Genomic DNA, 68173 nt, shown 5'->3' with positions numbered 1-68173 from the left:
TGAAAGGCCGTGGTTCTCCTACAGGGATTTGGTCAGGAGACCCTGTCCTTCACATAACACTTTTCCTCCATGACCACGTGTGGTCACTGGAATTCTAAAGATTTAAAATAACAGATTTCTGTTGTTTGAAGCTACAGTAAGTAGAAAACTGGTATCGTTCTCCAGTATTAAAAGTGGCAATTTGGAACTCTATGCTGTAGGCTCCTAAGAGATTTTCTCTATCTGAAATCCCTCTAATCTCAGGCAGAACAACCATATCTGCTTTGATATTTTAATATCTCGGAAAGTCTAAGGAGAGGCAGTATTTCCTGTATTTCCTTAGCCTTCCATAACATTCTATCAAGGTTTCTGCCAATTTCCCCCGTTTTAATGCCATTTTAAATTGATCATTTAAAGTCTTCCACACAGGTAGGTCCTGCTGTTTTCTTGTTTTGATTTCCTTTCTTTTGTTAAACCCTCATCTTTGTATTATCTTGAAGTCTCACAGGAGGAAGCTGGGATAAAAGATCCCAAACTGCCTCTTTTTACATCCTTTGAGGTCCTGCGAGCAAAATCCCAGTGGTGTCCATGGTGGTGGGGCTCCTTTTATCATAACCTGGGTGAGGGCCATCCCATCGCATCCCACAGGAGCTCATTTCATGGTCATCTAAGCCAGTCCAGTCCAGTCAGCATCAGCCGTATTTCTGCAGCTTCAGGAGATACCGACATTTAAATGACAAGGGAGAAGCAGACCAATCACGCTTCCCTAGTATGAATGTCCATCTTAATCCATTCCAGTCAGCATGGATTTTTCCTTGAACTATCTCCACAAAACTGGCAGCCAACAGAGTATCCAGGCTGAGTGCAAACATCTCCCTTAATTCAATGGTGTTCAAAGCCAGAGATCCTGCTACTTGATCTAAAATTCTCAGGAGCCGTTTTAACAGGAGTCATCAGGAAATGATTGTGACAATCTACAAAATGGCTATTTCGCCGCTGAATGATCCCTTACTGATTCCAGCCCTTTATCATCAAGCTGTCCCACTTGAATTATCTTCTTAGTTACAATGGGACTCAGAGGCTAGGCTGACCCATCGAAAGTTATGAGTGCCCCTGTTCCTTTGGTTGCAGCTCCATTTGCCAGCCAGAGAGGATGAAGTTCAAAAGGACATTCTGAACTTTCACTTTTGCTAACGCTGAAAGCAGCAATTAAGAAACTGATTCAGCCAACCTGCCATGAATTTGCACTTGTTTTCTAATTTGGCTAGTTCCTGGTGTTCAGGTTCTATCATTTCTAGATTGCAATAGAAAGTCTTATTGGTAACTGATTTCAAAGCCTATGTTACTTCAAATCAAGTGTCGCTTAACAATTGCGTCTGCATCAACAGTTCATTCTCATCCCCTTTATCAGAATCATCCTTTTTCTTTCTCAATAATGCCTAAGCTGTATTTTTAGCAAAACATGAGTCAGAAGTCTTCTTAGCAATCTCATCTCTAACGCCAACCTACTAAAACAGGGTTCAACTGCTAAAGAAAGAAGACTGTTGGGACCCCAAATAACAATACAGATCTCCAGCTTACTGGGGAAAAAGGAAACCATATAACAACAGTGATGAAGCAGGATTTGGATGGCTGTCAAAAGATGGCTCACAGCAAGTGGCGTAGGGCAGACCTGGTACGAGCTCCTACCTGTACCTTCTATGCAGGTCACAGGTCATGCCTGCACCCACTGTCTCTTTTGGATCAGGAACCACGTACATGTGCATAGAACACCTTAGAGCTAGGTAGTCCAAGAATCTCGCTGGGTTTTTTAATATTTTGCTAATCACATATGCATATTACTGCTACAAAATCAGTAAAAACCACCCCAAAGCGTCCCCGATCCATGGTTGCTACAAAAGTAATGTTATTAACCAGCATGTTTCGGGTGTTGGGACCAGAGCTTAGTGAAATGCAGAAGCTTTAGCAAAACAGCTCAGGCTAATTCCAGAACTTCTGGAAATTAACCTGCTCAGCACACCATGAGGAATTGTCCTTCCATTCCTGGTTTACTGTTATGATCGATAGGGAGCTGACATGGATCAAATTCTTTTATCACATTTATCTAAGTGATTACATATTTTTCATCTCTTATCTTTTACTGTGGAAAATTTACATCAATTTTCTTCCTCCTAATGTTAAACCATGCTTGCTTTTCTGGAAAAAAACCCAATTTTATCTTTTTTTGGTGCATTGCTACGGTATATCTGATTTGGTACTATTTTATTTGGAATTGTTCCTACTTTTGTTCATGAATGAACTGACCTGTATAATTCCGTGTCACATGTGCCTCCTCTGGTTTTGTTACCAGGTTTACACTAGCCTTATTGAACAAATTGGAGAGTGTTTCCTAGTTTTATATTCTCTGAAGACTGTAACGTTTTTTTTCAATAAAAGTTAGATAGCACAATTGCTTTATGAAACAATGTCAAACTTCTGATTCAACTTCTTTAATGGCTATCCAATTATCTTTCTAGTCCTTGAATCAATCTTGGTAAGCTATATTTTTATAACTTGTTGGTTTTAATTTTTCATGTATGTTGTGATAATGTTATTTATTTTTTTAACCTCTGTTGTCTATACCTGTGTCCTTCTTTTGGTCCTAGTATTATTAATGTGACTAATATACTGAATAGATAATGATGTCAACATAATCAAAATATAACCAATTGTCCTACCATCATTCATTAAATATTTTTCAGAGTGGAATTTTTTCCTCCCAATCCAATATGAAATTCTAACAAGCCCAAATTGAGTGATAGATAGTTCTAACTAACTTCAAGTTGTAAACACAGTCTAATTAATAATTGGCACATCTGGTCCTGCATTAATCAAAACTCTGAACTAGATTTACCATTGAAAAATTTTCTCCTTCCCCTCCTAGGGACTGTTTTAGGCTGGAATCCTACAGTGGGGTAGGGGGTGTTGATTTACCTTCTCTCTTTTTTGCCTTCCCAGCTAGCCAACCTGGACTGGCCTCTTCAAATGTTGGTACGTAATAGAAAGGGAGAATGGGGGAGGTGCGGGAGCTGTCTTAGCTAAATCTGGTCCAACAATAAACTGGCTTCCACACCTCTGGTGCTGAAAGGTGATTCAGCCTGCTTCTCAGAAGGTGTCCTGGTGATTTCTGGATGCTTCAGATATTTCCTCACTTCTTCATTATCTCTCACATGCTCTCACTCTATTTCTGAATTCACTATAACAAAAAATTTGTCCATTTTATTAGTTGGTTCAAAAAACACACTTTGAGATTTCTTTGAATCTATTTTATCTTCATTTACTCTCTCTTGCTCTCAATGAGTTAATGTATGTAAAGCATTTAGAACACGGCCTGACTATACATAGGCCACATACATGATAACGCTAATAAACCACTAGGGTCCATTTTGTTCAATGTTATGTTTTCAATGCATAGAACCGTTTCTGGCACAATAAAATAAAATGAATGTCCCTGTTAACCTTTCATGCCTTCCTTTCTTCTTTGTTATTTCTCTTCTTAAGGATAAAATTTAGCTCACCAATAGTCTTTTTTATTCTAAATAAAAAAGCATTTATGTCTATAAATTTCTCTGAATGAACAGATTTTGCTGCAGGCTACAATTTTAATGGGCATATTTTCTTTCTTGTTTAGTTCTATGTATATTTTAGTTTCAATTATTATTTTTATACAAAGATGTTATTTATAAGTGTTTTTAAATTTCCTGATTTGGGTCATATTTTTATCTTTTGTTATAGATTTATTGTGTTGTGGTCAGAGAATATATTGATAATACTACATTTTTTCAATCTGTTGAGATTTACTTTATGATATCCTATGTATATGATTTTCTTTTACCTTTTCCATGAGTGCTAGTGAAGATATACATTCCCTGCTTGTTGAATTCTGTAAGTGTCCACTTTGTTGAATGCTTGTTGAGTTCTATAAGTGTCCACTTTGTTATCAAACATTTTGTCTCTGGACCTCTGTACATTCTCAAAAATATATTGAGGACTTCAGTGACCTTTCTCTTTTCTTTTTTTTTTCTTTTTTTTTTTGATATGGGTTATACCTAACAATAGTGAGCATGTTACAAATTGAAACTGAGACATTTAAAAATGTGTATTGTCATTTAAAATTAACAATAAAACTATTACATCCCATTAAGAAATAACTGTAAAAACTTGAGTCTTTTTTTCTAGATTTTTTTTTTTTAACCTCATGTATTTTATACATAGCAATCTAAAAATGACTGGTATTTTCTGGATTTATTTTCCCTCAGCACCACTAAATGAGGCCTGCAGGCCAGAAGTAACAGCATCGCCTGGGCACTTCTGAGAAATGCAAATCCAGACCTACTGGCTCAGATTCTGCAAGGAGTGGTCAGAAACTGTTCTACCAGGTTCTCCAGGTAACTGATGCTTAGTCAATTTGAGAAGCACTGCTTAACACTGTATAATGATCACCCTTCCTTAAAGAAAAAAGAAAACAAAACAAAACAAAAACATACATAGCTTTAGTCCTACTTTTAAAGTTTTGTTAGAATCTATACACAGAAAAATACACAAAGTGTAAGGGGAGAGCTCAGTGCATTTTCACAAATGCGTAACTAACAGCTCAAAAAATAAAACATTACCTGTATCCTTGACTTTATACTACTAATTAATTTGCCTGTTTTTGAACATAGAACATACAGTGAGTGACTTTCTTTGGTTTCGCATTTCTTTTGCTCAACATTTTGTTCCTGATATGCATCCATGTAGTTCCCTATATGGAAGTTCATTCATTCTCACTGCTATATAGTATTCTGCTATATATTATGCAGTATACAGTATTCTGTAGGAATGCAGCACAACTTATCCATTTTACTATTAGACATTGAGTTTAGTTTTTCACAATTACAAACACACATGCTCATACATATCTTTTGGTGAGAATGTGTATGTATTATATATAAGGCATATATATATATGTTTAATATGTAGCTCATTGAAAGGTGTTTTTTTAAAAAATACTTGTCACATTTAATACAGAACATTATAAATCTCAAGGAAATTCATCACTGCTGTAGACAAATGAGCAGGAAAAACACAAATGTTTCATCAGTTAAATATATTCTATATTGTAATATGAACTTACTAAATACACATTTTAGCATACACAAATTTAGCCTGTTTTCTGTACAAAATCTTTGAAAAGCTTGTTTTGTTTGATCTTTTTCAGACTGTCTAGGTCAGTAGCATGCAATGGAAATATAATGCAAGCCATATAGTATTTAAGTTTTCTAGTAGTCCCATTGAAAAAGAAAAAAAAAACAGTTGAAATTAATGTTAATATATTTTATGAACTCATAGCTAAAATACTATATTTTCTACATAATCAATATAAAATATTGAGTAATTTTACATTATTTTTTATACTGTCTTCCAAATCCAATATATATTTTACATTTATAGTACATATCATTTCACACTCTAAAATGTCTTATTATTCAGTATTTAGAATTCATAAAATTTACAGTTGAAAAAGTAGATTCACATAACCAGGTTTTTCCAGCCATACTTAAAAGTTTTCCAATAACTGAATCAAGTATCAGTTTTAAACTTATTTAAATTAAGCACTAAAGGTAGATATTGAGTTACTCCATCACACTTGCCACATTTCAAGAGTGCAACAGCCATGAGTGGCTTAGTGGTTACACTATTGGAAAGCAGAGATCCAGATCAAGAGTGGTTTCTGTTTTCCTCCACAGGCTACTTTAAGCTGCGATGCAAATGCTAAATATATATATTATTTTAAATGTGGAAGACAGAGAATTTTGAAATTAGATGAGAATGAATATTTTTTTAGTCTACTTCTTTTGGGGGGATATCTTTGTACTTTCCTTTCAATTTTGCTGTGAACTTAAAACTGCTGTTTAAAAAGTAAAGCCTTTTTAAAACAAAGTGCAACAGAAGTTTTTGCTAATAAATTCAATGTAACTTATGATGAAGATTATGTTACACAAGGTACATGGGATGAAAACTGCATGGCTGATTCAGCAGGGAACTGTCACTCGTGTGCATAGTTTGGGGAAGGTGGGACTAATGGGAGAGAAGTTGGAGAAAATAAATTATGAAAGTACTTGCACATAGTACAAATCTATGATTTTATTCTGTATTCAAGGGAGCAGTGTTAATGTTTGAAGTCATCATCTATTTAGATACAAAAATACAAATACCTGTCTAGCAATCAATGCACAGGATGACTTGGAGGAAGGTGAAAGTAGAGGCTAGGAGCCCAAATTAGGAGGTTAGCTCAATTATCAAAGCAAGAAAAAACTAGAACCTGACCTTGGGATAATGGAGATGGAGAAACGGGGAAAGATGCAAGAGATATTTAAGTGACAAAAGTAGCAAGATGTGGTGACCAGTTGGATACGGGAAATATTCATTTGGGAAGTACCCAGCATAACTCCCAGGAAAGTGACTGGTCGAAAACATTTGCACCATTAGCCAAAATAGGATGACTGAAAAAGACAGGTTAGAGGGATGGAGATCATTCTAGAGCAGAAAGAAATCCTGAGAGGCAGTGTAGTCTGAGACTTTGTTTCAAATAGCAACTCCATCATGTTTAGTTATTAAGCAAATTATCTTCTCTGAGCTCCTGGATACTCATTTATAATATTTCCTACTTTGAGAATTTTTAAGAGGACTAAATATTAATATTTATGAATGTTAAATTCAGAGTAAACTAGATACTCGATTTGAAAAATATATTTGAATCTGAAGGTCTGCACTGGATACTATGCTGTATATGCATAAAAGAGATGAACCCTAGGGCTTACCTTCTATCAGGTAATTTAATCTTATAGTCATTGGAAATATCAGTGTTTATGAGACTTTTGCCTGTTGGAATTTTGAACCTAAGGTGAATGAGGCTGACATCACAATCTATTTCTGTTCTCCTAACACACATTCAATAACTGACTTAAGTGAAATCTTCTGGCATTTTATGTTCTATAAAAATGTGATATAAATAAAATGTAGTGACTGCTGCAGGAACTATCGTATAAAACTACGCCGCTTTTATAAATCATCTTTGTTATGTAGGAAAAGATAGCAATACAAACATCTTATAGTCTTTTATTTATCTCAAAAAGAGAGGAACAAATCATCAAAAAGTATATCCTACGATCAAATTCATTTTTGTCAGGTTTTAAAGACAATTTTTAAAAAGGGACTCCTTTAGTTGGCAAAAATGTATTAATAGAGCTTTCTACTATGAGATAGGTCTCCCATTTGCAAACTAATTCAAAGAAGATTCCCCAGTCATTTTTGAAAGACATGGAGGGTCACACAGCACAGCCTTTGTATTCTTTCTAACCAGGACTAGCATCCACCTCTTCAGGAATTTGCTTGCACATTGGACGTGAACAAGGGAAACATCTGGCAGAATTCAACCTCCAACTGTGTTGTCGGAGTGGACTTCATTTTTCAAGTTTAGCGCGTATTTAACTTCCTGGAAACGCCCCCAAGCCACAGACGCCGCTCCGCTCTCACGTGACAGCGACCTCACGCTAGATTTCCCACGCTCCCAGAGGCCGCCGAGAGCGCAAACGCTTTTTTTGGGGAGGCGACTGAGCATGCGCTGCAGTTCTGCGCAGGCGCCGTAGTTCCGCGCATGCTCCGAGGCTGAGGCCGGCGGGGCCCGAGGAGCGTCCTGGAGCCTGGCGTGCCCCGCCCCCGGCCTCAGCGCCGAGCTTCCTCTGCGCCCCGGCTTCCCTTTCCGTGAGTGCAGCGGCGGCCGTTGGTGTCTTTCTGCTCCGCAGCGGCCGCTTGCAGCTTGCCTGCGGCGACCATGGCACCTCGGAAACGCGGGGCCGCCCTGCGGCTCTGCGCCACAGGTAAAGCCCGCGCGGGCCGGTGAGGGTGGGCGCGGGAGCCTTCCCCGGGTGGGGTCGGGCCTGGTTTCGTGTCTCTGGCCGAACGTGGGGGGAGGCTGCGGTGTGGCGGAGATGCATCCACGCGGTCAGGGCTCCTCTTGACTGAGCCGATGGCTTGGGGTCCTTCCCCCGACCCCACGCATCTTTGCCAGAGACCATTGCCAGGGGCGGAAAAGCTGCGGCTGGCTTCTGCTTGGTTCTAATTCTCAGCGGTGCAGGAAGTTTCAGTAGCACTGACTTCACTGAGAGCCGGGAAGGATGCCACCTTTTCGGTTCCACTTGTAGCCAAACCATGCTTTGGCGTCAGGTTCCCAGTCTTGCCACGTCTGAAGGATTTTTACCCACCCAGGGGCTGACAGGGGGACGGCCAAGGACAGAACGTGGTCAGGTCGTCGGCATTGTGCAGTGTGAAAAGTGACCTGTGTGGGGGGGGCCTCCCTCGGCCCCCCGTGCCAGACCAGGGACTCGGGTGCTCACTGTGGTGTGTTGACTTCCTCAGCCACCGTTTAGCTCTGGCATAATCCGTGCCAGACACTGTTGGGCAATGAGCATTACAGGTGTAGTTCAATTTTGTTTCTATACATTTTGGGGGGAAAAAAACTAATAGTGTTTTGAATGGCATTTGGAGTTTATACTGAAGAGATAATTGCTGCTAGAGGAAAGGGAGAAATACAGAAGAACGAGTTCTATCTATACTCCAAAAAAAATGGAATGGTAAAAAGGAAAAATTCCATGAGAGTAAAAGTGTATTTTAAAACAACCTCTGTGTCTTAGATTTACTAGCTTCACTTGCTTATCATAGTGTGGCTGCATGAAGAGTATTTGTTAAACACATGATCTGTTTGTTTTTGTATCACTTTGCCCTGGGATGGCTCAGCGATGAATTTTTTGGTAGGTTGTAAAAACAAAAAAAAAAAACAAAAACAAAAATAAAAGCGTTTTATAGGTGACTAAGCATATAGTATCAGTCAAATGATAACTCAGCATTTATCATGTACATTTTGTCTTTTTCAGTTTTTTTCCTTGATATGGCTTTCTGTAAAGGATTTGTGGAAGATTTAGATGAATCGTGAGTATATATATTTGTAAATTGTATCTTCTTCCAACTCTGAGTATTTGCATGATTCTAAGCTTTTAACACAGATCGTAATGACCAGTGCTTATACAGCACTAATTTTGTTCTAGGAGTCATCCTAAGATGTCCTATATATTTACAGAACGGGGTTGTGCTCAAAAGAATTTTACTAAGTTATGAGACCAAAAAAACTAGTAAGCTTTTCTATATTCTATTGTTTTACCTTGTGTTTGTTGTTTTTGTGTGTGTGTGTGTGTGTGTTTTTTTTTTTGCATTAATCACCACTGAGTGGGGGCTGGACTTCGGGAACTATGCTAGAAACTTCTTTCATAGTACCCCAGCATTAATCCCAAGGTGTGCTTATGGCATGCGAGGGGTCCTGCCCCAGCCCCAAACGCTACATGTGACCTTTTAGGCGGGTACAAGGCTTTTCCTGGCAGGCCTCACAGGGGAAGCTAGCCTCCCACACCCGGCTCGGTACACAGGGAGCTGTAGCCATAGACTCCGGCCTCCGGGGCCAGCCTTGCTCATACACGTTGCCTTTGGGGTTTTGGGGGACTCACCTGAGGCATTTCCCAGGCTCCTCTGCTGAGACTGCCTTACTGAGAGGCTTGGCTGAAGCACTTGGCTCCACTTGGACTCCAGGCCTTTGCACTCCTGTCCTTTTGTCCTGGGCAGACACAGTGTCTCTGCCCACGGGTCCACAGAGAGGCCGAGGCAGACGCCTTCGGCCCAGCGCTCCTCGCGGTGAGATGAGCTCCTCCGTGCTGACCCGCCGGACTCTTGCTCGGTGCCGTTCCCCTTGGGAAAATGGACGCTGAGGAGCGGGCGCCTTTGTTGCGTCTTGGCGTGGCTTGGCGCATCAGTGAAAAAAGCCGGCGTCGTCACTTTCAGTTTGGCTTGCGGTCCTAATCAGTGACCACGTCTCCAGCACAGAAGTGGGGTAGCAGCTGGGTGGTTGGTGGAAAACAGCACGGCTGCGGAGAGCAGAAAGCCCAGGGGCCCACGGGCCTTTCACCCGCCATGCTGTGGGGCTGACGGAGTACTGGCAGGTTGTTTCCAGCAGTGTTCCGGCTCTGAGGCGAGCCGTGTTCCCAAGGGAGGTCATCTCCTTCAGCTGCGTCACTGTGGCCGCCTCCGTGAGGATGCCCTGCGAGCAGCGAGTTAGGAGGACGGAGGAGAGCTGAGCAGCTGCAGACGCCAAAGACCCTGCCCTCCGTCAGCTGGCGGCTCTGGAGACGGACAGATTTGGCCCCCAGCATGTGTCTCCTAGCATGTGTCTCCCAGCATGTGTCTCCCAGCATGTGTCCCCCACCATGTGTCCCCCACCATGTGTCCCCCAGCATGTGTCCCCCAGCATGTGTCTCCCAGCATGTGTCTCCCAAAGCAGGCCCGGCCGGCACTCCCACAGGCTGTACAGAGAGGCCCCGCAAGCCATCCCGGGGATCCCTTGGGTCTGCAGTGAGGGATTAAGAACAGTGGATAATGAGATTGGTAGCCAGACTCCAATTTCTAGGTGTGTCCTTGCTCTGCTTGTTACCAGACCCACTTAAGTGTCCTCTGGAAATCGGTTCAGTTGGTCTGTGACACAGCCCAAGTCTTAAGGGACAAATTTCCAGTCATGGCAAAAGCAGCCACCACAAGATAGCAAAGATGGAGCAGCACAAAGAGTGACAGAAGAGTTGGAACCGGCACCCTCTTCTGGGTGACCCAGGTGAAAGCCTTTCAGAAAAGATCTCCAGGTCTGGTTCCGCAGGAACAGAGTCTCAGAGGAGGAGGTCGGGAGGCTCCTCACTGCGGATCTCACGGCCAGATTCCAGGCCACGAGGGGAGTGGTGGCTGGTCCCACAAGGGTCAGCATGATGACAGCACCTGTGACTATTACAGGTACTGTCCCACCATCCTTCCCAGTGAGTCTGAAGAGTCTGAAGAGTTCTGCAACAATTGCCCAGACCTTGTTAGGGTGAGGCCCCTCTGTCCCCTGGTGAGGCTAGAGAGCCTCCGCCAAGGTCAGAGTTCACTGGGGTGGTGGAGAGAATTGCGCTTCTTGGGCCTTGTGGCTATCAGATGAGTGTGATTCCTACAACCCGTGTTACCGGCATGAGGCGGATACACACAGTGCTCTCAGGTCGTGAGTCTGTGGTGACCACTCCCAGCTCCCTTGCCCCTGCCTGGTCCTGGGTGAGTACTTTCAGGCCCCCACTGCTAAATGTATTATTGGGGTACATGCATGATCTGTGTGCACTCCCACTTTATCTCTGTCCCCAAGCCCCAGTGGGAATGCTGCACTTAGGGCCATCTTAGTGGAGCATATGGAAGACTGAACGTACCCAACTGCCAGCCCTTACTGACATTGTCTCCCAAAAATAATATTGGCTGCTTGGCAAGTAAAGAAATAACTCCTGATCGCTGAGCTGAAGGAAGCCAGAGAGCTCTGGAGACTCCCCATTCAGCAGCCCCATCGGGCTCGTGCATGAACGTTAGGTGCTGGGAGACCCGCTGATCAGTGTCTCAGTACCACGGTGCTGCCCTTGACTCTGGTAGCACCTGACGTCAGGAAGAGGCTTGTAGAGGGAGCTTGGTCCTTAGCTGTTAACATCACAAGTGCCTTTTTCAGCATCGCTCTCCACTAGGCTGATCAGAATCAGTTGCCTTCATGTGTAATGGACTCCAGCACGCTTTTATTGTCCGTCTGCAAGGCGACCCTAAAATTCCCCACCTGTCTGCTGTCGATGGGTATCTCATGATCTGGAAAAAGTCCTGCTCCTGGAAGGAGCACTGGCCTTCCACTGTGTTGACGACAGCCTCCTAGAGGGCCTAGATGAGGGCAATGCAAAACAAAGACTGGACGCCATGGCAACACCTCACAAGTGGCAACATGGCTGGGTTGTTACCACAAACAAGGTACAAGGACCTTGTACTCAACTGAAATTCCTGGGCATGATCTGGGAAGCAGTATAGCATCTCATCCCGAAGAGATCATGACCAAACTTTTGGCCCTTTCTGACCCCAGAACAGAAAAGAGGCCCAGGGATTGATGGGCTTGTTCAGCTGTCACTGATGCTGTCACATTGGAGAGCTTGATGGTACCCATCTACCAGGTTATCAGAAAGGCCACTGCCTTTGAGTGGGACCTCAATGAACAGGATACTCCAGAGGCCCGCCAGCAGGCCTCTCATTTCTGGACCCCGTGGACTCACATCTGCCATGTGAGTTACACGTTGCAGCAACCTCTCAGTTCACTGATGGGAGCCTGTGGCAAAAGGACAGTACTACAGGCCAGCATGAGCTCGTGAGCTCCCCAAATGGGCTGAAACATACACACCCTTTGAGAGGTACTTACTGGCCACTCATTGGGCCTTGCTGGACAAGTGCAGTAGTAAATTCATGAGCAGAAATTCCAGTCGTGTTGCTGAGTAGGGTCAGCTCTGGAATCTGTAGTGAAGTGGAAATGGCACATACGGTACCTAGCTGGAGTCTTACAACTCCATGAGAAGATCTCATGGGTGCCCCTCCACCTCCAAGGAATAACACCCCAGGAGCCTCCTCTGGCCCGATGGGGACCCAGAAATAGAGACTTCCTGGATCCCTGGTGGGTCCTCCTGGTGAACTTGTACTGGAATGGAATTAGGTGTGGTCCCCATGCAACCTGACCGAGACCTGTCCTCCTCCAAAATGGTAGAGGACCTTCGCCCAGCGGGCAGCTTCATGCATCCTGGGAGGCTGTGCTCCCACCTCCCTCCAGCCCCAGCACATAAGCACTGCTAGATTGTCACTGACTCATGGCGCCGTGGCTAATGGCTTGGCCATTTGGTTGTGTGGCGTATAAATAGGGCCCCCTATGCAGATGGGACATTTGGATAGAGATTGTTTCTGCCCCTAATAGTTTTGTTACCTACGTGATGCTCACCAGAAAGGCCCCTATTCTGACAGAGAAACATAACCAAAGAGCGCACCATGCTTGTCAGCTGAACGTGGACGCTGAATTGTTCTTCAGAGCAGGCAGATGTGCATTTAACTACCTCCCAGATCCATGAGAAGGTGGCCCACGGACATTCAGACACCATCCCAGAGGGATGCATGGCTGGCATGCATGGGCTGACACTGTTGTGAGAAGACACCAAACTAGCAGGAAGAGCTGTCCCGCTCGTCAGACCCTGGATAAGGCTGAACATACTCCCCAGGGACAGATTACTTCAAGTGAATGGGCCAGAGCTTTCACAGCAGTCCAACACCGTGGGCCCCTCTTCCCGTCCACAGTGTCTTCTGGATCCTGATTCAGTCGACACTTTCTCCGGGTTTGGCCTGGCCACCCCCATGCATTCCACTGACTCGGGCCACACTGCCCAGGCCCTATAGGGTCACTTCGCTTCCTGTCAGGTCCCCTGAGAGCACTGCATCTGCTAAAACCTTGGATTTGCAGCTCAAGCAACACATCAGTGGGCCTACTCATGGGGCACACAGTGCATTCTCCTTCCCCATATCACCCCTAACCTGCTGGGGTGGTCGAGCATTTCAATGAACAAGTAAAGGGCAGGTTTAGTCAGCAGATGGGAGGGGACACGATTACCCCAGCCTGGATTGCACACCTCAGGACAGCAGTCTGGGGTCTCAGAGCAGCAGTTCCCCAGTGGGGTGCTTTTCATTAGTGCTGCATGTTTGACCCAAGGTGTCTGCCTGCTTCTTTCAATTCTGTGTCCTTTTACTATTATTGACACTTGCGTCTCCGTGGGGAACCCCATAAGGGACTTCCTTACCTGTCACCTCCTTCCCAGAGACTCCAATTAATGGGAGAAGAGGATGACTGCCGAACATCAGGGAGTGGGAAACAGCAACGTCCTCCGTTTATCTCTGGGTGCAGAGCTTGGGTTTCGCCTACAAGGTCCTCAAGAATAATGACCAGCAGTTAGAGAACCCTGGGACACCAGTTTGCTTAAGGTAACCAGGCCGCTGTCCTGGGTCACTCCATAGAGTGGATATCAGCATATAAAACAGAACTTTTTCCTAAACCACAAAAGGATTCGGATTCACCTGCCTGGGGGATTAAGTGGTGTTCTGGTCCGTGGTACAGAACCGGCTTTCGCAGATGGATGATGAGAGCTCCTTTGGACCGAAGAGCTCAGATATGGGGGATGTGCTCTCTCAAACTATAGGTTTAAGAACCTCATTAAAATACCACCATAGAGAACGTTTGTCACACAAGACACTAGGAGATGAAGAAATACACTTCTTTCCTCGATTAGCATATTTATGTTTGGATAATATGTGAATAAAGACAACCCGTGGAAGCGATAAGAATTGAATATAACAAAGATGATGTGGAGAGATTGTTTCTAGCTGTGAGGAATTTAGGAAGGCATTCTGGAGTAAGGGATGCTTTTCGCTGGATAGGATTTAACATGACAGAATGTAGAAAGTCAGGTTAACATTGTGAACTTAGCTGTCATGGATACCAGAGTGTGATTGGAAATCACAGAAGCTTACATTTGAGTGAAAAGATAAGTTGGAACCACATAAGTATAGTGATTGGTGCTTTTTTTGTTTGTGGTGGGAAGAGGCCTACAAGGTGTCAAATAAGAGTCACATGATTAGAACTGTGCTGTAGGAAACTGCTGGGTATGGTGTAGGGGTCCCCAAAAGTACCCCCAGGTTCAGAGGTTGACTAGGAGCACTCACAGGACTCAGCCTAAGGTCGGGGTCACAGCGATGATTTATTACAGTGACAGAACACAGCACAGTCAACAAAGGGAAGGAAGGCCGTAGGGTGAATTACAGGCTGTGCTTCATTACTCCCTCAGGAGTCGTGACCACGTGCGAACCACAGAAGCTCAGAGACTCAGTGCCCAGGGGTTTTTATTGGGGCTTGGTCACATAGCACCCCTCTGCCTACCAGTCCCAAAAGTTCAGGCCCCCAGAAGGAAAGCAGCTGTTCTCACAAAACCACGTTGTTTGCACAGTGTAAGACCAACGAGCCACCACTCTCAGGAACTGAAATTCAAGTTCCCAGATGCCAACAAGGGCAACCAAAGACAAGCAGAGCTTGGTGAGGAAAGCAGCCCCCGGCGACCTGTGTGAGCTGTGATACACACACGTATAAATGGAGGAGGGGGCCCAGGCGCCGCGGCATCCATCCGTCTGTGTTTCCTCCAGTGCAGTCCCGCTTTGTCGCTTTATCACTTCTCTTCTGCAGTTAATGACGTGTTCAATAGATAAGATACATAGAGGTCATTGGGTAACATTTTTACATGAAAATTGGTTGAATGAGTTTGTTCCATGCTCCTATGTTTACGACGAGATTATCTGAACAGTACTGTGCTATTCAATTGTAAAGTGGAGACATACAAAGATTTGTTTCCTTGTTTTTGTTTTTTAGGTTTAAAGATAATCGAAAAGATGACATTTGGCTTGTAGATGTGAGTATGTAAATTTTTTGTACTAATTAAGCACCCCTACCATTTTAAGTGTTATTTTCTGTTCTCCACCCATGTGCATACAGTTAGTACTTACGTATATTACTCAACGTGTTTTCTTGGGTAGTACTGTTTGGGTTTTTATATTAAAAATGAACCTCAGAGCCTTATGGTTCCTGGAAAGAAATCCGTTTTTGTTGAAATTCTAATGAGGTCGACTAGTAGATTATATCTGAGGGAAATTATGGTATGATTTTATTACAGAATTCACCCTTGTTTTTTCATACTGTCCAAGAGATTGTGTATAGTGATATTACTTGGCAGTCAAAATCATATTTCATCTTAATGGTGAACAAAGTCAAATTTTCAGCTTCCTTTCCTCACTTTCAAGTTTGGGATGTATTTAAACCTTACAATATTTTGGATTCGTTTTAACGTGCCTCAGTAAAAAAAAAAAAAAAAAAAAAAAAATGGCAGCAAAAGGGATGAAATAACAATGCCACGTGGACGATTATTGAAGCTAGGCAATGGGGCAGGAGGGCCCACTGTTTAATTCTTTCTTTGTGTATATGTTTGAATATTTCCATAGTGTAATGTTAAAAAAAATAGGTAAATCTTATTTCACGAAAATACAACAAGCAGCTTGTTACACCATTTAATTGGAGGTACCTAATTACCACCCCAGCCATCTGGTGATTCTGAAGAAGGAAGAATTGTGGTTTTAGTTTAATCAGCCTGACTTGTCCCTCTGTCAGACCAGTCATCTTAATGATCTTCCATGTCTTAACCAATGGAGACGCTTAAAGCAGCAAAGTTACCTAGTTTGTTGAAATTTTTATAATAGAAATAGATTGATGTTTATCATTAACACTTAAGGGGTGTGTATGTGTGTTTAGTGTTCTCATTTTATATATAATATGAACACACTAGGAAGCAAAGATGTTTTTATTGTAAGTCATATATCTATTTTTAACTAGATGGCAGTAGTCATTTAAAATGAACTTAGAGTAGTGTCAATACTAAGAGTTAACCTATCTAGGTTTACATGTGTGTGTTTTATTATGTAACCACTTTGAAAATTATATTTGGATTTTTTTTTTGTCTAAAACAGGTTATTATCAAATCATTTAGTCAGAGATTCTCTAAAAATTAAAATTAATATCCACAGTAGCACAATGGTTTAGTGGTTGTCTTTTATTTTATTTTTTTTAACAAGTTTTATGCACCATGGTGTGGTCATTGTAAAAAACTGGAACCGATTTGGAATGAAGTTGGTCTTGAGATGAAAAGCATCGGTTCTCCAGTTAAAGTTGGAAAGATGGACGCTACTTCCTATTCTAGTAAGCATTTACTCAGTTGATTATTTCACTGTTCTCATAATGAAAATGTTTTAATTATGCGAAACAGCATTCAAGGTAGGAGGAAGAAATATGTTCGTTGCTCACGTAATATTAAAGTTGTCTTAATTTAAGACTGCATGTTTTATGAGTCAAATGAATTTAACCACTGAATGTGTAATGTCCAGTGTATGCTAATCTGATGTCAAACAGAGATGGACAAGCCCTTGTTCCTGCTTGGAGCCCACTTTTGATAATCAGTGACCTGAGACAACTACACAAATTTCAGTATTAAGCCATTGATGTTGTGTGTGAATTAAGAATGAGCGTCCGTCATCTGTCTGAGTAGTCGGAGGTGGCATGGTAGAGGAGGAAGTGGGAATTTGAAGGATGCGTTGAGTTTAGGATAAATAGAAGTGAAGGTCAGGAAAGTATACGCACTAGAGAGGATATGAAAGCAAAATCATAGAGCTGGAAATTAGCTTAATAAATACGTACCAGAGAACAGAATGTCTTAAAGCACAGGCTGGCAAACTGCAGCCATGCAGGAAATTGGCCCACTTCCCGTTTCTGTAAACAGCTGTTTTGGAAGACAGCCATGCTCATCTGTCCGCTATTGTCTGTGGCCTTTTTTATGTTCCGGTGGCAGAGTCGAGTAGTGTAACATATGCTGTATGCCCCACAAAGCCTCAAGTATTTATTTTATGACCCTTTACAGAAAAAGTTTATGAACACCTGTGTTAAAGGATTTGGGAAAAGACAAAATTAAGTTTAGAGTAGTATGAGGTACCACAGAAATTTGGAAAGAGTGTGGCTTCAGAAAGCCAGCCTGGATTCAGATCCTGGCTCTGTCCGCTACTTTTGCTGTATAGCACCTGGAAAGCATCTTAACATCTCTAAGCTTTAGTCTACGTGCTGATAAATATTTATTGTAATGCCTCTTTTATTGGTTGTTTTGAGATTTGAATGACAGTGTATGTAAAGTCCCTTGTAGTGTTCAATAAACGTAGATTCCGTTTTTCTTTAACGAAGTAAGTGGAAGTATGCCATGTGTGTTTCATTTTAGGACATCAGTGTTGTGCTCTGGGTACAACTTTGGAACAAGACAGACCTATGTTTTAATCCCAACTCTGCCATGTCCTATTTTTGTGGCTTTGAAGAAGTGCTTAACCGATCGTAATTTCAGTTTCCTTGTCTGAAAATAGAAGGGTGATAATCCTCTAAGTTGTGGGGATTGCATTATTTCCAAAACCCCTGGCACAACACAATGGTTTATACATGGAAGGGGAAAAGAGATGGTGCCATATTTTAAGGGCTTCTGAGGTCGGACAAAGTGTTTTAGTTGTTTGTTTATTTGTTTTACTTTTATTAGCATTTATTTGATGCTGAGTTTACTCCCGGGCCACAAGTTTCTGTTTCTTCAGTTCCTTCTGGGAGAAGAGATGTTTTTCTTCTGTACAGCCTCCTCTTCTGGTTTAGGCACATCCTGCTGTTTGTCGGTGAGGACCCTCTCAGTGTGGCAGGGGGAGCTCAGGCATGGGTTAACCCGCCCGTGAGCTCTGTAAGTTCTGCAAAGCATGCTGGGAGCTGTGTTCACCTGGCTGTGCTCAGTGACCAGAGAGTCTACACCTAGACCTGTAGGTTCAGCATCACTCTGGATTTTTAAGCGTGTGCAGTAAAAATTCTGCCCTCTTTTTGGGCCACTGACCCTGCATCCAACCCCATTGTTCGGCTGGGCACACCTCCCAACTCCACCACGGTAACGACGGAATGACACACCTGTAACGTGACATCCTTTAGACACTTGATGGCTTTTCGGATATGCATACCCTTGATGGCCAGGGCAGTTTCACGAGTGTTCTTAAAATAAACACGTAGATTTGAACCTCTCGATTTACATGATTTTGTGGGGTTCTCTGGGTTAAGCAAATAGTGAACCAATTGCAGAGGTCACCTCAGGCTGCTTACGGGAAGAGCTGTTTTAGTTTTTATCAGTTATCGATTGAGAAGTAATATACTTTTTTGACAAGGCACATGATTTGCAAAAATGTTTTTGGCAGCAATATGTAGGATGGAAAGAAGAACAGTTAGAGACAAGAGGATCATTAAGTTGACCTTTATGTACATCTGGGTGGGGGATGCTGGAAGCCCAGATGAGCGTGGTTGGCAGTGGAGCCAAGAGGAAAGAGTAAAGCAAACAGACTTCTCAAGGGTGACATCACGGATATGATAGATTAGTTCTGTGATATAAATACGAGCAATTGAAAATAATAGTGCAAGATTCTTAATGTAGTTATTGACTGCACTACCACTGGTTTATATGGAAAAGAATAATTAATTTTGTGTGCGTTTTCACGTTAGCAGCTGTTTTGAATTGGTGGTATTTTGCTTTATTGATGTTTGGGAATAGCGAAGAACTAGAGTGTAACTAAGATAGTAGAGCTGGAATTACTGAGTCACAGAAGTGAATTGTTGAAACTTGGAGAGGAGAAGCGATCAATGGCAGGAAGTTATTGTAGAGAAAGAGAATAATATGCTTGAGTTGATGTTTCTTGAAATAAGATTTTAACAATGTTTAAGAAATTCTTTTCAACTGTTGCTCATGAAAGTAAATTATTGTGTCTAGGCATATATGCTGACAAGTGTGTACGTATATATTCATTCATATCGTCATTCATTCATAGTCACTCAGTATTTACTTGCTAACTACAGTGTGTCAAGCCCTGTACTAGTCTCTACAGATTACAGAAGAACCAAAACAAATCCTTTTTGTCCTGGAAATGCTTACAGTCTAATAGAGGGAGGACGATGAACAAACCAAGTACGACAAAGTCTTCGACATGGAGCAGTCTTGCGATCACTTGACTCACTCCCTGGAGGAATACTGTACAAGGGAATGTGGGAGAATAAAAAGCAGTAAGAAAAGGAGGAGCTGTAAATCAGTAAAAATCTTACTGTGATGCTCCAGTGAGAATTAACAGTTTACATTACATTAAGTCAAAATTTTTATAGTGCCTAATTTGTTTGCTTCTCCTTCACTGTTTATTAAGTGCGCCTATGATTAGGGAGAAAAAGAGCAAGAGTTTTCCTGACTAGCTTGGAGAAGAAAGTATTTTAAATGCTGTGATTGAAAAGCGATATTGTTAATAGGTGTTAAGACTTCATATAGCTTTTTACATACTTTATGATGGGACCTTTTTTTCATTTCATTTTCATAAACCATTAAGAGGTTTAAATTTTGCCTGTGATGTTATGATAGTGATTGTGTGTCTTGTTTACTTAGCATTGTGTTGAATTAATAGGAGAAGAAAACCTCTATAGAGGTTGCAGTATATGAAATGCATGAGTGTAACACATGTCAAGCAAACCATCTGGCATTAGGTAATGGGAAAGTGGAACTGCTGTCTGCGAGACCACCCCCTGCCAAGCAGGTGCTACACACTTCCCACCCTTCACTCCGTGGATGGAGACCAGGAATGCTCCTCTCCCCCTCTGCCAGTCTGCTTGTAAATCCTGTGACTACTTGAGCCGTACATAGTTGATTGAAAACCCAGTTAGTCAGTCATCAGGTATCCAGTGAGTGCCTCCCATGTGCTGGGATGTGCCAGGCACCTCACGGCATTGGGGAGACATTAGTTTCTCCTCTCGTGGAATGGGTGTTCCAGTGGGGACAGTGCCCACTGACCATAAGTACATTGTCTGGTGTTATTGGGTGTTTGGTGTCAGTAACGGATGCATTTCCCACTTTGTTATATAATCAAGGAGGTCTTTTATGCTGAGGAGAAAGCGGTATTTGTTACCTTAGTCTTGACCGCAAGTTGATAAGTATACAGAAACTGCTGCCTAAGACGACCGATAGATTTTTGGCATATAATTCTTCAGGGTTCCTGAGATACTTCAAGACAGCTCCAGTACAGGTATTTAAGTAGAACTTGGAATCAAACAAGTAAAGAGACTGAATTTCTTTTTCAAGCTGTCTGCCAACATTGTTCCATGTCTCACTTTAGAATACTGAAGGCTTGGCTGTTCCATAGACATCGCTTCCGTCCCCATAGGTCACTTTTCAGGCAGTCACAGAATCAGTGTTTCTCAGACTTTAGTCTGCATACCTGCTGCTTTAGAATTACTTGGGTGCTCATATAAATTCAGATTATGTCAAAGGCCCACACCAAACCTACCAAATGAAAATTTCTGCGATTGGGTCATATGGGAAGAATCTTATATTTTCACATGGACTTCAGGTGATTCTGCTGTGTGCTTAAGTTAGAGAATGACAAAGTAATGTATTATTTTGATGAATAATTATGTATAGGACTTTGGTTTGGGATGGGATAGGATTATTCAGTGATGAAGTGTAGAACGTCTCTTAGAGAGGATTTAAGGGTAGCTTATTTCGCAGTCCTGTAATTGCAGGGATAGGAAGCAAAGGCCATCGCACTCAGTCCAACAAATCTCTGTGCACAGAATCCTTAACTAGAGAAATAGGAACTATTGTAGTTATCCTGCCCTGTGGGTTTGGAATTGTACCAGAAATTTCTTGATGCATGAGTTTAATAATACTATAACCAAATAACATTAAAGAAGTGTATAATGTCCAATTTAAATTCAGCTATATATTTTAGCTTCTCTTTTTGTACATCCCCTTCAAAAGTGAGTGCTAAAATGGTCTCATTCAGAAGTTAAAATATGATGTTAGCTGTAATGATGTATTGATTTGTGTTATGAAACCACTGCAATTCTGTTTATTCCTCAACCTAAGTGTGACATGGTTTTATGTAAAGATCATATTTTATCTCTCTCTCTTTGATGTATTAACTTGCAACGGCATTTGCCCAATAACATTCTTATTCCGATTCCTTGTTCACAGATTATATTTGCATGTTAGTTTTGGTCAGTGACTATACTTGAGGGTTGCTCAAACTTGGCACTGCTGACATTTGGGGCCAGATAATTCTTCCTTTGGGAGGAGAAGGGATTCCTGTGCACTGTGGGACGTTTAACAGCACCCCTGGCCTCTGCCCACTAGATGCCAGTAGCAGGCTTCTCCTGGGGACACAACCAAAACTGACCCCAGACATTGCCCAGTGGCTCCTGGAGGGCAAAATCTTCCTCAGTTGAGTACCACTGCTATAGCTTTTCTCTTTTCATGTCAGACACATAGTGACGCTAAATGCTAAGAAAAATCGTATTCTTGTGCTGAAAAGGACTTCGGATTGAGTTCGCCGCCTTTCTCCTTCCACCCTCCCAGTGTATAGAGGAAATGGCAGAAGGTAGTTAGTGGTGAAATGACTTGGAGTAATTTCAGAAACCACAGTTAGAGGCAGAAGCAGAACTAGGCCCGGAGTCCAAGGTCACGGTGGTTCACCTGCAAGCCTGTCTCTACCGTCATGTTGTCATCTCAGGGAGAAAACAAAAGAGATGGGGCTTCGTGTTGAACCTCAGCTGACGAACATTTAAGATTACAAAACTTCAGGGGAGGTGATTTATTTTACAAAGTGAATTTCCGTTTGTAAAGAAATGGTTCCCAGCGTTCTATGCAAGCCCTTGTCTAATATGAAAAACATTAAACTCCGACTTGAGTTTCCGTCTCAGCCTTGCTACCTAATGAATGCTTGCCCCCTTGTTACCAGATCTTCCTGAGTATTCCATCATTACCTGAAACATGACGTTAGCACCTTTTCCCGCTCACTAAATGGTCCTCAGGTGTAGTTGAAGGCGTATTAAAGACAGTGTGAGCTATCCTACATGTGCTGGTTCTTGTTAAGATGACCTGCACGTTGCTGCGTCGGCAGGTCATTACTCAGCACTGAGGTCAAGATCAGGAATAGGCAGGAAGTGCACCTCGCCCTTGAGCAGATTCTCTGCTAGCTTCTTTTTCACAGGTTTTCTTACTTTACAACCCCAGCCATCGCCCTGCAGGATGAGAGGCGTCCTCCGAAGGGGAAGCACGATCAGAAGTGAAGAACCTTAAGCAGACTGCACAGGTGATAAATGGAGAAGTTAGGGTCCTAACCCGGATCCACAACTCACGCTTTGCTTCTCTGCTTGTTTTTTAAATTATACAGCCATTTTCCTCTAGGGAATCCTAAGTTTGAAGTTTTAGGAGTCACTGTCGATTGAAATTCTGTCAGAAATGAAGGCTGATGCTGAAGGAGCCAAGGGACTCCAGAGTGGGTGGTGGTCTCCAGCTCATCATATAGGTGCTTGCGCAAACAGGAAATTACGTGACAGGGTCAAAGTGTGCTTATTAAGTGATGTGGCTAAGTGCCTCTCTGAAGCCTCTTATGAGAAATGCAACATCAAGCTGTAAAATACCACCACTGTATTGTCTCATCGATTGCCTATTTCATTTGTTTAATTTCATTTGTGTATCAGGAAATGTTATGCTGATTTATATAAGGATTTATATAAGGAACTAGTGGATATACCTTCCTCTCCATCAATTGTTAGTGTTTATGTTTTAGCAGTTTCCAGGGAGTTTCAGGGGAAGGTAATGAGGACTTGTATTTATTTACCTGCCTCCTTAATTTGGGATGGAAAGCATTAATAACATGCTTTATTCACATAGTCTCCCCCGAATAATCTCTTTGAAGGCAATCTCAATAACGGCAGTCTTCAGTTAGAATATCCTTGACAGAATTCAGTTCTAAATTAGATATGGGCACAAATTAGGCAGTTGGTCTCTGAAGAGTCAGGACTTACATCTTTAGAACCTGAGTTCTCATTTTTGTAACCTCTCATAAAAGCCAGCATTGATCACTTTGCAGTCCCCTCTCTCCATATGTTTAAGGAGAAGCTCTGGAGTTGACAAAGGAAGGCAGAGAGATTTGGGGATATTATTTTGCCACAAATTCACTTATTTCTTGTGTACTGGTGGGGAGTGATTTGAATCCAAAGATTAATGACTATTAAAGCAATTGATAAACCAGAACCCATATATACAGAAGTAGTTTTCTTATACCATACTGTGATAAGAAAATATCCTCGAAATGAAGAAAATTAACATAGGGAGAGCTCATGTGAGTAAATACAGTATACTTTACATATGCAAGTATAATTGTGTAAATATATTGTATATTGTTTATTAACTCAGAACATTTTATTTTTTCTTTCCTGTTCTAATTGCCTTGAATTTCTAAAGTGATACAGTATTAATTTGCTATTGTGATTTCTGTAATTCATAAAGTCCTGATTCTCTATCATTTGCTTGTTTTTGTTACTGTTTCTTTCCCTCAAATAAAATGTGCCATTGTTGCAACTGTTGTCTCATTTTAACTAAGGATTTCAGAATAAACTTTGTGACAATTGGAATTATTCTAGGTTATCAGAAAAGCAGAAACTTCTAAAACAAGTAAAGTTGCTTTTAGATCATATATTGACTATAGGAATTAAATAAATTTGCAGATATGGTTTATGTTTTTAAAATTAAAATACAATGCAGTTCTTTTAAGACTCAAAACATTAAAGGGAGAGATGGGCCTTTTAAAGAAATATTTGTCCGGGAAATGAAGTCAAATGAGAAGTGAGACTTTATATATGTGTATATATTTTTTAACAAGAAAATCTTATAAAATAAGTACTTTAGAGATAAAATTTTAACTACTATTTCAGCACTTACTATTTTGTCATAGGATTTCGTGCGGGCCATAAGTTAAGACTATTAAGTAATACTATATTTTGTATGAGAATGTCATATTTTTTTTTCTTTTGTGGGTGTGAGTTTATATTCTTTTTAGACTTAAAAACAAAATATATGAGTTTGTATAAATATACCTATATATTTTCTAAGTAAAAGGCTCATTTATTACCAAGTTTCTCGTTTTTAAAAAAAATTTAGAATTATTTATTCTTTTTCTTATCAAGGCATTGCTTCAGAGTTTGGAGTTCGAGGTTATCCAACAATTAAGCTGTAAGTTGAGTGTTGTATGTTTATATGTATATTTTTATTAGTTCACTCTACTTACATTTTATTACATTAATTTCTAGTAGCTTCCTTGGAGGATTGAAGATTTGAGTTCAGCAGTTCTTTCTAGGTGCAGTATGTGATCAAAAGACAGGGACTGCATCTTTTTTTATGCTTTTCTTTGTATTTAGGTAAATGTGTTGTTCACGGCTAATTCACTGAACGTGTCTGAGTACTAACTGTGCAGGACAAGGGATACAATCACAAGTGATAAAACGCTTTTTACCCGTGAGCTCAAGAGTGTGTTCTGCTTTGCCATGTGAATCCTGTCTCCTAACAAGTTGTGCTTTTCCGTAATTACAATAGACATTGCATTTGAGATGAAAGCAACAAAGAGAATCAGATTTGTGAATGTTAATTCTAATGTGGAGATGTTGATCAAGTCTAATATAGAGTGTCTAAGTGGGAAGAAATGGTGGGGTAATTCTACAGGGCTTATTTTATAGTGACTTTACTGAATTTTCTCAGGAGTTTCATCCATGTCCTTATTTTGGTAATGTGGGGAGTTAACTTATTTTGAAACTTCTTTTTATGTGAAGTGAGTTTTTCAGAATTTTAAAATCTCAAATTTCAAAATTTGAGTAATTTTGATTTTTCATTTCTTGGGTTTTGTGTTGACCTCCCCTCCCACCTTCCCCCACTTTTTAAGAATGTTTGCTAAACCTTTTACTTTCTTGTGTTATAAGTACATTATCCTGTCCATTCTTTCTGTTTAATTGTAGATGTTCTATTGTGCTTTTACAATTTTTTTTTTTTTTTTTTAAATCTCAGTTGGACACAATTCATTGGCAGACTTTTGGAAAATTATCTAATTTTCCAGAAGGAGTGGTTTTATGCTTTGTTTTACTCTGTAATCTTGGAGCATCTATCAAGTTACTACTTGTTGTGTTGCTTAAAATTTGTTTTACCTCTACCAAAATAATTTTAATTCCCTGTCCTTTTCTTACTTTTTAAAAGATAAGATAGTGAGAATTATAATGCTTTACCAAGCCTTTGACCATGCATGTGTAGATTATTCATTAGTTAGAAGACATAGATACAGTTATTGAATACAGAGTAAAATAGTATCATGTGATTTTAATAAAATACAGCCTTTTTCTTTATATTTTGGGTTTCTGGTCTCCTGAAGCCAGTTGTCTATTTTACGTGGTTATGCTACTTCTAAAACACCTCTGCATTAACTGTTTCATATATTGTAACTTTATGTAATAAGAGAGAGTGATTAGCATTGACAATTAAACACAGTTGAAATAATCCAAGCTTTTTTCTTTTTTCTTTTCTTTTTAAGATTAAAGGGGGACTTGGCCTATAATTATAGAGGACCACGAACTAAAGATGATATTATTGAGTTTGCTCACAGGGTATCTGGGTAAGTTATTACTAGAAAAGGCCTCTATTATATGATATTAATATTTGAAAATTAAATGTATTTTAGTAAACCATTATTGAACACACATATTTTTAGGGACTTAACCTAAATAAAATGTGTCTGTTTATTTGTGAGAAAAGATAGGGTTATGTAGCGTATGTAAAGAGATCCTTTAAAAAAACAAAAGGGTCTGTCATTTTTATTATATGCTCGTTAACCTCGTATTTAAATTTTTTCAGTGTATACAAGAATTTTTCCCCCAATTTTTAATACATTTTCAAAATTTGATTACTTCTAACAACTTTGTGAATCTTAATTTTTATTTTTTTATAGTTCTGCTTTTGTACTCCCTGGTTTACAGCAATTTATTTTTTATTGTTACCTAATTTCAGAGTTTTAAGAGAAACCCCACAATATTATTCTTCTTCTTTTTTTTTTTTTTAAATTTATTGGGGTGACAATTGTTAGTAAAATTACACAGATTTCAGGTGTGCAATTCTGTATCACATCATCTATAAATTACATTGTGTGTTCACCACCCAGAGTCAGTTCTCCTTCCATCACCATATATTTGATCCCCCTTACCCTCATCTCCCACCCCCCAACCCCCTCACCCTCCCCCCCCCACAATATTATTATTCTGAATAGACTTGGGCTTCTAATCCCTAGCCTGTGATACTAGATGCAGCTAAAATACTCTCCCTGATCTGCCTCATGCTGCTTCATGCCAACCAGGTATTATTGCATAGTTTGCTTATAATGTGACGTAATTAGAACCCAGAGATCTATTTGAGTTATAGATCTCTGAAGTTTTACTGATAAGGAACTGAAATTCTTCCATAAGCATTTCCTGTTTGTTTGAATGCAGTAATTTTCTTTTTTTAAGCTGCCTATTGCTCGGGTATAAAGTTGGTGTTTATAATTATTAGTGATTATGTGCAACTTTTTGAAGACAACATTCATTCAAGATAGGTTAACCTGTATTGACTTTGAAAGTATAAGCACTTTCTTATGAGTGTGACAGGATATATTCTATTGATAGTTTTCAGTAGCTTTAAGGTAAATTGAAATAGTGGGGTGGATTTCTTGGGTGCCATGATACCATCCGACTTAAATTATTTTTCAGAAAAGGCACAGAATTAGGAATGATCTTTATATATTACAGTTTGCGAAGCTTATAACTTTTACTGTATTTTCTCATTGGTTGCATATTTCATTTTCTCTGCTTTGTGAATGAATACATTTAGAGATAATATTACATTTTGGGATTGCTGGTAGCATGTACTTTATTCCTCCACGATTTAGATTAGTCTTTATGTTTTGGCAATTTGTAGTGAGGTTTAGTTTAAGCTTAGAAGGGCTTCTCCTGATGTAATTAGAGTTGACTCTTTTGCAAATGAAATTTCAAGAGTCAGTTCTGGAGTTGCATCACTTAACAGTTAATTACTAAAGTAAAAATAGGACCTAGAGTAGAGTGATGCAATGCATCTGAAGAATTACGCATTTTGAAAATATGTTTGCCTTTGCAAAATAAGTTTTGTTCCTTTTGCAAATTTGGTGGAGTAAAAATCTTGTAAGTATAGGCCATGTTTAGAAGAACACTGCCTCTTGGTTTTTTTAACAATGTTTTGTAAATGATATGTTTTGTAATAACCTTCGGTGTTAATTTATTTCTGAGTCTATTTGGCTTTGAAATATGCATATATAATAAAATCTTTGCACTGTTTTCTTTTTATCAGTTTCTTAGGTACTGTTATGACTACCATTTTCCATTTTATTTTTCCTGAAAGGAATAACATACTTCCGAAACATTTTAGATTTTAATCTCTGTAGGGTATTTTAAAACTATGTAACATTTAAGTGGCAGAGTAAGACATAAATATTTGTAACATAGTATAAATTCCTGGGATATTATTTCATAGTATGTTTGTGTGAATGATTTTTTAAAAAGAAGAAAGACTAATTCTCATGTGGATTGTTTTGTTTTGTTTTTGCTGAGGACTCTAAATAAATTTTTTTGCCTATCAAAATATTGGCTATGATCATACTCTAAAAGGATATTTTTGAAACTTATTTTTTAAACTGACATTAAATGATAGGTGCTATATTTTTATTATGTGGATATAATAGTGATCATGGGCTACAGTTTTATTAGATTTAGGTGAATTGGGTGATACACTTAAAATGCAGTTAATATAACATTTAAACTTTATAGCTTTAGACATAATAGGCTATCATGTAAATAGGAGTAAATTGTGCACTGTCCTTAGTTCAGATGCAAGTTTGTTTTTTGTTTGTGTTGCTTTCTTTTTGGGGGTTTGCTTTGGTTTTAATTGGGGTAAAATACACATAACACAAAATTCACCACTTTACATGAACGATTCCATAGTGTTACGTATATTCACATCGTTATGTTTGTGTCGCTTTCAAACAGAGCTCTAATTCGGCCACTTCCAAGTCAGCAAATGTTTGAACATGTGCAGAAAAGACATCGTGTGTTTTTCGTTTATGTAGGTGGAGAGTCACCTTTGAAGGTATGAAGTGGTTTTATAGTTTTAATCTGAAAACACAGACGTATTGTAATTTAATGTTCTGTATAGTCAGAACTTCACCAGAGACTCAAAATACTTAACACTTATTGGAAATACTTCAGTTCAATCTAAGTATTTTTATAACAACAGTACTTTATATTTTATCCTCTATGGTGTTTGCCTTTATGAAACCGAAGTGAGTAAAAAGTGGGTAGATGTCACCTGCCTTAGTATTTCTTCTATTATTGACTTGGTTGTTTAAATTTTATATTGCTTTTCAGCATTTTGAGTCTTTGAGACTGCACAGTGTTTTTGAGTGTAAAATTTTTAAAGGCAAAAGATGGTTGTATTAAATTATTTTATATATGTGTGTATACATACACATATCTCTTCCTATAGTCATCAAATCAAATCACTAAATATAAATCCAGCTTATGTTATATTTAAAGAACTTTATTTAGAGGATGAAAGCACTTAGTTACAATGGTTTTTTACCTTAGAAACAATTTATTTCATTTGCTTATATCCCATCTATTCACATTAAAGGACTTAAGGAGGAAAATTGTGACGATACTACTTACTCTGAATGTTTAAAGAGGAATGAATTTTGATCTTAATATTTAAGTTGCCTTTTTTGTTTGTATTTTCACAGGAGAAATACATAGATGCAGCTTCAGAACTAATTGTATATACATACTTTTTTTCTGCCTCAGAAGACGTGGTTCCTGAGGTAATATTTACAATTGGATTTCCATCACTTAATTTCATAACACCGCTTTTTACCCTCTAATCCTGTGCCGTGCGCTGTGTATTAAGTCCCCAGCGACGGTGAAGCAGGCACAGGATCTGATAGATGGAGCTTACGTTCTCATGGGTGGAGGGGGCAACTAAATGCTGGTGTTGGAGGTGAGGTCTTCTGTTGGGTCTTCACACTGAGATAGTGGTCCTCCGTAACCAAATTATAAAGGGGATCGTAATTGCTATCAGAAAAATAAAGGAGCCCTGTGACAGGAGGGGACATTGGGAGGTGGAATGGCTGCCCTAGATTCGTGATCAGGAAATGTGTGCCTGAGAAGAAAATGTTTGAACTGGGACTTATGTGACGTGAAGGAGCCACACAGAGGCTAGAGTCCACGAGAAACGGAACCAATGCTGCAGGTGCCCAAGATGAGGGCACGCCTGGCACATCGAGGGGCAGAGCAGTAGCCCCGGGTGGCTGCAGTGGGGGAGAAGGGAAACGGGAGGCAGCAGAGGCCCCGCAGGTCTGGCTGTTCCGGGTAGTCGTGAACAGGTGCACGACGAATTGAATAGGGATGAAAGGAGATCCACAGAAGTCCGTTCAACTTGTGAAATAATATAGGAAATTTGGGCTTGGAGATTAGTAAGAGAATGGGGAAAAGAGAAAGAATTGTTGTGTTTTGGAAATCGAATTATTTGAGCCTGCGTATCGGGAGGAAAAGGAAGGAATCAGGGATGACGCTTAGGTGGTTTAGAACAACTGGTAGATGGTGTTTTTATGATCTTGGGGATATTGCAGAAGGAGCAGGTTGCGGGATGGGGACGTGATCAAGAGTTTTGCATTGTTCGTTTTAATTTGATTTGGTGTATCAGACAGCCAGGTACACGTGAGATGCACAGTCGGATTTAGGGGTCTGGCATTAAGGCTGTATAAGTAAACTTCTGAATCATGGGAGGCAAAGTATTAAGGAAATAAGAGGGCCCAGGACCTAAAGACAACAAAGGAAAAGGAGAAACAAGAGCCATTAAGTGGGGAAAAACGATGAGTGACAAGCCAAAATAAAAAGCAGTTTAAAATCGGAGTGGCCAGTGAGCGAGGCTTGTGCAGAGTGACTGTGAAAAGGAAGCAAAGCAGCCATGGTATCTGTCCACTTGGATGACAGCGGTTTTAAGAAAAACGGTTTTAGGCAAGGGAATAGGGGCTTCATCGTGGCCTTTGAGAGAATGCAGGTAAGGAATTGAACACCACAAGTACAGGCTTCTCTTCAGAAAAGTGTTTCGGAGATGGGGACCTGAGAATTTGGCAGTAGCTGAAACATGAAATGAATCAGGGTCCTTTTTCTTTTTAATCAGTATAAGTTATAAAAAAATCAAAATAATTTTTTCCACAAAGGTATATACCATATTACACATTGGTTTTTTTGTTTAACATTTTTTAATATTTAAAAAGATTACCATGTTTCCCCAAAAATAAGACCTAGCTGGACCATTAGCTCTAATGCGTCTTATGGAGCAAAAATTAATATAAGACCCGGTCTTATATCATAGTAAAATAAGACTAGGTCTTATATTAATTTTTGCTCCAAAAGACGCATTAGAGCTAATGGTCCAGCTAGGTGTTATTTTCAGGGAAACACAGTACATTACCTAGAGTATGTATTTAATGCTTCCTATAATATGTACATAGATGTTTATCTTATAAATAAATATATATATATTCTAAAATGGTTTTCAACTCCTTGGGGAACACCAGACAATTTCTGGCCACTTTTAACTCATTTGGATTTACGTAGTTCGGTCTCAGAAGTTATTTTGCAGTGTTTTATGTATACGCTTTTACTTGAAGGGGGTAGGGGGAAAATAGGCTGGAAAATTAGCCATACTTGCCATCAGATTCTAAAACAGATGCCTCAAAAGTTGAAGAAGCAGTATTTTGGGATGTCTTAGGATATCTTAATGTGATGTAGAGGCCTAGAATGGACTAGAACTTTCAATACACTTTTGTCTCGTAAGTGCAGTGGACCACGTTTTAGTATTAGAAATGAGAATTCCTACTGGACGCTCATCCGTGAAGCTCTCCAGGCAGTTTCACCTGGCATGCCTCAGAGGGCTTGCAGTCTCGGCCCTGACTCCATCTCAGTCCTCATGTGAGGACGGGATGTCTGAGATCCAAACCCCTGGGACCTGTAACATCTGGGTGGGCACAGACAGTGTCGCTACAAGGGCACACTTCTGGGCTATCAGGTTGTTGTTGTTTTCAATTTTTATTAATAGCCTTCTTACCTAATTTATTTAACATTCTTTAATTATTCCTGCAAATATCAATATTTGTTATCTCTTTTTTAATTCTGAGTATGTGGTTGCAAAAGTCTTCTGTGGGGTAATAGTTATTTCAGAATAATGAGAGGATTTTTACTCCCTTAAAGAATTCTCAAATAAGGACAAAAGCCATGATTTTATATTATCCCCAGATTTTGAATTTTAATGTGTGGTCATGCAAAGCTTCCTTAGCTTTCCAACTAGTATTTATAAAAAGCTTAATAAATGGAAAAAAGGAATATGAAGATGAAGTAAGACAGTTTCTGACTTCAGGATACTTAACGATGAATGGAGAAGTTTGTCATGTAGACAAATAACTGTAATATAAGAGAGTGAGTTTAAAGGACCACAAGGAGAGAGGAGGAGGGATTCAAAATACGTGGAAACGGATGGCAGCAAAGGTGATGCCTTTAGTACGGTGATGGTGTGGCCCACTCAGGGATGTCCTTGAGGAGAGCGAGGCTGAATATAAGAAATACTTGCAAAGCGCCTTTGGGGTCGAGTTCCTAAGAGAAGGTGGATAGAGGCATGCTCGATGACAGAGCCTTACCTAAGCTTGACCACTGCCTTTAAAATAGTTCTTTTCATGGCGCTGTACCATTTTTTACCAGAAATGTACCACACCTTTCTACATTACCTGACATATGCCTCCTCCCCTTTATAATCTTTCCAGGACAGCTGTTTTTATTCTTACTGTTAATTTATTAGTTAGCTACTGAACTGTTTATTTATTTGTTGTTACTTTCAGTATTGATACACTCATGTGATAACTCTCTGTGGCTTACCCAAATTATCTCTTTTGCTCTAATACTGGTTTTTTAACTATAATTTTACTATTTTGATAAAATTACAATACAGGTGTAGGAAGCAGCTACCTTCTGACTGAATCCCTTATTATCAAATAGCATTGTAAGTTTACATTTATGAAGCAGTTCACAGTTCAGGCCTCCTCTCACGTCTGTCAGCAGATCTAGCTCCTGACTCCCTGGTGAGGTGGGGGCTCAGTGTCCTTGCTATTCAGAGGAGGAAGCTGACGCCCCAGGTACAGTGATGGACTCGTGACGTAGCCCTGGAGTGGGGGGAAGGACTCGAACCCACCTGTGCTGACTGGTTACCTCCGTGCTGCTCTTCTGCCACCTCAGACTGCCTCTCATCCTTTACTTCCCATGATGTCTTTAGGTCTTAGCACTCGAAGGCTATTCCTTGGTTTTCTCCATAGGAAACAGGGCGCTGTGCCAGGGGATGAAAAAGTGAGCTCAAACCCCGTCCTTGGATGAACTTGGGATTGACTGTGCTCTTTTTAACTGTAACAGTTTTGTCATTCTTGTTTGTTTTTTTCTTGCATCCTTTATTATTTTTGAAATCATAGCTACCAATGGAAATTTTTTTAAATAAAGTTATTTACACGTCTGATTTTCGCAGTATGTGACACTGAAAGAAATGCCCGCTGTGCTTGTTTTCAAAGATGAAACTTACTTTGTTTATGATGGTAAGTTCCAAAGTTTCAGATCCCATAAAACATTTTAAAATTAAAATGCTGTGTCTATTATAGGACTTAAATGTGAATGAAAGATTTAGTAAATGCAGCTGCTGCCTATAGTTTTCATTAGTTGAATGACTGATGCATTTTTCTTACCCTTCAACTTTACTTTTTCCACTTAGCGTTCTTTGTTCTGGGTTGTGTTTTTTTGTTTTGTTTTGTTTTTTGTCAGGTCATCTCCCTTTTTGAGAAGTGAATCCTATGCAGTTTCTATACATTACTTTAAAATATTCAAAATTAATTTTTAAAAAAGATAAAACATTTCAGACTCACAAAAAGGTGAAGAAATAAAACATCCTCAATAGTGGTGGCACCCTCGTGTATTCTGCCCTTAGCTCCTTCTCTCCTTGCTGGACAGAAGTAACCACACACCTGCTATTCAGCATTTCTTCATCAAAGCAAATACTTGGCCTATTTGTAAAATATATTTCTTACATGTAACATACATCATAGTAAAGAGGATGCTCAAGTAATAAGTCCCTACCTACATACCCACTCACCCAGCTTACACCATTACTGAAATCTTGACCCCTTTTGCTTCCAGAAGTTTTTTTCTTTGTTGAATTATTTTAAAGCAAATCCTGGTGGCATTTCATCACTGTGTGCTTCATTGTGCACCTCTTAAAAATGTGGACTGGTTTTTTATAGCCAACCACATGCTGTTATAACACGTAACAAAATTAACAGTAATTCCTTGGCATTGTCAAATACCTACTCCCACAATTCCCACATGGTGCTCTGAGGTCCCTCAGGGCCATCGGCAAACACACAGTGAAGAACGGCTCTGCAGTAATGCTTTTGTACATCGGAGGGTTCAGAACAGATTCCTATAAATTAAATTTATGAATTAAAGATTATGATCCTGTGTCCAGCATTTTATGCACACTGCTAGAATAGAACATTAGAAACATTGTAATCACATATTTACACCATAATTTACCAACTTTGTTTTTAAGAGTACGAAGACGGTGATCTGTCATCTTGGATCAACAGGGAGAGGTTTCAGAATTATCTGACTATGGATGGCTTCCTCCTGTATGAACTTGGAGACACCGGTAACAAACATATACAACTCTCCATAACGCTACGAAATTTTTCCTTAATTGATTACTTAAATCTGATTCTGGAGGAAATGAATTTTAAGCTCTGTTCTATAATTTCATTTCTTTAGACCTGAATGCCAGTTCTGTTTTATGAGAATATGGATTAATTTTACTAAAGAACATAGCTTTATGTAATCAAAGATTAGCCAGAGAGGGCTTGCTAATAGAAGTGAGAGTGACAAGAAAATAGAGCCTGGAGAACAAGGAAATGAGGGAATAAAACAACCAGGAAGCTATAGTCAGGAAGCTGATTTTGTGTAATAAGAGTTGAATAGAACTCCCACAACCTTCCAGCCTGCTTTTACTCGTGAGGAAAATATGGGTATCAAATTGGCATTGTTACTTAAAGCTACAGGGTTGAAATTGACAGGCAAAGCAATATAAATACAAATCTAAAAAAGAAAACTATAAGAAGATAACCTGTGGTCCCAAATACGTGAAACTACAAAACTTATAGGAAGCTAACCATGTAGGTTTTAGGAGGATGTGTTTCATAAATTTATAGTGGATTACAAATAAGAAATCATGGTTATTGTTACCACATTTGTTTCTATTCACATTTTTGTGATAAGTAGGATGGAAGTGTAGTTTTAGATTAAAAGAATGGGAAAACTTGACTCAAGGCTCAGTTTTTTTTGTTTGAGAAGTAATGGTCATTAGTTTTCACTTCCTGATTTTCTGCACTCCAATCTGATTAAGAATACAAATTAGAAATGTTCGAATGGTTCTCCTGTTATTTTGTAACTCTTAGGGTAATATTTGTTCTAGTTCTTGAGCCTGCATGTTTAGCGTTCTGTGGCTGGTGGTGTTTCTGTCTTTGCTTATCCTTACAGAGGGAGGCAGGTATTAGCTCAGGATTGGAGGCTGACTCGTGGGTGTACCTTCTGATCCTTTCAGGCCTGTGAAGGGCAAGGGGGGAGATGTGGGAGTAGTCATTTTGCTTTCAGTTATTGTGATCGTAGGAGAAGCATGGCTGCAAGGTAATTAAAATTGGCTCTGTTCGTATAGGTTCTTCTCCCAGGTTGATTTGGAAAAAAGTTGGCTGTGGCAGTCAGTGTTCCTTTGCATGTGCGCCGTAATCGTCCTTGTTAGGTATCGCGCTGCTCCTCATTTCACGTGGCCATGTATACAAGCACCGCAACTGACTCCTGGCTCTCGGCGGCTTCAGACACTCAGTGTCTCCCCAGAAATTCTGGTCCCTGCCCCTTGCGACTCCTGCCCAAATCTGCAGTCTCGTTTCACTCTGGTCTTCCCCACCCTCTCCCTTCTCCAGTTACACTGACTCTTCAGTTCTTAAAGAGGCTTTGCATCTTGCACCAAAGCACCTTCATGCATCTTGTTCTTTGCCTGGAATTGTGTAGTTAATCTATGCTCATGTATCAGAGTCAGACCAAATATTACTTCCTTAGGAAGGTCTTTCATGGACCCCCTCAAGCTACATTAGTTTCCTCTGTAATACTCTTACAAAAACACCATGTTCCTTTCCTTCAGAACTCTTCCAGTCGTTCACCTTGCATCTGTTTGCGTGATTGTCTTCCCTCTGGGCTGTGCTGTCCGGTCCAGAGCTATGTCTGTGAGTGCTTGTCACCATGTCCTTCGTGACTGGCCCGGGGTTGGGCATGGTGCTTGGTGCGCAGGAGTCATGAAATTGATGTGTGAGAAACAGCCTGCGCTGGCCTGTGAGAAGATGCTCTGTGTATGGTAGGCAGTTTGGAAAAAAACTTGAGAAGCTCTTGAGAAGTAAAGAAGCACAGCAAAAACCAAGCACTGAGTAGTAAATGAGATAACATTTCAAGAGGGGAAATAATTATTGTGAATTAGTGTTTTCAGCTGAGGGTTAAAAAGAGTCACGATGATATGGAATTTAAAGGCATGTGAGCAGTATGGAATTAGGGAAGAAGCATTCAGATGTGGGTGTAGCTCACTGATTTAATCCTACATTCAAATACCTACTCTGAGCCAGAAACCATCCCAATATTTTCGTGCATATAATCTCATTCAACTCTAACGTTAACTTTGAAGTAGATACTAGTTTCCAGGGTTAAGTTGAAGTTTACTCAAGTTAAATCACACAGCTAACAAATGCCAATGCTTCACCCCGCTTCTCTCTGGCCGAGAACGTAATGGGCACCGCTGGATCGCAGGGTCTGGTTGTCTGACTCCAGTGCTCGCACACTGCCTTCCTAGAGCATATTAGAGACAAATACGGTTTATGTTCTGTACAGGGATAAATAAATCTGAATCCATTGTTTCTGGGTTACTACTGGCAAGTTAGTGACCCCCGGTCCCGGAGGGAGCGGTGGTGTGAAAGTCCTTCTCATTTCATACCGTTCTTTCAGAGCTGTAGTACTTAAGAGTGAACTTCTTTTATCAACTTATTTCCTACGGTTTTAAGCTTTTGACAAATACTTATTTTAATCATTTTGTGGGTTATGTTGAAAAATACAACTTGTGTATATGAATTGTTAAACGTTTACTATTAGTTACATTTTGAGGACGAGGTGGTGGGGAACTTACCATTTGGGGCCGACCAAGTCACCGATTCACTGAGTATGATGTGTAGGGTAATTGGAATTAAATTCTAGAAACATTATTTACTAATTCCCAATTCACAGCTTCAGTAATAGCTGAAGAGTTTGCATATGAGGGTTATTGAACTTAGATATGTCATTCTTCATTTCAGGAAAGCTTGTGGCTATTGCAGTTATTGATGAGAAAAATACATCAATCGAACATACCAGGTATAGTACCTTGAAATTGTTTTAAGCTTCAAGTATCACCTAGTTCAGACTTTACATGGCTTCAGATAAATTTAGCATAGTATTTTTTCCTGTGATGTTAGATAAGGCAGCAGACATTATAATTGAATTATTATAGATTTTTCAAGTGAAGAAATGAAATAGTCCTATATTTGTTCTTCTACAGATTAAAGTCAGTTATTCAGGAAGTGGCTCGAGATTATAGAGACCAGTTCCACAGGTAGGTGCTTGCATTCGGGATGACTCCTTTATCTTGAGCTACGTTTTATAATATAGTAAACCAAAAGTAGCATTTCATAATTTCCGAGATGAATACAGAAATATGAATGGTCTGGACTTGAAATTTGTTGCTACAAGTGTAAAAAAAAAAAAAAAAAAAAAAAAACTTTATAATTTGTAATATGCCTGCTTCTTGATAGGATTTGGGATATGTTTGTGGTAAGAAAATACGTACATATACTTTGAGAGGTTAAACGAGCAATCACGAGTCAGACAAATGGTGATTGTAACAGGAATTAAAAGATTAACAAATTTGAAAATATGAAAAGAAGTGACATTTTTGTTGTGTGCTAAATCATTCTGTTTGTTGCTGCCATAACAGACAGTTAATATAAATTTGTTATATTATTTAATTATTCCCTTTTTGTTCTGAGTCTTCTAATGATAGATCAGTATATTTCTCCTATTGCATAGGAGGGGCGTCTTCTGAGTAGTCCTGTTTTAGAGTAAGTGGGCAATTTTTCTTAAACGTATTTTAGTTAGGAAAGCTTATGTTGCCCTGCATTTTAAACGAAGTAGAAATGTCTTAAAATTTGTTTAATTTTACTTGTGTATATTTGTATCTCAAAAGCCTGTAGAATTCAACACCTTTCTACATTAATTATACGTGATTTATATGTTTACAAGCTTACCAAGTTAATTTCTTCTTTTTTGTATTTAATATTGCCCTCTTTTTTTTTTTTTTTTTTGTTTTGGTTTGTTTTGTTGTTGTTGGTTAGGGATTTTCAGTTTGGACATATGGATGGAAATGACTATATAAATACCTTGCTGATGGAGTAAGTAAAATGCTAAATGATGAAATAATTTTGCTATCAATTCTATTAATTTTTAAATTTCTGTTTCTGAGAAACAGAAGGACTAATAGCTGAAAAGGGCAAACATTTGATGTATGTTGATACAGATGTTCTCCCATTAAATATTTTACTTCACTTTTTACATGTATATTTGAAAAAAATGAAATTTTCATATTGTTCTTTACTAAAAAAATGTGACTCCCAATCCAATGTTAATAATTTATAGTATTTTGAAAAGAAGACATCATTCAAAAACTTGAAAATTTTGTAGTTTCTGTTTAGTATACACCTTACTTTAAGATCACTTTAATGAACAAATGTAACTGAAGTAGAAAGTTTTTAGTATTCAAGTATTACTTGTTATTCTAGAATAAATTTATTTTAGCAGACTAAAATAACTTTATAGGGAAAATATACAATTTTACAATAATTTCATTGGTTCTGTTTATAACGTAAAGATCTGATTTGTCACTTCTGGAAGTTTAAGATACTAGAAAACATTTGATATACCAATATTGAATTAATAAATTTCAAATAAGGACTCACTCTAGTGAGTATTTACTGTACGGGTTGGACAATTAAGTTTGTGAACTTACCACCATGTAAGTGCATGGTGGAAAATCGCAAACTTAACTGTCCGACCGTGTATGTTATACACTATCTGTGACACTGTTGATGCAAAAACTGAGGAAATTAGAGTCCCTGTCTTCAGAAGCTTACAGTCCGCTGGTTAAGACGTGATCATCACAAAACTGTGAAAAGATCTGTGTAGTAGAGGATTCTGGAAAGACTTTCTAGAGAGACTTTCACCCCCCACCCAATGAACACCAAGGTGGAAGGGCTCAGAAATGCTTGCTTGACGAGGCAGTGGTTAAGAGAAGTTCGAAAGGATGAGAAGTTAGCTGAATGGAGAATGGAGAGAGGTTATTTCAGGCAGCGCATAAGTGCAAACACAAGAAGTGGGAGCAAAGCAGGGTTAGGAGAGTGCTGGAGCTTTCACGTAGCCCCTGGTGCAAAGATGGGGTAAGTTCACGAGAGACGGATGCGCTTGTCTAGCGGCATCCATCCAGGGCCGCTACGTCAGCACCACCGCGCTGTGTCCGGTCCTTGTTAGCTTTGCTCAGTAACGTAGGGGTAGCAGATGCCGTCATTGGTTGTTGCAGTGTGTGCGGTAGAGCCTTCCATTTTCCAAGTCAGAACAGTGGGACAATGAAACCAAACTTAAAAACTCACAGTGACATTCAGCATTTTCAGTTAAAAGCCTGAAGTTATAAAATGGCGTTACCTTTCTTCATTTATATTCCATTTTTTAATCCCTATTCTGATTTGATGTACCAGAGATATAAAGTACCAGATATAAAATATATAACAAAGAAATCAAGACAAAGGAAAACGTAATCAAGGATCTGTACAATTATTAAAAGTACTTGAAAAATTTGGCCCTGACTTTTTAATACTCAAAACCAAGTGGAAACCATGATTTAAACAGAGTTTGCAAGAGACCAAAGCAATTTGGGTCCAATAAACAACTGCTTGACCCAGGATGTTATTCAGAATATCTAGAGATGGATAGACCTTCCCACACGAGTAATATTTCCAACGTGAATTGTGAGATAGAAGTTTTGAGTCAGAGAACAACAGTAATCTCCACCACCAATCCCTTATCATTTGGGTGGGTTTATTGTGGTAGTGGCGTTCATATTGTATGTTTTGGTTTGTTTTGTTTTTGAAAGAAGAGGGAAGGCATTTTTACATAGTGATGGTTCTAGAATAATTGAAAGTCCTCACTGAGCACTTACCTTGTGACCAACACTGGACTATGTGGTCCTTGTTTGTAACTTTTACAGCAACTCAGTGAGGCGTAAGCACTATTACTACGTACATTTTATGTAGACGAGGAAACTCAGATTTCTTATAAGACACTCAAGGGAGTGATATTATATGCCAAAGGATGCCCAACAAGTAAAAGAGACCCAGTCCTCAAATCCAGATCTGTCTTGCTCCAAAAGCTGTTAATGGCAGTAGCATTTAGAGTGACAGATATTAGTGGAATTTAGTAGGTATTGATGCCTAAAGTGTTTTTAACTTAGGGCAAATGTATGATATTACATAAAACAAGTACATTGTGGCATTGACTATATTTTTTGCTTTTTCTCAAAATAGGGTGCTATCAGACCTTTGGTCTGTTAAAGTATTTTGTATTGGGTTTAGTGAGTATAATTAAGAGGGAATAGGATCAGATGTTATTTTCCATCGTTATTTAAATTGAATAATTTCAAAACAAATAGTTTACAGTTTAACTGTATATTTAACTTTTTCAAAGAAGTAAATTTTCACAGGAAGGCCTGGTTCTAATCCATTCCATAAAAACTGGGGTTTTTTTGCTACTCAGGCATTGTGATAACAAAACTGCTTTCAGTCAAAAGATTGCCTGTTAGGTTTCTATGAACAAAAATGAAGCTAAGATTTTTTTTTTTTTTTTAATTACACAGGTAACCATTACCTAATAGTAATAATACTGGGTGGTAAAGCACCCTGCTACCCAGTGGCTTCAAACAGCAGCCACTCATTCTGTCACTTGTGTGGGCGTGGCCGACCTGGGCAGGCCACAGCTAGATGCGCCTCCATCCTGCTGGTTCCCTTCAGGTCTGCTTCCCAGGTCTTTGTGTCCTTGACCCTGAAAAGGTATTTTCCTGGAAAAATAGCAATTGTGAAACTCAAGGTGGGAAGCCCAGCCATGCAAGTACATTTCAGGCCTCTGCCTCCTCACTTCTGTTGACCAAGTCACACGGCTACACCCCATCGTGGGGTCAGAGTAGCACATTTTGGGGAGGAGAGAGAATTACGAGCAACTGAGCAGTTCACTGGACTGTTACTTGCATGGTGCTGATTAGTGGTGTGAACTGTTTCTACCGCGGAGCTTTATACTTTTGCATGATACTTTCATATACGTAGACATGCAGATCTCCATAAGCTGATGTGCACATGACACACGGAATTGAGCGCCATCCTTTTATGATTGTGCAAAAACCTGTCTTGGAAAGAAGAAAAGTGAAATTATTTCAATGAAATGAGACGTACTGGTTGTGCTAGTTTTCCGTCTGCAGGCTGGATTGCCGTCTGGTGTGTGGCTGCCGTACGTCCCCAGGACGGAGAGGGGCGTAGAAGTGGGATAGTGGGAGGTAGAGAGGTTAGCGTGGTCCTCAATGACCGTGTTAGGTACAAAGTGCTGTGCTGAATGTTGAACTTGAATTTTCTCTTCTGATTTTTATAACAAGATAGGTTCTTCCCCCAACACACACCTTTATTCATTTACAAATGAAAAACATTAAGCTTAAGAAACTAAATGATGGAAAGCCCCAGATTTGAAAACAAGCAGTGTGACTCCAGAGACCTGCTGGTTAGCAGAGTGCCATTTCAGTGCGATGGCTGGTGCCTGGGTTGTGTCTGATTAACAGGGATGGTATTTAAATTAAATGTGTGGCAAGGAATACTATTGCCCAGAGATTGATACTTTGTACATATTAATTTTATCCTTAAGTTTAATCGTGAACACTCAGTTGTCTGATATATTGTGTATTAGAATGTTTTTCACACAATCTTAATTTAACTATTGCTCAGTGGATGCACAATTTGAAATTTTCTTCAATGTAGGCAAAGGGAGGCAAAGCTATTAATATAGCTCCTTCCTTTTGTAATGATAGCACTTAAATATAATATAAATACATATTAGAATATTTGTTATGTCTGTGTTTAATGTGTATTTTGATTTCTTTCTTTTTCTATTTTCAGTGAATTGAAAGTCCCAACTGTAGTTGTACTTAATACTTCCAACCAACAGTACTTTTTACTAGACAGACAGGTTAAGAATGCCGAAGACATGGTCCAGTTCATTAATAACATTCTGGATGGCACAGTAGAAGTAAGTCATTCGCTTCCATTTTGGAGGGATGATGGGAGGAGCCGGAGGACAAAGGCGTTTTAGTCTTTTCTTCTGATTCTGGAGGGGCCAGGCCTCCCCTCCGCACCTTCTCACATTGTCGAGAGAGTCCCGTTCTGCCGGACATAGGAGGTTCTTTTGTGGGAGATGCTGCTAATGGGTGGAATTGTCCCCCCAAATAGGGTTTATTTGGGGGTGTTTTTGTTGTCGCAGTGATCGCGATGTGCTGCCGGCAGCAGAGTCGGGACGTAGGGATGCCACAGTCTGCGGTGCGCAGAGCTGTCCCGACACCAGTGAACTTTGCTGGCTGTTAGGACCTTCCTGGATTCCAGGGCACAGTTGGGTTAGGTTACTCAGATTGGTTTTCTAAGAAAACCTGTGAATAAGACCACAGTTTCTTAAGAAACAAGGAAATGTACTGAGAATCAGAGCCCCAGTGGAGAGTTCCAGAGCCTATCAAATATTTCTCAGAAAGTATGAACAGGAGGTCTTCACTTTTAGTTTTTATTTTTCTGTAACTCTTACTGCAGTGTTTTCAGACGGGGTTGCCACCCATGTTAGAGGGTCACGAAGCCACTTCAACAGGTCACGGGCAGCGTGCATCTGAAGGTAGACTAGAGTAACAGGAAGGAAGATGCGCGTCTTCTGCGCTTGCATGAAGTTGACTTGTGAGAGTTTCGTTTCAGCTTCACACGGGCTTGATATGAAAGTAGGCTCAGAGTGACAAGTATTTCTGCTCTGAAACACTGTTAATCACACAGTAGGATTGTCATAGTTGTCAAAATAATATCTGTGAGTGGGAACCTGCCTATTTGTAAGTTACTGAAGCCCATCTCAAACTGTTTAACCACTAAGAGTTCTTCCTGGGTCATGTGGCTTAGAAATTCAGGGAATGAGGCCGACGTCAGGGGTGGCTGGATGCCAGGAACGCGGTCGCTTTCCATCAGGAATCTTTGTCTCAGCACTCACTGTCTCTAGCTGAGCTTCATCCTCAGGGAAACTCTCCCTACACAGTAGCCAAGACCCTGCAGCAAGTCTCAGCTAAACGCAAAAGGTGGGCAGGCCTGGCCTCGGGTGGTGGTGTCGGCCTTGGTGGGAGAGAGGGAGGAGGCTTTCTCCAGAGGAGAGCCCAAGTTCACACAGGGCAGCGGGGAGGTGGGACGCAGGAAGTGGGACATACTTCTCACGTGCGCTTTTGTAAGATGATGTAACAGAAAAATGAAGTAATAATACTTGAATAGCAATTTAATGGTCTTTTCCTGTTACATTGAAGGCCCAAGGAGGTGATAGCATTTTGCAGAGATTGAAAAGAATAGTGTTTGATGCCAAATCTACTATTGTGGTAAGTTGTGACAGTTTGTTTAATGTCATTGACAATTGAGACTGTATAAGTACATAGGTCCTTTATGTCTAACTAAGGTAAAATGTGGAATTTCAAAGGGTTAAGTAAAAATGCATCTTTTTAATTTGCAAGGTAAGAACTAGCATGTATTTACATTAAGAAATGAGATTCAGATAGGAAATGTTTCTAGTTATTCACTTCTTTATGATTGGTTACTTAACTGGAATTCAGTCACTTAATTTGACAGCGTGACTTACAGTCTTTTTCAGAGTCTCTTTCCTTGTCCTGCCCTTTTCAGTTCTTGGCTCTGACCCATTCTTGCTTAGAGCTCCAGAACTCTTTCTTACTACCCCACCTCCAGCTCTCAGTCCCCTTGACAGCAGAAGCATTCCTGAATTTGTTCGAGCCATAGGCTTAGTTCTCCTGGTCTAGCTGCAGCCTCCACTGCGTATTTTCATTCCCTCTGACTAATAGCAGTAATCAGGTGACAGCCGCGTGGCTCCTGTCGATTAGAAATGAATTCTCATACCACCCGGCTTATCCCATGTGTCATTCGGTGCATCGATGACATTCCCTTATTTTCCTGCTGACGCCGACATGGGCTGGTCCCAGCACATATTTCCAGTGCTGCCGCAGCTTCCTCTTGCCCTGTGTCTGCTCCGTCCATCAGCAGCCACGCAGTTTGTGTCACTAGCCCCATGGGTCCTGGTCACTTCCCCTCCCTTTGTGGTGGCACTCACCAGCAGGCTCTGTTTGAATGCCGCGTACGCCTCCTGCTATGCTCTCGCCGCATAGGGAACGGCCTGACTCCTACTCTTGTTAAACTTCCGCCTGAAAGCGCCTTTATTTTGTGAGCGTTCTTCTGTATCTCAGTCCACAGTCACCTTGCTCTCCTGTGAATTTGTCTCTGTGGTTCTCAAGAGTTAGGGTCGCAACCCACAGAAGTATTATAGTTGAAAAACCTGTTCAGTAAAGTTGCTTTTATTTTTCTAGTTGCTGAGGAGACAGTATATAAATTGAGGGAAATTAATTTAATGTGGCTTTTCTACTAAGCAGATAAGTAAAAACTAGTTGAAATGTCCTGTGAAGATACGGGTGTGTACCTTCTCCAGGTAAATAAGCAGCCTTCTCAGCGATCAGACTCCTGCTGCCCAGGACACAGCTCCAGGGCTGCCGGGCACGTCGCAGCCATCTCGGAGACCTTTATGGTTCATGTGAGACAAAGAAACGTGTGGAAAAGGTGACAGTGCCTTTTTCTGCTGCCAACAGCTGGTTACACGCACATCATAAAATCTCTCTCCTGCAGTACCTGTAACGTGGTAACTGCAGAGACGTTGACATCGATTCATTAAAACTGAAAGCAAGTGGGATGGCAGCCAAAGGAGGACATGTTAGTGGTTTTGGATTCAGGCGTGCTTTTTCCGTGCGGTGCACGTGAGGGGAACTGAGCTGTGATTCTCTCTCCACAGTCTATATTCAAGAGCTCCCCCCTGATGGGCTGCTTTCTCTTCGGTCTGCCACTGGGTGTCATCAGTATCATGTGCTATGGCATCTACACAGCGGACGCAGATGGAGGTTACGTAGAGGAACGATACGAAATGTCCAGAAGTGAAATCGAAAGCCAGGAAGCCCCGGAGGGCAGCAGAGAACAGCAGGAGCCAAGGACTGGAGACTCGCTCGTGCCTGCTGCGCAAGAACCCAAAGACGTGTTAGAGAAGAAGACAGACTGAGACTTGACCAGTGCAGGACATTTGATAGGACTTCAGATTATTACAGAGTCTATTTATTGACATTTAATCATGGTCTTTACAGAAGAGAACATGCTGTTTGTATTTTGCTAATATAAACTGCATGGATTAAAGTCTTTCCGTAAGTGGGGAGATGTTCGGAGCAAAGAGAGGAAATGTTTAACTAAAACAAACACAAGTCACTCCCGCAAAGTTTGCCTCGTACCTTAGATGTTGTTACAGCAGACCGATTCTATTGCATGTTTCTCTATCTGAATAGTCTGTTGCAGAACTAAGATTTATGGGCAGGGTATTTAAATTGGTCAGTCAGGTAGAAGATTCATGTTTGATAGAGAAAAATAATACCTCCACCTCCTACCACCTGTTCTCCTCTTAAATGTTGGATAAGATTTATATGGACAAAATTAAGTCTTTAAAATTCAGGCACTTTAAAGAAAACTAATAACTTTTTCCACAGGTCAATTTAAGATTATGAGATTAAAAACAATTTGGTTTTATATAGCATAGCGATTTTATTTTATTATTTTTAAAGGAGAGGAAATGTTGTTACCTTTTAACTTTATACTTAGTTGTATTATAATAAATTTTCATATTAGCCTGTAGAATATTAAAAAAATAGTGTTGTGTTTAGTCTTTGCAACAATAAACTGTGTTTCCTTGGAGCAGTGACTCCAAAGCAGGCCTGGGAATGCGCGCAGCAGGTATCTCAGCTGTCACTGAGGAAAGGATCTCTGTCACTCCTACCCTGTTGTAGCCTGAACAGTCTACTTTTTTTCTCTCTTTTTCTGTTTTGGGATTTCTTCTAAAAATTTCCTTTGTTAAGAAGCTCTTGCTGCTTTGTAAAGAGTAATAGATAGAGATCACATGTTCATGTCACGGTAACGTATCCAGTATGTGTGTATCTGTGTATATATAGACACAGGTACATGTATACATATAAAATATATTGACATGTGTCTGTTTCATGATTCATGGGCATGTCTGTGTTCCTGATGAGTAATGAGTGACATAAGCAGCCTGTCAACAAAATTCATGTCTATTGATTTAAGAGGTCAGCCAGTTACCTTCTTCTCCATCCTCTCAATTCTGTCTGCCATATCAGCCAGTGACCTCTCATCTTCTCTCCATAATGAAATAATGTAGGTATTCTATCGCAAGTAATGTAAAAACATTGGTATTTTTTTAAAGTAACAGTTTAATATGTTTATTGTAGATTATTTTCGAGGCCTTTGTTTTAGCTAAGTTTAGGATTTTTATTAAGTGACTATTTGGGTGATTATTCACGGAGTGATTGAGTTGTCCAATATTAAGCATATTATTAAACATTTAAAAATGTTTGTAATCACTTTAAAACTGTGTAATTCATGGTCCTGATACTGAAGTTGTGTAGGGTTTGGTTCCCCAAGGGCAGTTTTGGTCGTTTCTGATGTCATGCTAATCACAACTAAAATGAAACTCTGTATCTTAAGAACTAAGGACTTAGTGATAAGTGTTTAATTGTATCCATGTTCTTTATTACTGCATAATAATTACTTGTTCTTGATGTTTGGCACCTCGTTATTATTTTTAATAATGAAGCACATATGCAGTCACAGGGTATTTCAGGAAATACTAGAATGGAATGTTCTTAAATGGAAATTGGAGATAAGTGGTGTTGATTTAAAAAATGGATTCCTCTCCAAAGAGTAGCGAGGGATTCTTTTGGAAGATTACTGTCCCTGTTCCCAGTGGTGAAGCCGTGAAAAGTTGAGGTAAGTACGGATGGCGTACTTGGGTCTCGGTCTAGTAAGAAGGTCAAAGCTTAGCCATTCCCAGTGACAGGAGGAAATTGTAGAAAGTGGCATTGCTCTTTTCTTCATGTTTATCATTCTCAGGTGTCCATCATCTGCATGTTTTTTTATCTTTCCTCAAGTATCACCTACAAATGAAAGACCTCAACAGGGAAAAATCAAAAAAGAATAAGAGCTCAGTATGTATCAACAAACACAAGTCCGGCAATCTTCAGAGACTTTTTTTTTGTCTATAAGCCAATGCCTTAGTCTCTCTTACCTTTTTCACAACTCTATACTGTTGCCCCGTATTCCATTTATGTTTTCAAAGTGTATCTAGCGGAAAAACAAAATGTGTAAATGGTTTATAAGTGAATAATTTGATCTCTTCCTTTTTGTATTAAAATTTTCCTTTTTTACTTGTCTCTAGGATAGTGTCAGAGTCTTCACACAACAAATTTAAAATTTTTTGCTCATTGTGTGTTTTTCCCTTTAGTGTGATATATCCTGTTTCCCTGAAAATAAGACCTAGCTAGACAATCAGCTCTAGTGCATCTTTTGGAGCAAAAACTAATATAGGACCCGGTCTTATATAAGGCCGGGTCTTATAGTAAAATAAGACTGGGTCTTACATTAATTTTTGCTCCAAAAGATGCATTAGACCTGATTGTCCAGCTAGGTCTTATTTTCAGGGAAACATGGTATCAGAGATTACTAGGAATGCTATTTCATTCCAGAAAAGTAATAATTCAAAATAAATGTAGATTTCTGAATGAATCTCGTGGGAGAGCAGAGACCATCCTAAATTCAGTGATAAGTCTTACTCTGATTACCTATCAAAAGAGGAAATATCCTTCAGTCTGTTAGGGTTTTTTGCCTTCACTTTTAGTTGCAATAAAGTTCAACTTCTAAATCTAAAATTCAAAACCCCAGGTGCTTGCTGCTGCTGAAGCTGGTGTGCAGACAATATTCAAAGATGTTTCAGAAAGAGAAAGTGCGTGTCCTGAAGCTGTGTGTCCCATTGTAGCTTGCAGTCCTCTTTGTTTCATTGTATACTTGAGTATTTCTCTAGCTACTACCTTCTGAGACATATTTGAGGAGGATTAGACCTGGACTTTTCATTTTCTTTTTCACACACAGTGTTTTCTGGTGTCTGATTTAGAAGTAACATTAAAAGCCAAATATCTAGAGGTTGAAGGAAGGGTCTGCATGAGTAGTTAACCGATTAGCTATGTTGTTGTTTTGTTTAGTGGATTTTTGTTGTTTCTTGTGTTCTGTTTCAGGGCTTTGTTTGGTGTGGGTTTTATAAAAAGTGATTTAAATATCTTCTTTATTGCTTCAATATAATAGGGAGGTAGGGCAGGAAAAAATCACTCAGCTATTCTTACTACGCCGAAATTGTTCAAATAAAACGGGGATGTTAAGGCTATCAGTTAATTGATGGGGTTAGGTTTGCCATTTTATTTTTATAAATATCTATTTTTTTTCTGACTGTGTCTGAGTCCAAGAGTGGGCAAACAATAATTTTCTACTTTGGACTAATCTATGAAGGTTTTTTGAAAGTCTGTATTAGTAGTCGAAACATGATACCTGCCTTAAGGCACCAATTGTAAACCTTTGTTTTTCTAAAATAAATTAATTGAAAACATGTAATTGTTTATTTTTACTATTTATCCTTTGGGTTTTTGCGACATGAATAATTCTCTACAAGCAAAGAGGACAGCTAAGACTGACTGTCCACAATTTTATTTGGACTGACCATACAAACAATTTTATTGTTCATAATTATAGAATCAGAATTTTAGAGTTTAAATAGACTTGAAACATTCATTCTAATCTTATCCCCTTATATTACATATAAAGAACCTAAGATTTATAGGTTTGATACATTTTGTATTTGTAAAACGTGGTCATTTTAAAAAATGAATTACAGAGTTTAAAGTTAGAACAATTGGATTTGAGTCCTTGAGCAACTGCTAAATTGTGAACTTGGACACAACACAACCACTCTTCACTTTCACTGTCCCACTGTAAAAGGGGACTCTCAAGCCTCAAAATTGTCCTTTTTAAAAATAGCATCAAAGGGTGAGAGTAGATGATAAAAAAGCACGACTTGACATAAATGTTCATTTTTAAAATTATGTTTCATATTTTTGTACTATGGGCATCTCTCTTGTTGAGAATGGCTCTGGCACAAGAGTAACAGCCCAAACGTTGGTCCCACACAACTTGTGGACGTGTACCGACTGGCTGGTTAGAATCGCCTATTCTGACAAGAGTGACAAAACGCGGTCAGCTGTGTTTGAATTCCCTGGGAGTCTGCCAGAGGCTCCTGTCCCGGACGAGGGGCAGCCTCGCCTTGCGTGTGTGGGTCCTCGTCCTTGCTCCGTCACTCACCTGTGGAAAATTGGGACGACTCTTCCCTTCTCTGCTCCTGTGTCTGTAATGAGGACGATGGCACCCATTTCATTGAATGAAGAAGATTAAATGAGTTGCGCATGATGCATATTTTGAGCATGACTGGCACTGAGTAACAGCTCCAAAATAAACTGATATTTATTTATCCAATTAATTCTTTTTCCTCACTTCATTTGGAATTTATATCATTATGTAGCACAAAGAAAAGCCAAGGCATTCAGAATGTAAAATCCTAATATGTTTACGTTTGCTTGGCCTCTTTCTATCATTTTAGTTCTAACGTTTTGCCTAGAAGTGAAAAAGTTATTTCTTTGACATTAAAATTACACTTACAAATATTTAGTTTCATTAACATCTCTGAAAATCGTTTGCATTTTGTACTTTTATTGAAAATTAATAAGCTTAAGGGGATATACGTCGTAAGTATCCAGTAGGATTATTGGTGTTGTGTGTGAATAGTTTATAGATAGATATAAATGTGATTGAGACGCAGATTTAGAATATTAGTGGATATTGAATATACATAGAAAAATTATTCGATTTTCCAAGGCGCCTTCCTGATAATATAAGTCCTCAACTTTTCTCTAAACCCATTCGTGTAAACTGAAAGGTGTTTTAAACAACTAGTGGAGAAGTGGCAATTACTTTCTTGCTATTTATTTTTACAACAAATGTATATTAAATGTCTTCTTTGTACCTCAGAGGGTACAGCTGTAAAAGGCAGTCATAGCCTTGGTCCTCATGGACTTTTTGAGCTACTGTAACTGACACTCAGTTTTTACTTAAAATACTCAATTGCAAGTCTTCTACTTTTCTGTTTTTCATCTTTTCCTTTCTCATAGAATCTGTTGTTCGACATAAAATGGTTTCTATTACATCTTTGGGATCTTTGGGACTCAGGGTAAAAGACCAGGGCAACAGAGAAGAACACATCAGCTTTCTTCAAATATTAGGTTGGTGCGACAGTAATTAATTGCAGTTTTTGCAATTATTTTTAACCTTTTAAACCGAAATTACTTTTGCATGAGCCTAATATATGGAGGAGTCACATTTACTCAGCATGTCTGCACCTGTACCAGTAGTGTGAGTGGATAACAGAAATGCAACACAGTTCAAGGTAAGAGAATCTCCAGAGAGAGAATGGGTGTCCTGGGAGGTTCAGCCGTCCCACGCAGGAACTGCTTAAATGTAAGGCGGACAGCCCATTGGTATTAAATTTCCTTCAGAGACCAAAATTCTGTGAGGCGGGGAATGGAAGCATTAAAGCTACCCTCTGCCCGTGTTTATGACAGTGACTCCCCTTTCCAACAAAAAATCCAAACAATGCTTTCGCCAGCTTTGATATGTTCAATTTTAGTTGGGTGGATGAAGCAGTTAAGTGAAATTGAAAAATATGTAGTAGATGCAGAATATTTTTTCCACTCTTCCCAATTTTTCACATAAAAGCGTCACTGTCTTCATGACTATGGTTACTTATGGATTTAGGTAACAATGGTTTTCTTCCATCAAAGTCCGTTTGATATACTCTCGTTTCTGAACGTATGTGTGATGCTATCACTAGATATTAATATACCAAATCGTAAGAACCCAGTCAAAAATAGAATAAATGATTAGATTTTAATTGGTTATCCAGTGACAGTTCCTATTTTGAGGTTGCACACACAAAAGCAATCTGTAACTAATCTGTGTTCAATTCCTGTATCTCCTTTTTGCCGTCAGCGCCGCTTAACCATGGGGATCTGTTCTGACAAATGGCATCTTCAGGCGATTCCGTCACTGTGCAAACATCACAGGATGCTCCTCCGGAAGACGAGGGGGGTGTCTAACCTGCTCCTGGAATTGTCCGGCTGTACTTTTATAGGCCTGCCAGCGCAGTGTTTGCGCCACCATCACCATAAACAAGTGAGCAATTGTAGTGCGAGCCCTGACTGTTCGCTTTGATTTTCGTCATGCAAGTATCTGACTTAAGCTTTGATTGCTGAGGAATATACTTCAAAGATGCATCCATTTCAAAAAGGCATCCACTTCCAGGAAGGCTATCTCAAGTAAACGCAGTGCCAGCCACAGGGCTAGGTAAGGAGCTAGGGCTCCTCCCCCCACAGGGGGTCCTTCGTTTTAGAGAGCTCGGTTGATTTCAATAACTGACCATTTGGGCTGCTTGTGTCTTTAGCTTCCCGTGCTTTAAATTCCTGCTCTTATGTACTCAATGCACCAATAAAGAGTGAGCCCGTGAAATCCTAGGCCCCCTCACTGGATCCCATTAAAAGCAGAACCCCAGACCCACCCAAGCTCTCTCTACCCATGAACTTGCTGTGTACCCCTGGCATGCCTTGTAGGTGCCAAGCCCTATAAGTAATAAACTTTTTCTTCAAAGTTTCCTGTCCCTGAAGGGCATCTGGGAACTGCATCGATAAGGTAGGTTCAGTTGTAACACGGATTTAGAAAGGGGAATGTGTGTGGAAAGCCCACTCTCTCCATACGTTAGGTCGCCTCCTCACGCACACCTTTATTAATCATTCCATATAAATTACACCTTGCCTCCTGCTCTCCCGAACCCCTTTACTCTGGTGCTTTATTTTTTATAAGCACTTTTTTATAACATCATGTATTGTTTACTGTCTGCTTCCCCCTTCAAATACACACTAAATGTAAGCTCTGAGTGGTCGGAGACTTTTCTTTCAAGGCTGTATTCCCAGTTCCTAAAACATCCTTGGCATGAAGCATGCATTCAATAAATGCAGAATAAATGAATGAGTAACTGGATATATCATATTTATACAATGACATGTTTATCACTACTGTGTTAAGAGGTGAAGTTTTCTGATTGTTAAAAATTCAAAAGCATACATTTTAATTAAAGATTTTAAATGCATGCTCTAAAAGTAAATGCTTAATGATTAAGCAATAAGAAAGGTAAGTAACATAAAAGAGTCAAAAACTTTGGAAATATTTTGTTGTAATATGGAGTCTTTTTATCTTGCTTAGCATAGGATCTAAAATCTTAAAATCCATACAGTCATTGAAAATAAGAGTAGAGAACTCTGGAAACTTTTAGGTAAACACATATTTTCCATCCCTCAAATTCTATGGAAAAATAAAATACTAGCTCTTCGGCAAATGCCAATCTAAGCTTGTCACCCTTTCTTGTGAAAATGACTATATTTAAAGTCACGGATTCTGAAGCAGTGGTGCTTATCAGAATTTACAAGCGCCTCGATCACCTTAGATGATTTATAAAAATATACATAAAACCTAGAAAATCTGGTTGATGTTGGTTGCACTTCTGCTTGAAGCCAAAACAGAGAAAACAACCTTCCCCAGTTGATTCTGATGACTTCAGCTTGTGAAGCGATGGTTTAAATGACGATTAGGAGGAATAAAAGTGCCGTTGCCTTTGAGAGAAGTTGGATTTTTTGTGATCTCCTTGTGAGTATTCAGAGGTCAAATATGGTACAAGAACATGATATGCTTCAATAGCCCCATCCTGACCCTTTGGCCTCAGCTTCAAAAAGGTGGTTTTTATTCTTGTAAACAAGAAAGTAGGTTATGTCCAGCTGGGATGATTTGCCTCTCTTCTTGTTCAGTATGATACCATCCTTCCTCTAGAGATGATCGGTGGCTTGGGGATGGAAATCAGCCTTTGCTGTTGGGACAGGCGTGATGGCGGAGCTCCAGGGAGGCGGGAGCCGCCAAGTTTCCAGCTTCCGGCTTCATCCTCATGAGTTATTGGTGTAGAAAATGAAACGTAAAATACAAAAGTACATCCACAGTTTTGCTTCTTTCGTCTACCCTATCTAATGTAAAACACGATTTTATGGGACCAGTCACTGGTCCCAAGTATAAAATGTGTACCAAGATAATGGAAGACAAAAAGCCCAGGAATAGCCAAAGTTCTGCAGGAGGATGTTTCTGCTCTCCCATCTTGTAATAATCAGGTGGAGTTCGTTTCTAGATCATTGGACATTTGTGATCAAAAGCAGTTTCTTCCCTAGGAAACTGGATTGTATAACTTCAGATTGTAGAATAAGAAGAAAACGAGGAGAACTGAAATTCCCAGTCTCCAGTGGGGTGATGCCCATTAGAAAGGGAAAGGAAGGGTACCGCGGGGTTGTCCCCGATCGTCCTGCTTTTAATCAGTTTTATGTGTTCTAGTTTTTTGTTTTTTTAAAAGACATACTATAAAGACTTCTTATTGTATAGATTTAGAGGGTCAAATAGGTAAATATGGCTGAATGTTTACAACTGGAAATTCTAAGTAGAGGACACATGGGCATCACGTACCCTTCACTAGAATCACCAATTGTACTATTCTTGCAACTTTTATGTAGGTTTGAAAAGTTTCAGAATAAGTGTTGGTGGAAAAAAATAGAGTCATCATTATATTAAATTCTTGTTTCAGTATGACACTCTTGAAACCCACAGCTTTGTTTAATACCAAATATGCTGGAAATACACATTTGTGGCTTTAGATAAAATGTACTACAACAGCAATATGCATGGATTTTGGGAAGTATTATATCTCAAATAACATAGATGCAGAATGGCTTTATGTGCAGTGAAAAGCTTCGTACCATAGATACACATGAAAGGTTTGAACAAAACTGGTTCAGGGAAACATTAAAAAGGCTCCTGCTATTAATAAGGAACAAACATGTTTAAAAGTCATGAGTATAAATTGAAGTTTCATCTTTTTCATTCAACTTGGTAAATAATTACACTTGATTATAATTTTTTTCAGTAAAGTATTTAAATATTGTCTGACTTATTGTCACTTAGTATATATCAGAGAATGACTAATTAAAAAGAAAAAAATCCAGCCTGATTCATAAATCATCTCCTCTTTCAGATAATCATGAAGAAAAATCAAGACCCTGAGTATCTGATAATTGTATTAATTACCTGCTCAGATTTGGTCATTCTACTTCACTCCTCTGAAGACTAAGGTGTTGGAGGAAATTCACCAAAGTTAGGGAACCTATAAGAGAGCTTGCTTTTTGATAAAATTAACAATTGCTGAAAGCAATACCCTACTCTTATGAACCAGGTGTTATTATGTCCCGTTTTATAGATTAAGAAACTTGTAATCAGCGTTTAACCCAGTTGTGTAAGATCTCAAAGCCAGAATGCGATGGTCACCAAAACACACAGCTTCCCAATTGGTCTCAGTGTAGGAAGGACTTGGAGTTGTCCTAGGCAGACCATTTTGAAATTCCTCTGTGTCCTTTCTTCTGCTGACTCCTACTTTCGTTTTTTACTCAGTGTATGCAATCTTCTCTTCAACAATGTTATCACTGCTTTATCCTACAACAGGGTTTCATTTCCATCACAAAAGAGTATGCCTGTTTTGTTTATTTACTCCTCCAATCTATTGTTCCAGAAAGAAACTCTCTTAACAAATGCCTTAATCACTTTGGAAGAAAGGAGGTAATGAAATGTCAAGTGAGATCCATCAAGTTAAATTCATTTGTTAATCTATTTAGTCATCTAGTGGAATGAATAAGAGAGGGAACCCATCCATCTATAAGCAGATTTTACTGGGTCGGGTGTATGACCATGCTGTGCAGAACACAATAAAACTACTATGCATATTGTTCAGCTTCTCAAAGCTTGTATCTATTCCGGGAAGTAAGACAAATAGGAAAACCGTGTGCTATTCAACTGCTAGATGATATGTGTAGAGGAAGTGTAATAGTAACCTGTGGAAATTTGAAAACAATGTGCACATTATACTTTTGATAATTACTTTGTTTTAATTATTTTATCTTAAAATAATTGTATACTTGAGAAACAGGTATACTGATCATGCACTTTTACAAACGAGGCATTTAGGCTAAGTGAAAGGAAGGATGTGACTGGTGTCATAGGAGTGGAAAACCCTTGCACCAGGACTCAAACTACTTTTTCATTGCATACTCCTGAAGAAATCTGTGGATTACAATAGTTGTAAGAATAGTAGGTTCTTGAAGTGAAGGTTGTGAAATGATTGTTGAGCTGTACATGAGCATTGGTGAAAGGGAAAGAAATCCGAGATCATAGAATTAAGGCAGGTGACAAATTGATGTGTTACAGGTATTAAGTGGGTTAGTGTGCACAGTCTGAGGGGTTATGTTGAGAGTAATGGCGAACAATACTGTATGGTACAAACAGCAGTCGATACTGCTTGTTGATTTGTAGTTTCGACATGTAATATTGTGCCTTTTACTGCTTCTGAATTCCTGAGCTATATCGATATATAATCTGGGTATATGTAAGCAAATGATGCTGAAAAATGCTCAAGGTAACATGATTCATAACTGATGTATTTCTGAAACAGTATACTGTATTGAAAGCCCAGGAAAATCTAAATGTACACTCACTATACCCAGGTTTTTATCCTTTCTTTAGCTGAAGTTGAAATATGATTATCTCAAGGGACCCAGAGTCCATGACGTGATATAAAAGAAGACAAAAATGTCATAGAACCTGAAAAATCATCAGCAGGTCAGTGATTTACTGACCATTCTGTTTCAGCAGAAAGTTGGCTTTAGAAAGTTGGGTGTCCTGGAGAAGGCTCAGCAGTTTCACGTGAATAATAGTAAGTGTAAATTATGGGAAAGGAATGTTGACTTACTTCACATTAGACTATTTATTCCGAAGTTTTCCACTTGGTTGAAATATTAATGCTCTGAATAAAACTCTCAAATAATATTGTACAAGGACACCCCACCCCATCCCTTCTTTCTCCTCCTTAGTGATGTATAGAAGCAACCAAGAGGTAATAAAGTCCATTTAAATACGGTTCCTCATCAAAAGTATGATAATGACAGCACATAGAATAAAGATTGTAAAGCACTTAGCAAATCCAAAGTGCTTTAGAAATGCTAAATTATTGGGCAGGGCAGGTGGGTGAGTGTAACCTGTGAAGCCATTCAAAATGGATTTCATTCTATAGAAGAGAACAAACTAGTCTAGATAGTTAAATTCAGAGTGCTATAAAGAGTGGATGTGGGTGTGTTTTCTGGCTATGCCGGTGATAATGCACAGAAAAAAAATGGATAATTCCAGTTATTTAAAAACGATACTATAAGTGGGTTGTTTGAATAGAATTCAGTTCAACTACTCCGTATTCCTTGTCCACTATACACCAAATGCTATGTCTGGAAACTAGAATAATAAAAAAAAAAAAAGCAGACATTAGGGGTCCCTCTCATTCTTGAGCTGGGAGACACATATGTGGGAAAATTACAGTGGAAGCTACCTAAGACTGTAAAGTGCTTCTTCAGCTGTGGAAGTACAGACACCAGTACAACCTAGACCTCTGCCCACGCTCCGGGAGCATGGACCGGGGCTGAAGAACGCCTTTGGGGTTGTTGTTGTCGGGGTCCTGTTTCAGCGCTCTTCTTTAACCCACCTGTAGTTGACATTGCTGAAATCGTACCTTATGGATAATTTTGAGGGTAAGAAAATACTTGTCACAAAGATTAGAATAAATTTTGAGATGCTTATATTTATGAACTGTGGACCCAGCTCCAAGAAAATCTGGACTTATAAAGTGTTAATATTCTGTTGCTTGTTTGGCTTAGAGTAAAACAGTTTATTAAAACTAAACATTTTTTTTTTTTTTAAGTAGGAAGGGTCCCCAGTACTCCTTTTGTATAGAGCACAGAGGATCTTTTTTGCTGTGTGACATAATAGTGTTGTTTTCCCCGTACCCCTTTGCAGATTGGTCTGCTGGCATGTTGCATAGCTTGTGATTAACCTGCCTATTCAAATAGGATAAATAGAATTTCCTCACCCTTCTAAAGAGGAAAAGAAAACTCTTCAAGGTAACGCCTTAATCTTTAAGTATAATCTCCTAATTGCTAATAAATGATAAGTAATTTTTATAGCTTGCCCTATTTCATATCTCTATATATCCATGAGTCTGATTTTATTATAAAACAGATTGTTGTTATCTTATAGTCCAATTAATAAATATATTATTTAATTTTAGTTTTTGTCAATGAAAATAATCAATATTTGATTACTTTGGCATTGGTTCTTCAATCTTAAAGAAATTCAGTCTAATAACTTTTCCCTTTGCTCTGTGTAATTATTTCAGTCTTACTATTTACCACTCATTTTGATCCTACTTGAAATTTTAGGATCAGCTCTTGGCATCTGATTAATTAAAAACCAGAGTTGTAGCTTATGTTGTTTTCAAGAGGAAAGGAACTCTCTGGTGTGCTAAAAATTCCCTCCTGTTGTTTACACTTATTTTTAAAAGTGGAATCATGGCAGCAAATCATACCACAATCTGTAAGTAATAACCTGTGGGGATGGCTGGAGGGGCATCAAAATGATGACGACGAGTGTAATCAATAGTGTGGGAGTCAGTTCTGTGACATGAATTATTTAGTTTTATGTTCCTTCCGTAAGACAAAAAAAAAAAAAAAAAAAAAGTCCAGTGGTTGAGTACACACACGTTCTCATTACATCCTGTCAGTCAATTCTAACCACATATTATCGGGTGGTTATTTAGAAAAAGATTTTATCTGAAGGAAAAAGTACCAACTCTGTGACTTTCCATTTTAAAACATGGCAAGACTTTGAAAGAGCAGGTTTCCAGGGACAAATCAACCCCCTGGGCTCCCCAGTAAAGTTTATCATCTCTAAGCCATGCTGAGCAATATTTCTTAAATAAAATGGTAGGTCTGCTCAGATCCTCTGGAAAGAGTAGGCAGAATCAATGGAAGGATATTAACGCCTAGCGTGCTGACCTATGGATGACAAGCTCTGTTTAAGGTTATGAATTCATTATGCATGAGCAAACCGGAGGTGGCCCTCCTTCACCATTCTTCCCCAGCTCTCCAACCAGCTCAGGGCTTTCTACTGAGAACCAAAAGGGTAACATAAAAAGCAATTAAGGAAGACAGTTCCTGATATTACTTACATGTGCGATCTGAAAAATCTGAACATATGAAAACAGAGAATAGAACGGTGGTGACCAGGGATTGGAAGGTGGGAGAACTGGGGAGATAGTCACGGGTATGAACTTGGAACTAGTAGAGAAATATGCTCTGGAGAGTTAGTGCACAACACAGTGATTATAGACGATAATACTGTATTAAGAACTTGAGAGTTGCTAATAGACGAGATCTAAATTGTTCCTACTACAAAAAAAGAAGTAACTGTGCGATGTGCTAGTGGTGTCTGCTAGCGCTATGGAGGTATTCGTATTCCACATATAAACATATCAAGTCAACAAGTTGTCGGCCTTAAACTCACACAGTGTTATACGTCAATTATACCTCATTGTCTTTTAAAGGCAACTCCTCTCTTCCGTTTGACAAGACTGCACTCTCACCTACTCCGTGCAGGCATTAAAAACAATACAAACAAACAAATGGGGAAGGATGATAGTATCTTCGGGGTTTGACAGATAAAAGTTTTTATATTGTTCACTGCAGTTTTGGAAAAGAACCAAAAGAAAACACAATGAGAGAGGGTGTTGAGAACCCAAGAAGCAGGAGATTTATAGCTGGATCTGGCTCTCGGCTTCATCTATAGACCTGCACAATGACCACGGAGTCCAGATAAATCCCTGAGCTGCCCCGGCTGCCCGCCCCTTCCTTCCCAACCAGAAAGGGTCCTTCACGCCCTCCACAATGAAAATGGGGGATCTCCTGCTGCTTCAACTTGAGTATCATGCTTAAAACTGAAAAGATTCGGGGTAGCACTGGAAGTAGAGAACAGTGAGTCATGTGGATCATATTTTAGAACTATCGCATCGCCCAAATGCTTTAAATTGAAAGTGGAAAAAAAAAATGGGGCCATCTCTGGAGGGGCAGATTTGGGCACAAACCCCACGCTTGGTACCTTCTCCTTACCCCATGGTCAGCTGAGTGAAACCTGCTAAAGTGGAAATCAAGGGGCTACTGTCAGAGAAACAGGTCACCAGGAAGCAGCCTGGAGGATGTCCATGGTGGCGGGTGGGGGCTGTGGGGGGGGTGGAGTGGGGACGGGCAGCCTCTGTGACCTGTTGTGGGGGTGAGGATGGTGCAGCGCGTGGGCGGGGGTGGGGGAAGGCCAACGGACTGCAGGCCTCTGGTCCTGATGTAGTAGCAGCGCCCCTCCCTCTGCCCCCAGCCCTTTGCTCCCCCGTTGTATTGCCACCTGTCAGTCCTTGTCAGCTGCTATGCCAAAATCCCAGACTGAGTGGTTTATAGACAGAAGTTTCTAGCTCTCAGGTCTGGAGGCTGGAAGTCCGAGCCCAGAGTGTCAGCATGACTGGGTGTCCCTCTCGCTGTGTCCTCACGAGGTTGATGCTCTTGAGGAACCTGGCTACAGCTGGGCATCTTTCCGGAGCCTCTTTTATAAGGACACTAATCCTGTGTTTCCCTGAAAATAAGACCTAGCCAGACCATCAGCTCTAATACATCTTTTAGAGCAAAAATTAATATAAAAATTAATATAATTATAAAAATTAATATAAATAATAATTATTTTAATATAAGACCCGGTATAATAGAATATAATACCGGGTCTTATATTAATTTTTGCTCCAAAAACACATTAGAGCTGATGGTCCAGCTAGGTCTTATTTTCCAGGAAACACGGTGCCATTTACAGTGTCTCCACCCTCATGACCTAACCACATGCCAAAGGCCCCACCTCCTGATACCGTTACATGGAGCATTAGGATTTCAACATGTGGAGCTGAGGGGTCACACGCAGACTATAGAGCAAGCATCCAGAAGAGGGTAGTGACCACTGGCCCTGAGTCACTGTCATCCGCCTGAGGGGTGGAAGCTCACTGATAAGGGTTAGGGAAAGAGACCTGGTACAGGAGCAAGGCTTCAGCATTTACATGCGATCAGCTCTGTGCAACAGTCACATTTGCGTATTACCATATTTCTGCAGATTTGATGAAAAGGACATTAGGTATGGAATAGCCTTTTCCAATTCACCTCCTGCTGACATACCTTGTATACACACAGCATATTTATTCCGTGATCAAACTAGTAAACGATCCTAACTTTGTTTCCCCTAAAAATGAATCTCTGCTATTGTACACAAATTATTAGTTAAAACTCAGGGTATTTTTATATTTCAATATATCAATAATTATGTCCCGATTTGATGCATCACTTGTAAAGGGAATGCAAGTGAATATTTTAACCCTGTTTGATAATCTATGTTACTTGATATGCTAATTTGATACTTTTACATTTATTACATTAGTGATGATCACCATTAGTCTTATTGATATTTACTTGATATTCTCTATTTGTTACATTTTCTTGTTTAATATTTTTCCTTTCATTGCAGATTTTTGCTCAATTGTTCTTTTTGATTCTTCTAATGATCTTGGAAAGAGAAATATATTAAATTAAATATATGGCTATTTGAAAAAAATAGAGAATTGTATCTTGAATATTATACTGATATATTTGGAATTTCCTATATTTAGATCATGGATAATTTTTGAGAAAATACAAAGTATGACAAATAGGTTAAAGTATGTCAAGCTTAGGGAGTCAAAAATGATAGAAGCTATTTAAGAAGTATTCTAATTTGATCTGTAATTGTGCATATTGGCTCAGTTAATTTAAAGGGAAAGTTCTATCAAACTTTTCAAGTAAGGTTAATTTCCAATGTTAGTTAGTCTTCCAGATGATAGAAAAAGGTAGAGATTTTCTCAGTCTTCTATGTGATGCCAGCATATCGCTAATCCCCAAACTGAACCAAAAAATAAAATTAATAATAAAAAATACAGTCCACAATTATAAACAAAGATGTAAATGTACTCATGGATTTAAAGAATTACATAGTCACTAAATAAAGTTTATCCCATTAACCTTTTCCTTCTTAGTCCTTGAAATTATCTAACCCTTTGTAACTAATTTGTTTAAACACTTTGTCCAGTTTCTATGCCACCTTCTCAGTGATTCCTTCTCACTCTTGTTTTCTAATCCACATACCTGCTTGCTTTCATATCATTTTGTTTTACCTCTTAACGGTAAGTGGGGGGACTTAACAGTATTTACTATATTTCAGATTATGTATATATATATGGTTGCCTTCCTGCAAACTTGTGTTCTACTACTTGAGGATAAAAATACATTTCGATATGCTTTTGAATCACTTACAATACCTAGCATTTGTCTTGTATATATATTAGTTTAGGTGCTTAAGTGGTGCTTGTTGAGTTTAATTGAGTTGAAAGTCAGCAAAGGAAAATATGTAATAAACAAAGTCACAGCAAAGGAAAAGAGAAGAGGGGATAGAGTTCATCATGATAAGTCTCCTAAGAATATCAGACATGTGTGAACCTCAGTGCCTGAAACTTCATTAACTTCCAAGTGGATAAATGAATATTATGAAGAATGAAAGTAAAATTATTTCCTTCTCCCATCATTACTCATGAAGCACTAACCACAACTAAAAATATTGTATCTTTGTGTACATATTTTATTAGAAGATTTTCCCATTGTTTTCCAACAATATGGAAATGAAGAAGCTAGAACATGTGAAAATGTCTGGAAAACCATATATATATTCCCTTTGTTTCCCATTATGGCTGAGACCTACAAAATAAAAATGGGTAGGAACCTAGGCAAAAAACCCACTTGGCATTGTATATTTTATTTTCCACAAAGAGTATGATCCATGCTTTCAGTCCCTATCTTTAGAAGTATTACCTTCAATGTGCTATGATCCTGTGTAGTTTTTTAAATTTCAATATACTTTTGCAGTTTTAGATTTACAGAAAAACTGAACAGAAGTGAAGAGTCTGTATATAACTCTTCTCTACCACCACCCCAATCAACTTTTCTCCATCATTAACATTTTGTGTGAGTGTAGCATGTTTATGACAATTAATAAGCCAATATTGATACATTATTATGTCCACTGTTTACATTCGGGTGCACTCTGTGTTGTGCATTGTATGGGTTTTGACTAAGGTATAATAATATGTAACCACCATTGCTGAACCATGCAGAGTAGTTTCACTGCCCTAAAAATCCCTGGATCAACCTATTCATTCCTCCCTCTCTTTCCCTGAAGCCTTGGCAACCACTGATTTTTTATTTTTTATTTTTCTTGCAGTCTCCGTAGATTTACCTTTCCCAGAATGTCATATAGTTGGAATTATACAGTATGTAGTAGTCTTTTCAGACTGGCTTCTTTCACTTAGCCATTTAGGGACCCTCCATGTTCTTTTCATTTCTTTTTATTGCTGAGTAATATCCAATTGTCTAGATGACAAAGACTTGTTTATCCATTCACTTGTTGAAGTTGCTTTCAAATTGTGGCAATTATGAATAAAGTTGGTGTAAAAATGAAGTTGCTGCAGTTTTTGTGTGGACATAAGTTTTGAACCAATTTGGGTAAATATCAAGAAGCACAAGTGGTAGATCATGATAAGAATATATTTAGTTCTGTAAGAAACTATCAAACTCTTCCAAAGTGGCTGTGCCATGTTGCGTTCCCACCGTCAATGAGTGAGAGTTGCTGTTGTTCCATGTCCTCACCAGCATTTGGTGGTGTCAATGTTTTGGATTGTAACCATTCTAAAAGATGTGTTGTGGCATTTCATGATTGTTTTATTTTATAATTTCCTAATGACATATGATATCGAACATCTTTTAATATGCTTATTTGCCATCTGTGTATCTTCTTTGGTGAGGTATCTGTTCATATGTTTTGTTCATTTTAAAATCGGGTTGCTTGTTTTCTTATTGTTGAATTAAAAAATGTTTTTGTGTGTATTTTAGATACCAGTCCTTTGTGATATATGCGTTTTGCAAATATTTTCTCCCAGTCTATGGCGTTTATTTTCACTCTTAACAGTGTCTCTTGTAAAGTAGAACTGCGTATGTAAAAAATACAATTTATTAAGACAACTTTTTGTGGCAATTTTAGGTTCACAGCAAAATGAGGGGCAGGTACAGGGATTTCTCAAATACCCGCTAGAACTGTGCATTTTTAATTAATGTAACTTATAGATTAGTATGGTCTAGACCCAAGGTCCTATCTCAGGATGTGATGAGGTCCACCAGGTTACCAGGTGCTGGTCTCCAGAAGCAGTAGAACTATCTGTGCCTGTCCATTTTCCCTTGTCAGCAAAATGAACTAATTAGGATATTACTCTAAAACTGGCTTCAAGCCCAAATTTGTTAGAGATTATTGCTTGCAGTTTCACTGTTCCCACTTTTTTCCTTTTTGGATCAATTCCGAGTGAACTTTTTATGTTCATTAACTCTAGGTGTGACTGGAAGCAGGGGAGGAAAAAAAAAAAAAGTGGGAAAAGACCCATTCATTTTCTTACTATTTTGCCATCCGCAGAAAATGTCATGAGGCAAACTTGAAAACGCACGTTAACTTAAGGGAGGACACGTACTGAGGTGCATCAATGTAATTGCACCTGTATCATCTCCAAGAAACCGAAGATTAAACTCACTCTTAAGTATTAAAAACATGCAAAATAAGCTGGTCCCTTCCAGGTGAATGCATTTGATTTGCAAAGTGTATAAAATGTTTTCACACTCTGAAATCATTTTCAGATATTCAACAATTTCCTGAAATGGTTAGCAGTTCCTTTAAAGAAGTAATCACCAGCCTATGAGTTGTATAATACAAAAATATGTATATACAAGGACTATTTTCAAAGGGCAGAATACAAATAGATCTGCTCGTGTCCCACACATCATCAGACAATTGCTTTTTCCTAATACATGCTCTTCTACGGAGAAAAGCACAGAGCACTTGTGCATTCTATTATAAACGTTGGTTGACTCACTCCCATCTCAACTGAAAACTTCTGGGATGAATAATAGATTTAAGGGCAATTACAAGTGTGTGTGTGTGTGTGTGTGTGTGTGTGTGTGTGTGTGTGTGTACCATTTAATTTTAGTTACAGTGTGTTGAGCTTTCTGTTTCAAAATGGCATGAGCTAGAGTCCTTCTTTTTATGTATGCAGCAACTAACTCTTTTTTTAATGAAGATAGCAATAGTCTCCTGAAGTTTCTAGGGAATTTATATCTACATGAACAGAAAAGGTCCATAACGTGGTTTTGTCATTAAATGGTTTCTCTCTGTGCTTCCACGTCTATATTTACCCTTTACGGTTACTTAACTTCCCCACACCTTATTACTCCTGCATGCATATCTGTTTTTTAAGTGGATACTGCCCCAAACCAGGGTCCAGGCATTAATCATGACTGTCAGGAAATTGCCATTTGGACTGAGATGTGGGTTAGCACTTGTATTCGTCTGCTGGGGCTGCCATAAGAAAGTAACACAGACTGGGGGTCTTAAACAACAGAAATGTGTTTTCTCCCAGTCCTAGAGGCAGAAGTCTGAGATCGAGGTGTCGGCTGGGTTGGTTCCCTCCGAGACCATGAGGAAAGGATCTCTTCCAGGCCTCTCTCCCTGGCTTCTAGATGGCCACATTTTCTGTGTCTTCACATCATCTTTCTTCTGTCTGTACTTTTGTCCAAATCTTCCTGTTCTTATAAGGACACCAGTCATACTGGATTAGTGCTCATCCTAGTAAGTCATCTTAATTACCTCAGCAAAGACCTTATCTCCAAACACTGTCACATTCTGAGGTCCCGGGGGTTAGGATTCCAACATATGAATTTCCAGCCAGGCTACCGTGAGAGTGGGTTTGGGGAGTAATCTCTGAATAGGACCTGAAACTTTTGACACAGCCGTGGAATTATTTATCCTTCTTGGTGGAGCGCAGCACTAGCAGGTTATAACTCTTGCTCTTAAACATGGTGTTTATGCACTTTCTTGAAGCACAATTGCATGTAGGCACTAAGAGTAAGTAAAATCTGCAAATTGTTTGTTCCAATCCCCTTTGTTTAGGAATCAACTTGATTCTGTTGTTGGTTTGCATGTCTTTGATGAGAGGTGCTTTCTGCTTTATGTTCCAAATAACACAAGAGAAAATTCTAATGGGATTTTACCATGGATCCCCAGTTTTTCTTTCTCATGAGAAGGAATACAATATGAATATACTTTGTTCCTTAGCCACAAAATATAGGTAAAGAAAATTGCAATGGGATGCCCTCTCAATCATCAGTCATGACATGGGATCCTGGCAACCTCCAGTAATGGCCAACTAGGTTATGTACTAGCAGTATATTAGCAGTAGTAGAAGTAGTAATAACAACTCATACATTCTAACATCTTTGATATTTTTTAATCCCTGCCATCATCATTCTTTCTGACACTTGAATTTATTTATTTGTTTGTTTGTTTACTTTTTCAGCTTTATGGCGATATAACTGACAAAACTGTAAGATATTTAGCGTGTACGACGTGATGATTTGGTATACATAAACATTGTGACAGATTTCCCCCCTTGAGTTAATTAACACATCCATCAACTCACATATTTACCTTTTCTTTTTTGTTTTTTGGTGAGAGCCCTTAAGTTCTACTCTCTCAGCAAGTTTTAATTATACAATACAGTGGTATTAAGTACTGGCGCCATGTTATACATTAGATCCTCAGAACTTATTCATCCTACAACCAAAAGTCTGTATCATTTTACCAACCTCTCCTTATTTGTCCCACCCTGAGTTCCTGGTAACCACTTTTCTACTCTCTATTTCTGTGAGTTTGACCCTTCCTTCTTCTCTTCTCTTCTCTTCTCTTCTCTTCTCTTCTCTTCTCTTCTCTTCTTCTAGGTTCCATATATAAGTGATAGCACTTATGTTAAATTCTAAGGAGTAGATAGTAATGCCTTCATTTCATAAGTGAAGGAACTGAGTCTCAGAAAAGTTAATGGGCTTACCTGTTTCACACAGAGTTGAGACTTGAGTGAGGTGTCTCTAACTAACTACTTCAGTACAGCATGTTGTCTTCCAGAGTCCTCTGTTTAGTTGGGGGTCAAAAGATACTGACTTGAGTGGTCATTATGTAATTAGGTGTGAAAACTGTAAATCACTGTGTAAATGCAAAATATTATAACCCACAATATCATATAAAGTTGCCCAATGATTTTACCAGTTGTCATCTATCTTTTTGACTTTGCCTATGATGTTGACTGCTATGTGAAGATTTTTCAGTTTTTGAATTATATAACCATATTAGTCTATCTTTTTGTTTTCATTGCTTCTAGTATGGTGGTGGTATTGTGGTGTGTGTTGACTTCCATGTGGAGGAAGGGGCTTTTCTGAATATGTATGATGTAGTAATATTTGAAACTTAAGCTGAAAACAATGTAACTATGGGATATAAGTGAGTAGAATTTGCCAAAAAAAAAAAAATGCGGAAACCCACACAGACAGTTACTTAGGTACTAAGATTTGAGTGGTGTGGCAAGAACAGTATGTGAATGAAACGTCCTTGAAATACTTAGGGGGAAAAAAAAAGGAGTGAAAATATCTACAGCTGTACCTTCGAGGCACTGTGAAGTTAACTAACTACAGAATATGTTATAGCTATAAATCACTCTACACATGTGAAGTGTTATAACTCACGATGACGGATGAAGGTGGCGTCTTGAGATAGATTCTGCTAGTGGTTCCTCATGGTGCTGATTATGCGTTTCCTCCACAGGGAAAGAAAATAAAGATGGAGGTAAATTGCACTCTTTCCGTGGCATGTTTTTTGCATCAATCAAATCTATCCAACACTTGAGTGCAGTGAGAGGCCATGTGCATAATCGCCAAGGAGTATTTGCTATAAATCTTTTATTTGAATTCCACTTAGAGTGAGAATCTGTTGTATGACCTCATAACAATGCCACATTTGTGGAACTCAGCTCCTCACACTCTTTCTTTTCTAGCTTCAGCCTTGAATGGGTTTTGATCATCTTCAGAAATAACATCCACTTTTCGAAGGTGAGAATGCCTCAATTTCACAAATGAAAAGAAAAATTACACACATTGTAAAACTGTCCCTTGAGAGTTTGAGAAACAAACAGTATTCTAATACTTGAAATACAACCAGTGACTTTCCTAAGATTATGGAAGACTACTTTGAATTGAAACGTTGAATTGAACGTTTATTTATATATAAAACATTACTCTTTTATTTATTAAACACTTAACTGAGTTTTCAGTGAGTACCAAGTCAGCCAAGTACAGAGGATGCAAAAATTTAATGATTTAGAGTCACAACCTTGCTGTAGTTTGTTCTGCTTTGTTTGGGGAAATTCTTGTGTGTACGTTAAAAAACCTCTTGCTGCACTATTTTTGAGTTATATAACCATATTAGTCTATCTTTTTTTTTCATTGCTTCTAGTATGGTGGCCAGTATTCTGGGTAGTAAAGTGTACGTAAACATCTGATACTTATTAGCCCTGTTACTAGCCTTTCTAAGCCTTAATTTAGTATCTGTAAAGTAAGGTTATTCACAGATTGGTTTTAAGAGGTGCATGAGTTGATATCTTTAAATTCCTCATCCCACCCAGTGCCGTGCACATGGTAAGCACTTAATAAATAACAGTATGAAAGCTATTCTTCTTTTCATTATTTTTTGTCAAAACATTTTTATTTGATCATATTTTTGTGTATTTTCTTTAGTTTTAAGGAGTAATAATTTACTTTTTTTCTTTATTTTTTGGGATCAACAATATATTATTTTCATATATAGATGCCCCTTTAATCATTTCACACAGAACTAAAGATTCATCTGTTCATTCCATGTTTAATGAGCAACATTCAGTGTAAGAAAACTTAACCTTTGTTACATTATTTAATCCTCTCAAGAAACCTAAGAAATAAATAGTGATGGCTTCATTTCACAAGTGCAGAAACAGCCTCAGATAAGTTAATTGGGTCACCCTATTTTACAGAGTGGAGACTTGAAATAGGTGAATCTAACTTGGAAATCCACG

General features: G+C 39.1%; 1 protein-coding gene across 2 annotated transcripts; it reads left to right on the top strand.

Annotated features, from left to right (window-relative positions):
- The first annotated feature begins 7663 nt into the window (after nucleotides 1–7663).
- On the top strand, nucleotides 7664–48560 carry TMX3 (thioredoxin related transmembrane protein 3). Of its 2 annotated transcripts, XM_033087339.1 has the most exons (16): nucleotides 7664–7880; nucleotides 8934–8988; nucleotides 15368–15407; nucleotides 16621–16744; nucleotides 24605–24650; nucleotides 25993–26073; nucleotides 28508–28607; nucleotides 29257–29334; nucleotides 33084–33150; nucleotides 34158–34256; nucleotides 36988–37045; nucleotides 37230–37283; nucleotides 38062–38118; nucleotides 41929–42058; nucleotides 43350–43418; nucleotides 44888–45532. In XM_033087339.1, the coding sequence occupies exons 1-16, from the start codon at nucleotides 7835–7837 to the stop codon at nucleotides 45146–45148; spliced, it is 1365 nt and encodes a 454-aa protein (XP_032943230.1). In that variant the 5' UTR covers nucleotides 7664–7834; the 3' UTR covers nucleotides 45149–45532. The 2 variants fall into 2 exon arrangements, with proteins under 2 accessions (XP_032943230.1, XP_032943231.1); XM_033087340.1 differs by lacking the exon at nucleotides 16621–16744 and having other exon boundaries at nucleotides 7865–7880; nucleotides 44888–48560.
- The last annotated feature ends 19613 nt before the right edge of the window (nucleotides 48561–68173 follow it).

This window comes from Rhinolophus ferrumequinum, chromosome 19 (genome assembly GCF_004115265.2).
Source record: "Rhinolophus ferrumequinum isolate MPI-CBG mRhiFer1 chromosome 19, mRhiFer1_v1.p, whole genome shotgun sequence".
Taxonomy (NCBI): domain Eukaryota; kingdom Metazoa; phylum Chordata; class Mammalia; order Chiroptera; family Rhinolophidae; genus Rhinolophus; species Rhinolophus ferrumequinum.
This window is presented reverse-complemented; position numbering and strand designations above follow the sequence as displayed.

Excerpts from the sequence above, each read along its gene's own strand:
- TMX3 (XM_033087339.1), top strand. The coding sequence starts at position 7,835 with ATGGCACCTCGGAAACGCGGGGCCGCCCTGCGGCTCTGCGCCACAG. Across the intron at positions 16,745-24,604 it reads GGACGCTACTTCCTATTCTA|GCATTGCTTCAGAGTTTGGA; the intron begins GTAAGCATTTAC and ends TTTCTTATCAAG. Across the intron at positions 42,059-43,349 it reads TTCTGGATGGCACAGTAGAA|GCCCAAGGAGGTGATAGCAT; the intron begins GTAAGTCATTCG and ends GTTACATTGAAG.